This window comes from Pteronotus mesoamericanus, unplaced genomic scaffold (assembly GCF_021234165.1).
Source record: "Pteronotus mesoamericanus isolate MK-2021 breed Mesoamerican mustached bat unplaced genomic scaffold, CSHL_Meso_final contig_173, whole genome shotgun sequence".
Classification (NCBI taxonomy): domain Eukaryota; kingdom Metazoa; phylum Chordata; class Mammalia; order Chiroptera; family Mormoopidae; genus Pteronotus; species Pteronotus mesoamericanus.
Window position 1 is genome coordinate 14,417,653 of NW_026555072.1, and position 72,089 is coordinate 14,489,741.

The following is a 72,089-nucleotide window of genomic DNA, read 5'->3' on the forward strand; positions in this document are numbered from 1 at the left end:
TAGCTGACATTTGAATTTTGACAGACTGCTGACAAATCATGCAGCACTACTAACTCACTTTACAGACAAATTTTAAAAGGTGAAATATAGAGGTGAGAGCTACACTGAAATACAATTCCTAAGAGGATCATTTTTCCACTAGCCTCAGTCCCCTAGCATTGCTGACATTTAAGACCACCTTTTGGAAATTCCAGAGAGAAATCGCTTAACTGCATTCTTCTATTTGGAAGTGTGAGTATAAATTGCTCCACATACCCTTTCTACTTTATCCTTTTTTTAATTTCAGCCTTTCCTTCAATTAACTTTGAGCCATCACTCTACTAGAGATGTATACATTGGGGGTTCACTTCTTTTCCCATTAATAATGTGAATCCTTCAGGCCACAAAGGAGAGGAGGGACCCACACTTTCTAACAAAAGGGAACTTTCTTATACTACAAACATAGTCACTATCAGGAGAACACTTGGGAAGGGCTTCCAGCCACAACTTTGAGACTGTGTATATTACAAAAAAGTGAACACCTGGGAGAGAAAACAACAGTGCCAATCCTCATGGATGAAACTGTTTTTGAGATGTGAAACTGACCCTGTTGCTGTCTAATTTGGGAAGAAGGCGTGTTCTAGGCAGGCATTTCTTCGAATTTTTCTACCAAGTCACAAGTATTTTCATTCACATGTCCAAGAGCAAAAGGTCTCTTTGAAAAGTCACCAAGAAGTGCACAAAGATGGCTCCAGGGTAAAATCTAAAGTCACAAAGGAGGTTTTAGCTACTGAACGCCAAGAGAGCAGTGGAAAGCGTGAACAATTGCCCAACAGTGATTCCTGGTGATGATGATGCCATCTCTGTTCTAACTTCCCTTGGCTTGCGTCGCAGTCAACAGCTAAGTCATGATGCATCACTAGGCCCCTTCAAGCTCTACCAAGCATATGCTAAACCTGCTCATCCCACCAAAGTATCCAGCTATTCAGGGTAACCATTTCTCAGGCTTCCGGTGCTCCATTTTAATTGTCCTCCGCCGCAGTGCACACCGGGAGAGATGGAGACAGGATGTGTCATGCTGATGGTGGCCAAGGATACTTGAAATGCTACCAAGATGACAGTATGTTGGTAGGTGAGCACTTGCTTCAGAGTAACCAAAAGCTTCAACTTATAGTTGTAGCAACAAGGAGACAAAAAGTCTTAAAATGCAGTCATGAGGTGGTGCTTGAAGTGCTTACACCTGGTCATTTCTCCATGAAGTTGTAACTGACTACAACAAATAAACTAAAAATATGAAGGAGGATCTGTGTCTATAAGTGATTGTTATTAAGGAAATAGAGCTTGAAAACATTGAGATTTAGTGCCACTGGAAATATTATAATTTTCCCTGTATTCCTACCTCCTGGGCATCCAATTCACACTTCTTTCATTACAATAAACATATTTATTTAAAACTAATCATCCTTCAACTCCAGTGGCCTCTTGTGTTTTCACTTCCATGATTTATTTCCTTTCTTTGTGGGTAAATTATTACGGTCATAGCTTCTACTGTGAAACAATTAACTTGAAATCAAAACATCAACCCATAATGTGAGTGTGCCGTTACTGACTTAAATCGAACTGATTCAATAACATTATACATTTTCAATTGGAAAAGACATTAGAAAATGATGGGATTTAGTTTTCTGAAGGAGGAATTATTCGTTTTTGTCAATGTTTTTATTTTTTTAAAGAAGAAATAGCAATTATTAGTCACAATTATTTGTGATAACTCTAAGCCAAGAACAACGCAACAAGAAATCTCAATAATGCAATACAGAACATACCATAACCTGGAACTCCCTTGGACATGATTAATTATCACAAGCAGAATACAGGTCCCATTATATAATGGTTTCACTCCCATCAGAATCCTTCTAGCATGGACCTCAAGAATGGAATATAGTACAGAGTATATCACTGAAGTATTCTTTGTTTCTAATTTCTAATGTATTTTGTCAACATTATCTGTTACATTGAATACACAAATTGGTGGCTATTTCTAATCTTGTAATGATTGCTGCATCAGTTTCCCCTCCATTCTATTTCTTCCTTTCTGAGAGCAAACAGGTCTAACCAATGCACGTGTAAATGCCATCCCAGTGTTGAAAGTCCACAGTGTAGGAAGACCTTTCTAGGATCTGGGGAGAGGAGCAGGACTCAAAGAGTAGAGCAAATGGCTTCTCCCTGATGGATGGAGCCTACTCTATACGGATGGTGACCTAAATTCAGAATAACTGGAGGACACCTCCCCACTGCCTACCAAAGAAGGGGTAGAAGGGGCTGTTGTGACAATGACAAGACTGGTGACTTGAACCATGTGTGAGATTTGCTGGGCTCATTCCTGAAAACAGTCGATGATTCCTGCGTAGTCCCTAACGGAGTAAGTCCCCTCTGGTTTATCCCAAACCACTGAAGTTGTACATTTAGTAATTGTATATTTCAGCTGCTAAGCAAATGTAGAGACGGTGCGCTTGCTGACAGACTGTGAGCAGACAGCATGACATTTACTCCTCTTTATTTTCTTAGGAGATGTTCAATATAAGAGAAATTATATCTGCTCACCAATTAAAATGGCCTTTGTAAAAGTCAATCTAGGGAACTTGAAAATCCTGGAACATGCTCCCCTTCCCCATCTCCTCCACACCTTCTACCTCCCACCACAACACATTTGTACTTTTCTGATGAATTTCCCAATCTCTTCCATCCAACCTCATGCCTCACACTGCGGGGCCATTTTGCTGGCCTGACTGATTCAAGCATGGGGCTGATCTCTTCCTTCACTTCAAGGTCTAGGGAATGCGTTGTTCCTGCCATTCCTTGGCTACACGACTCAGAGTCACACGCCAGAGTTCTGTGACTCCAATTCTCAATTTTCATGGAGTTCTTACACTGCAAGAGAGAGAGTTAGGGCCCCTACACTTCACCGCCCTGAGGTCCAGGGATAAGGGTGACCATTGTGACACCTCTGATACCACTTCCGGCCAGATAACTTCTTCTTCTTCTTCTTCTTCTTTTTTTTTTTTTTGGTAGGGTTCATTCCATGTTTACTAATTGCTGAAATCCCCCACTCCACTTTTTCCATCTTTAGGGTAAATGCAGGTTCATCCTCTCTTATCTGAAATCTTTGAGGCTAACTGTATTAACAAATTCAGCCGTTTTTGAAGGATACTGTGTTGCACATACTGTAAGCTAGTCAACATCCAACAGGGGATGTGGCTGCATATTCATTTACACTAAGTGGGCTAAATCAAAACTAAATAGCTTCAGATCAACTTGAAATTAGGTTTTTCACCAAATGAATTTTCAACAAACTTAAAGGGAAAAAAAAAACCCACCCCAAAACCTTTGTCTTCAGAGCTTTTCATTTTTTGAAAGTCAGTATTAAGGATGGTTGATCTGTATTATGTAGAACAAATTACAGAAATGATTAACAGAGGAATGGAGCATTTTAGGAGAATTTGGCTTTTTGTCATTAAAATGGCTTATTTTTCTAATTTTGGAGACAGTGCAGAGACAAGTTTGTAGGTAGTATGAAGAACGATGGAGTCACTCCAGTAAGCAGTTGACAATAAGCCAGAAAAATGAAGCAAAAGGAGCGTGAGGGCAGCAAGAGTAGGGGTGGTGGAGGAAGAGAGCCCAATTTAGAAGGATCAAAGATAAAGAAAAAACATCAGCTGACTAGAAATGGAACTTACTAAAGGGCAGGTGATAGAACTTGAAGAAAAAATATTTCTTTACAACTTTGAGGACATGGTCAAGAAATTTTCTTAAACATTATTTTCAAAAGTACATTACAAGCCCACAAACATGAAACTATGTAATAGAAAACTATCACGAGCCTGGTTATCCCTATTAATCATTCTGGTTTTTAATTTTTCAGCGTCCCATTAGGAACCATTTTCAAGGAGAAGCACTTAGGCTTCTGCCTCCTTGGGAGCTTGGGAGGCCAAAAAGCCTGTTAGAATTTAGAGGTTATGGAGCTGAGGGCTCTAGGTATTCTTTATTAATGGCAATAAATTTTGTAATTGAGGGGAAAGTTACCAGTTCCCTAATTTCCAAATATAAGAAAACTAGGGGTTTTAATTTCACATGGGGTTGGTTTTTTTTCTCAAGTCATTTGACACTGATTGTTTCTTATGTTCAAAATGTTGCTTGGGGTCCTGGCCAGGTGGCTTGGTTGGTTGGAACGGGATCCCCTACACCAAAAGGTCGTGTGTTTGATTCCCAGTCAGGGTACGTACCTAAGTTGCCAGTTTGATTCCTCCTGAGGGCAGTCCAGGAGGCCTGGAATAGATGTTTCTCTCTCACGTGTCTATCTGTCTCTCTCTCTCTTCCTTCCTTTCTCTCTAAAATCAATAAACATATCCTCTGGTAAGGATTGAAAAAAATGTTGCTTAGGTCAAAATGTAGTCAGCCCCAAGGAAAGATGTGGACAGAAGAAATGGTTATTAACAAATCTATGAAATCCTGCAGTGTGAACACCGTGATTTCATTAAAAGAGAGAAGGCATTTTTTTCCATTCTTCAGATCTTAACCACCATTTTGAGTTTCTCATCAAATTTTCCAGATGACCTACCAATCACAAGCTGACCTAGTTAATTACAGAATTGCAGATTCAATTTCAAGGGGTGCTTATTTCTCAGGTACAGATTAAAAAATGGAACATCTCCTTAAGAACAGGAGCAAGGTCATATCTGGCTGAATCCTTAGCCTGGAGCGCACAGTAGGTGTTCAATACATTTGTGTAGGTTTATTAAAGATATGCCACTTTTCCTATGCCAGGCCCTGGGCTATGTCTTGCGGGGCACAAGAACAGGTTGATGCCCAAATATGAATTCAGATCCAACCTGGCATAAGGCAAAGCAAAAGAGTAACGGTTTCAGTCAACACCCAATAAAAGAGGGGAGCGGGGCAGCAATTAAGGCTTACTTCACGTTTTGCAGGAGCTTTCAATCCCATGTTAACGCCTGCATTTCCTGAGCAATCGCCTTTCATAGGGGGAGTGAAAGGAGGCGAGTCCAGAGAATAGAAGCGACAGCAGTTTTAGAGGGAAAGTTAGGAAATAGGGAAAACTAACAGATTCCTGGGTCCGAGACTGGGTCCGTCCTGGGTTTGAAAAGAGAGGGCGAAGTACCAGTTGTCACGTCTTCTTCCTCTAAATCCCCCAGCATAAGAAACTGACGGGGCTGTAGTGCGGGGTGGTGATACATCACTTCTTACTCCAATGGCTACAGGAAACCTAGGAATCCACAGTTGACACCTTCTAGACAAGGACCCACTCTAGCTTGCTAAGAAAAGGAAACCCACGTGATGGCTGGGGGTGGGGGCGGGAAGCGAGGGGACCCCGGAGCCGGCGCGGTCAGGGGTGGGGTCGGGGGCCCGGCAGTTTCCAGGAATTGCCCCACGCAGCCGGTTGGGGTTAGGGGGCTCGCACGGGGTTCCTCGCGCAAGCGGAGCACCAGGGAAGAGGACTCTCTTTGCGCGCTCCGCGCGCGAGGGGCAGAGAGTAGGGATCCGTGAGGCGCGCACCGGCCAGGGGCGGGGTGGGGTGGGGCGGGGCGGAGCGGGCGCTAGCTTCTTGCGCCTGGAGTCGGGAGCCGAAGCCTGACGCCGCCCGGGTGCGGACCGCCGCCCCGCCCCGTTCGGCACTGCCTCCCGCTGCCCGGGGAGGGGCCGGGGCGGAGCGAGCCGGGCTGCGCCGGGGCGGAGCGGGCGCCGGCGCGGGCAGATAGCAGCGCGGGATTGTTGGCGAAGGTCCGCGGTGGGATCAGCGTCGCTGCGGCTACCGACGACCTCGCCCCGGCCGGCCACCTCCGCAGACCAGTTTCGCGGCGGCGGGAGGCGCGGAGCCCCGAGGGAGCGAGCCCCGCGTGCGGCGGCGCGGCTGCTTCCCTTCGAGGGAGGTCGGGCTCCCAGCTCTCCGGACCTGCCTGGCGTCCTCGACTCCCGCGGGCCGGCCGATTGCGGCGCCCGGGGCATGGCTTCGGCGGGCAGCGGCATGGAGGAGGTGCGCGTGTCGGTGCTGACCCCGCTGAAGCTGGTCGGGCTGGTGTGCATCTTCCTGGCGCTGTGTCTGGATCTGGGGGCCGTGCTGAGCCCGGCTTGGGTCACGGCCGACCACCAGTACTACCTGTCCCTGTGGGAGTCCTGCCGGAAACCCGCCAGCTGGGACATCTGGCACTGCGAGTCCACGCTCAGCAGCGGTGAGGGCCTGGCGCGCCGCGACCCCCGCCTCCCGCCCCGGCCCGCCCCGCGCCCCACTGCCGGGACCGCCACCGCCGCTCCCCCGCACCTTCTGGGTCCCCTACCCTTGTCTGCCCGGCTCCTTCCCGTCCCTTCGCGGATCCTCGCGCCCCAGCCGCCTCTCTGGTGGCCACCCCTCCCCTCTCCCTGGTCCTAGTCGCGAACCAAACCCAATGCGACGTCCCGCGCTCGCTCTCCTCCCGTGGCGTTTCCTCGGGCTCTAGAGTAACAAGGATGCTCTTTTGGGTAATTGTTATCATTTAAGGCGAGAACCATGTGGCTGTGTTAAAAATGCAACGGCTTCCCCACCCCCTTTAAAAGAGAAAGCAAAAACGCCCCAACTCCACCAGGATGCCATGGGCTCTCTCTCGGTCTTCCGCGCCCTCTTCTCCCTCCTCTCTTCCCGGGAATCCGCCCGAGTTTACCTCTTAGTGCCCGTGTTCCTGCTCCTTCGACTCCACTTTACCGGGTTTTCCCTGCAAGGAGTTTAGGTTCGGACTTTATTTCCTTACATTTTTGAGGGATACGGAGAGTTGAGAGAGGGGCAGGCTTAATTTCCTTCTCTTTTTGAGGATACACCGTCGTTGATGGTGAGTTGCCCCCAGCCCAGGTACCTTCTCTCCCCCTTTAAACCTTTCTTTCTCTTCATGAACTACTCACAGAAGCCTGGAACTTCCTACCTTTTTCAGCCGGCACTGAAAGCCGCAAATGAATAGGATGGAGGGTGAAAAGGAAGGTAGTCTAGTCCCTGGGGCTACCATCCCCGTGGGGGCTTCGCTGCCTTACTCTCTCCTTGACCCCCCCAGTTGCCTTCTCCTGCGCCCCAGTCATGCCCGTAGCAGAAATGCCAACTTCCGATTTCCTGCTGCTAACCCTTTCCTTTGCTAATATTGATTCTTCAGCTGCTGTCAGTACAGAGAAAGGGGAATAAAGGGAGAGGGGACCTGCCCGTGATTTTAAACGCTTAACACACACCCCTGAGAAACTCATTAAATTCCGTCGTGCAGTTTCATGGCCTTGGGACTATATATAAAGCTTTACTGGGAACGTTTCCAGTTCCAAGAAAGTTGAAATAGCACAAAATCCACAAGAATCTGATTGACTTTTGTCTTTGGTTTCTTGGTATAAGAGAGATTAGTTCACTTGGTTAAATTTCTTCCATAAATTTGATTTTTCCGTTTACAAAAGGCTTTTTCTTTGATATTTCCTCAAAATTCCCATTGAAGGGTTTGGGCTTTGTTGCTTAATTCACTGTGGAGGGGACTGGCTGGCAGCAGGGGGTCAACATTTAGGTCTTTTAATTCTTTCAGGGTTGGTTGTTTACAACTAAAGATGAAATAAATTCGGTAAAATGCCTTTCTTCAGTAACCAGGGGATCCAAATAAACTTTGGGGAAAATATCTTTTCTCTCCCCTCTCCAATAGAAATGGAAATTTATGTAGGAATGCCAGCTTCAGTGTGTCTCCTTAGCAACGTGAGTCTTTTGCCCCTTTCCCACTGTCTCCTGAAATAATAGCCCCTGATTGCATAAAGACTTTTCAGCTAGGTTAGCGAAACCAGCTTCAGCTCCCATTTTCTTTTCAGGCCAGGATCCTTTTCTCTTGGCCAGGAATGTGGGGTATGGGGAGAAGCCAGCTCGGGTTTGTTGAGCAGTATGCAGTGCTTGCTAATCTCTCCTTAATTGCCTCCATACCCATTTATCTCCGCTTTTCTTTCCCCTCTCTAGGCCAGGAAGTAGGGAGACACACGAGCTTAATGCGAAAGTGTTAATAATGGGACTGGGCAAGGTACAAGTCAGAGGCAGGTCCAATTTCTGATATTTTCCTTCGACCCCGTTATTCTGCCCTCTTGCTGAAATTCACACCCCAGCATTGACTTCTATGTGGGTTCTTGAAAATCAGCTTTAGTTGTATTTTGCTTCCAGAATAGTTTATATCCTAGAAAAAGTATACTTCATAAGCAAATGGGGGTGGAGTGGGGACTAGAAATGGTATTTTTGAGGCTATCTGGAACAAGTTGTTGGCTTTATTTAGTAGCAGTTTATTTTTGTTTCCCCAAGGTGGTGGGGGGGGGCGTGCAACTTGGGGGGGGAATAATAAGGGAAATTGCTCACACTCCCCACTTTACAAAATCAGTTTTCTTCCAGTGTTCTGTGGGCTTGAAGCATCTATCCACCAGTGTTTTGAAAAGAAGGGGTCAGTTTGAATTGAAAACTGAGCAGTGCTTTTCTTGCCTGTTCCAAAGGGCCAGCAGCTTTTCTCAGTCTGTTTGCTGTGTGTAGTAGCAGAAAGCAGGGAGAGAAATGTATTCTCTGAAGATTTTAAGAGATCCACTTCATTGTCTCTCAAAATGAATTATCTCGGGAGGGACCAGCAAGGACAGTTTTACAGAAGGCCATTCACCAGGATTTTCAGGGCTTAATTAAAAACCTTTGTCTTAATTAGAATTAAACTGCCCAGAAGAGGCCAGCTTGTATTTACAGAAGGGAAATTTCAGGAATGTTTCTACTGACGCTGCCGACAATCTGTCCTACTTAGGCCCAGTTCCTACAGAAACTTTCCCCATAGCCATTATTTTTAAAGCTGCATTTTAATGTTGGTACCACATATGCATCTTTTGCTGCTTCTAACCTGCTTTATGGTTCTAAGCCAAAGCAGAACCATGCCTTTGTGTCCTGGTGTATTGAAGGTTGCGTCAGCACTTCTAGTATGAACCAGTAATCCGGGTGTCAGTCAGCCGGAATGCTTTTCTCTGGTGTCCCAATTCAGTGTATGGGGCCGGGGGCGGGGGGGGGGGGGTGCGGGGGGGGGCAGTTGAAGCATTTATCTGAAGATTTAAGTTTTCCAAAAGAGACACAGGAGAAAATGGCTAATTGACTGCCATTTGCAGTGGAAACAAACAAACAAACAAAAAAATAAGAGTATGCTTGTTAGGAAGTTTAGAATCCATAGTACTTACATGGCTGCTGGCCATAGAATTTCTTTCTCAGGATAGTTTTCCCCACTGCTCATTTCGGCTTCTAATAAATCCTTTGAATTCATGTTCAGTCTTATTTTTTTAAGTGATACTAATGTTTGAGACTTTTGCTTAGTCACATTTAGTTGTGATAACTTTTTAAAAGAATATATTTGTTAGGGTTTCACAGCTCTAGCAATTCCAGGAGAATCCTTCGTGCAAATAGGATTACTCAAGTGTATACAGTCTGCTGCCTTGAACTTGACATCAAATGTGCTGTATAACCTCTGGGGTGATGTTACATTTATTCTTTAAGATTTACAAATATGTAGTTATTTCATATAAAGCAGATTGCTTTTTTGTTAAATGATGTTTGTGTGATTTATTGACTGAGCACAAAGCAAGGACGTGCAGATGGCCAAATGAAAAAAATTTTACTGAGAGTAATTTTTGGTTGGGATGTAACAAGTGCATTTATCCATTTTTCCATCCACAAAATATTTGATCAAGTAACCAGTGCCTTTTCAAGGAATATTGTTAACATCATTCCTGCACTGCCCTAAATATAGCTCCATTTGTAACATGAGTCACTGGCAGTTTTGAAATGGCAGTGCGCCGTATGCTAATAACAGGTGAATATTATTATTTTCAGTTGACAAGAGATTCTTTTTAAGAGTGCTTTATATGTAGCTCCTTTTTTTAAGTGGGAGTATAAAAATCCGCTTTAAAAGGCATTATGAGAAAACCTGTCTTGGGCGGTAGTTTAAAATAAACCCAACTGCCTGAACACCTGAAAGAAAATCTTCAGAATATCTGAGATACAGTAATTCTGAGTTCATCTTTGCATATTTTAAATTCATACCTTAATTGGGGAACGGCATTTCATTGGGAAAGCTCACAGTGTAGTTTACTCCAGGGAAGGTTCAGCTTGTTGCTTAAAATGAGTTGCTATTGATGCATGTTTACAAATAGCTCAGCAGGCCTGGAAGTCACAACAGTTATACCCTTTTCTGGCTTCCTGCAAAAGAACATAAGCAGAACACATGCTGGGTTGTTGTTTTTTTTCCCTTTAACCTACGCACCTTAGATGGGTGGGAAAATTATACAAAGAGTAGCACTTAGCACCAAAACTTTCTCAAGTAATAAACCAGAGAAAATCAGGTATAACTATTTCAAGATCTTCATGATGGTTTTCTTTTAACAGCTTCTAAGATTTGCAAGTTCCCTAAATTGACTTTTACAAAGGACATTTTAATTTGTGGGCAGATATGATTCCTCTTTAGCTCACATTTATAGAATGATTTTAATCTCCAGGGAGCCATTTAAGATCAATCTTTGTCAGCTAAGGGATTTGAAGGGTGTGTGAGAAGCCTGGCCTTTCATAAAACATTTCAAAACAAACAAAAACATGTCCTAAGCAACAGACTTTGCCTGCTGTCAGGAATACATTTTAGAAATTTCTTTCAAGTTTCTGTTTAATAGTAAGACCACTTAGCAAGATCATAGATGCACATCCGGTACTACTAGTTATATTAGTGAAAAGGATTATCGTGCTTCAGAATAAGTCCCTGGAATACATTACCTAAATATCACAGTAAACTTCTGTATGAACTATGCTAAATTACAATATAATCCTGTAGGAGAGAAGAGCAGTCTTGTAAAATGCATGAGGCTTTGGCTTCAAAGTGCCCTGAAACTGACTACCTACCAATCATGTGATCTCATACAACTTAATGTCTTCAAATGGTTTGTTACGAAGATTAAATATACGAAAGTACCTGCTCACTGAGGTTGTGTTTCTTCCTTATGTATTCAGAAAACCCGAAGTGATTTTTTTCAAAAATTGAGGACCCTTTCTCCCTTAAACGTCAGACTTTCTTTGCATTGAACAATGAAGTGTACACACTATTAGTTTCAAATTTAAATTTTGATACGCATCACCTAGCATTTAACAGTGCTCTTGGTATTGACAGATCATGAGCACAAATAAAAGCTACCTGTTACTCACTACTCTTACAGGCCAGACGTCTCAAACATTTTCATTATCACAATAAACTTGCAAAGTAGTGAGTATCATCCCGATACACTTTTGAAGACACCGGGGATTTTTGTAAGTTTACTAAGTTCGCAGCCAGTGGTAAAGACGGGATGTATCCAAGGGTGTTCCAAGTACTAATGCCGGGTAACAAACCATCCCAAAAGTTAGCGGTGTTAAATCACAATTATTTTATTGTGCTCACGACTTTTGTGGGTTAGGAATTCAGATAGGGCATAATGGCTTGTCTCTGCTCCAGGATGTCTGGGACCATGGCCAAGGGTGACTTGAATGTCTAGGCACTGGAACATCTGGAACTACAGGATCCTCTTCCAAATGGTTTCACTGGGTTTGCCACCCACCTTGGTGAGAATGGCTGAGAGACTGGACTGAGCTGAGACCGGCCCTTCTAGCATGGTGGTCTCGGAGTAGTTGGATTTCTTACAGAATGAGTGGTTTTGTTCAGAGCCAGGGTCCTAAGAGAAACAGGCTCTGTCTGAATGAGCCTGGAAAATCAGAGGGGTCATATAGCCAGCCCAGATTCCAGAGGAGGACAATTGGACTCCCACCTCTTCATGGATCAGTGACGCAGTCCAATCGTCACATTGTAGACGAGATGCAGGATAGGAGATGCTTTTGGACCATGTTTACAGCATATATTTTGATGCTGGAGTGTAGCTGCAAATTTGCATTCTTACCCTCTTGCCTCCAAAGAACAAAGACAACTACTACATAGCTTTTCTCTTTAAGGCCTTTGAATAGATTATATAAATGTTTGTTTAGGGTAAAAACTAACCTCAACCAACACAGGGCTTTAATGATTGGTCACTTATAGGCACTTACAGGTTTGGATTTGGAATCGAACTCAAGAGCTTAACCTGCCCATGAATAGAGAACTCTTTCTTCTCTCATCTTTGACTTGCAGACTCGAATGACCAAGGCTCAAAGTGATTGAAAATCTGGACTATAATCTGCCACTTCATGTTGCATGATAAAATTCTAGTATTTTTTTAAAAAATTTTGTGAGTCTGATGAGATGCTTTGTACACAAATACTCAAACATTAAAATTCCAGGCTGGAGCCAAGTCTTATAGCACCAGAAAGGAATTGGAATTTCAGAGTTGTATTTTGTTGGCTTAAAAAAAAAACACAACAACATAATTCTTTGCCTGGTAACTGCCCATATACTGAATTGCAGAATCATAGCACATTTGGAGTAGGAAAGGTTTTAAAAATTATTCTGCCCGATCAAATTTATTGCATCAATTAAGAAAAGTGAGCAAGGCACAACGATAGATTGTAGTTAGCCATAGTAGTTTTGTAGGGTGGATTTTCAAAAATTTCCTGTAGTAATTCAGATAACTATCTCTTAGTATTTGGAGGATTGGTGAATACTGTCATATGGAATTTTGGGTGAAGAGGTTAAGGACTACATATGAAACAGATGTCCACTTTTTATAAGATTGTCACCCAAAATTTGATTTCACATAGAATCGTGAGTCTTCAAATAGACTCATATGTTGATAAGTTAGTTAAGTTTTAGATGTTTATTATCATCAAATTTACATTGTTACCATTGCTGGTCCTTAAAAATCAACAAAGATTTTTTTTTCTTTAGGTTTCTCCATGATAGAGTACTTTAAAACAACTGCTTACTTTTAAGTTGAGAAATAATTCCAAAAATATGTGGGAGCCAGCCATGTTAAGCTGCTTCAGTGGATTAAATGAATATAAATTTCACTAGATCAACTTATTACTGCATTCTGGCTTTATTTTTAAAAAGGTATTTATTTATCAAAAGAGACTGATTTTTCTTTAAGCAGAATTTCATCCTCAAATGTCAAAGCCACTGACATTTAAATCTTTACCAGTCTTGTCAAAGTATTGGATCCCACGTGAGAAATAGACAAGGACACCTTTTCTTACCCCTTATTGTTCCTATATTTGTGTGGGGTTTTGAGATCCTAGTGGATGATCAGTTTTTTCTTCTACTATAATCTTGCCTTTGGCACCAAAGACTTTCATTAAGAAAACAAAACAAAACCTCCCACAAAAATGTGGCATCATGGTTCCCAAAGAATAAGGAAAAAATATCTAGGCGATGATTTTTGTCTCTACCAGTTTATTAACTTACGAGGTTTACAATGATCGTTTAATGAACCGTGTTTCAAGATGTCACAAATACTGATTCCGTCTTTTCAAAATGTATGTTTATTAGGCAAGAAGATGTTAAAAAAAATAGAAGTCGGGACCTCTGAGTCATATGTTATCTGCACATAAAAAGGAACACTCACAAAAGAACTCTTACTTCCATCAAAAGGGATTTTATAGCTATCACGTTTTAAGGTCCCTAAACTAACTGTTCATCAAAATGCTGCCATCATGCATTGTGAATGCAACCTGGAGTCTGTTCCTAGCACCAGAGGTGACTTTAAGAGAGAGAAGTGATGTCCCTCCTCTTACCCGTCTTTTCACATGTACCCAAGGAGTTAACTTGACTGCAAAGTACTCACTGACTTCCTAGCAGGGAGTAGGCATTAAACTGGTCTGAAACCAGCCAGTCAGTTAGTATGCCAGGCACTGTGCCCCTCCACAGTGAGAGTAAGGTGATGAATGAACCAGTTTCTTTTCAACAAATTGATGAAATAATATAAATGTGCCAAGTTCTGTAAAGGGGGGAATTTAAGTTTGACTTGTGCAGGGGGCGGGGGGGGGGGCGGGTAGAAGTAGCAATCTCATCTGAAGAAGCTTGCTAACAGCAAACTGGTGGGGAGGGGGCACTAACTAGCTTGCCAATTTTCTCCATATTTTTTTTTTACTAGGGTGTTGTTTTAATACTGATCGTGGGTGACTGACTGTCTGGCTGACCTTCTCTTTGATTATTATTAGCTACCATAAACCCATCAAAAGCTTTCTTGTTGCTTAGAGGAAGGTCACCTCAGTTAATCCTAGTGTGGGTTTTCTTTTTCCTGCTTTTCCAAGTAGCCGAGTTTTCCCAGTTTTAACCTTCTTAGGTTTTACCCAAAGAATGGAGAAGGAACAATGTCCAGGGTAATGAACTCATCACAGCATAATAAATAGCAATACTATAGTTAGAAATTACTATTGAGAAATACCTGTGCCCATTTAGATATATTAGTTATCACCAAATGCTAAGGAAAGCTTTCGAACATAGCACATGGTAAGAAACTAAAGCTATTAGCAGTAATATTGTCTTTCCTTTTTTTCTAAATACTGAAACGTGCTTTAATAGCAAGGCTCTTTGCTAAGAACTATATACAATGGTTTTATTTTTGTGGAAAAAACACCATATTTTATGGTATTTAGATGGTAAGTTGTATTTCCACCAAATTTCTAAGAATTTAGTGAAGCAGCTAAAATGCCCCTGTATTTGTTAATGAAAAAAAGGATGCATATTCTTTTAACATCAACATAAAACAACTCAAAAGATTTGAATGAAACTGTCATGGGTAGGAAATTAGTAACCTTTCTGATACTTACGGGCAACCAGTATTTTCCAAAATTTTGGCAAAATTAATCTGCACTTTGGTCATTAGAATCATTAATTTGGATGGTTATGTTGGGTCATTTATGTGCTTAAAATCAGGCTGGTACTGTACTTTTTTTAATCTATAAATGGCCTAAAGAGTAGAACTCTAAATTGTATTGCTTCCGGACCTGGCTGGTGTCGCTTAGAGGGTTGAGCCACTGGCCTGTGAACAGAAAGGTCACCAGTTGGCTTCCCAGTCAGGGCACGTGTCTGGATTGCGGGTCAGGTCCCCAATTGAGGATGTGAGAGAGGCAATGATCGATGTTTCCCCCTCTTGTTCCCTCATTTCCCCTCTCTATAAAAATTAATAATATCTTTTAAAAAATTGTATTGTTTACAATCGGATAACATGGGTATGTACAATAGGTGCTTCTCTGATATACCACTTTGTGCTGCACATACACACATGTCTATATTGTTTTTCATTTTATAAAAGACAGCATTATTTGCCTTAAATATTTGTTTGCACATGAAGAATGTTAGTTTTCATATTAGTTGTTTGAAAAAGAGGTGGTAGTCATTTTCATTATTGAAATTAGAATCCAGATTCTTTTTGCTACCTTTGTTTGTGTCTCTCTCATGGAGTAGAGGAAAAATAACCCAACACTTGATGGATTTAGGTCAAAATGCAACGTAGCCAAGAAAACAGTTTAAACTCCCTCAATAATGGTTGCAGCGACCCACTTCGTTTGCCACATGGAGTCTAACTTGAAGAAGTTAAATATATCACTTGATACCTCCGGAAATGTTTTGGTGTTGCTTTTGCACAAAACAACAGCACCATTTTGGTTCATTCTCCACATATGAAGACATGGCCTTACTCTCCAAACTCAGAAGTAAGTAGTATTAACCTCAAAATAAATTCTTACATTACCCTTGATGGAAATAAATGCCATAATTTCTGACCATGGGAGCTAGCTGGGAAAAAGACAGTTTTCGGTGAAGAGATGGATATCTTGGGGAATGTGGGTTTGAAATGTTATTCTGTAACTGACCTTGTTTTCCTTAAACATAAGCCATCTCGGTACTTCCAATTTCTGACAGCAAAATAGAATCAGCCATACTGAATTCACTTGCTGAGTTCTCACCAATACAACTAAAATAAATTAAAATGTTTTGCTAAAAATGTGACCTCCCCATGAATAAAGGTATTTAGAAGAACCGAATATTTGCTGGGGGGTGGTGAGTGAAATTTCGATCTGGTTCATGGGGGTAAATTAAGGAGAACTTATGTGTGACTTGTGAAGTGGTGTCAGAATGGTAAGTTGAATAGTGAATGAGTTTGTTTTTTCTTTAAATAAAGGCAGAGCCTTTATATTTTTAAATTTTATTTATTTATTTATTTTTGGAGCGGGGAAGGGATGCAGAAAGAAACATCCATGTGTGAGAGAAACATCGATCGGTTACCTCTCCCATACCCCCAACGGCGGACCTGGCTGCAATAGGCACATGCCCTGACTGCGAATTGAACCAGCGACCTTTCAAATTGCAGGCAGACACTCAAGCCACTGAGCGACCCCAGCCAGGGCTAGCTAATGAATGAGTTTGAATGATTGCAGTCATGGATGTCATTTTGGTTCATGTAATTTCCTTTTGCAGAATTCAGAAGTGAAAACGTAAGTGCCTGTCTGGCAAATTTGAATGTAATTACAAAAGTTTTTAAAACTCAGTATTTTAATTTATGAGAATTACAGTAAAGTGAGAATCATGCGTTAAAACATTAGAGTACATGTAGGGAAATACTACCCCACCTAAACTGGGAGCTGAATTTTAAGGTTAAAACCCTGTTTCTTTATTGCTTTTTAATTATGTTGAATTTCCTAGAAAAAGTGGCAGTTGTGTGCTTAGGGATTTACATACAGTAGAACTCATCTCAGCTTAAAAACAATACCTACAGAGATAAATATGTTAGCCAGTGTTTGACAAATTAAAGGTTTTGAAATGAGATGGATGGAGGAAAGCTTTATGTATTGGTGTGGTACATTGACCTTGGTTCAAAAGTGTGGAAAATGTATCATCACTAAGATTTTGCATTTCCTGAAAATCAGAAGTAAATTTTGACCATGAATTCCGTAAGGTAATGGGAATTCTCTGATTTGGCAGTTACAATGTGGCCCATAGAATTTTCATAATGCGGTGGCAATTTCAGAACTGTGTCACGTTAGACTGTAAAAGAAGTCGGCACAATTCTGCAGAATACTAAAGCATTTTTAGACAACGGAAACTCCTGCCAGCTAATCAAAATACCTTAAAAGAGGACTTGAGTTCACTTCCTGTGTTGCATATTAATTTTAGACTTGATGTCATTGTGGGATGTGCGAGAGGCTGCAAATTGAAATTTCCCCTTTTCCCCCTCTTAGTTCTTTGGACTGGCCTAAGAATTAAATAGACATGAGACAAATTAACAGGGGAAAATAACCAAATTCATTACCTATATACTTATGGGCGTTCAGTAAGAATCTGGGGCCTTGGGACAGATAGGGCAGGCCAGTTGAGGGAAAACGGGGCCGTGGTTGGACGTCAAAGGGGAGAAGGCAATTCAGAGGGAGATGAAAGGCAAATGTTTGGTAAACAAATGTTTGCCGGGCCACCTTTAACCATGGGACACAGGGAGGACTTTGATCCACAAAGGGCCTTGCTAGATTCCTCCCTGTCTGTCACAACACCTCATTCCTGTTAAACTGTAGCTACCTGTGATGATAGCTGCTTCCTGGAGCAGGTCCTCTGTCTAAATTCTTTTAGGCACTTAGGGGGAACAGCAGCGTTTCTTTGTGAGTCTTTCGTTTCTTAGCAATAACCAGCTTAATATAATCAGTATCCCCAGAAAGGTGTATTTATTTTTGTGGTGGCAAACTCTGCCGCCCCTCCTTGTGACATAAGGACTGCCCAATTTTTGTTCTGTAACTACAGGGCAAAGGATAACAGTTTATATATATTATATATACATATTCATATTCATTCCTGTTATATTTCTTTCCTTTTTTTTCTGTCAGAGAAGGCGCTAGTGGGGAAGCACACACTCACCTTGAGCCTTGGCTTCCATAGCTGCAGTTCTCATGTGCCTCCAGTGTGTGTGTGTTACCGGTTCGTTTTGCCAAAATTCTCTTCAGTGGAACCTGACATATACTACGACAGCCTCTTTTCTGGTGTGATTTCCAGATCCAAAGCTTTCCTCCCGGGCCCCTTGAGCCCTCTCAGGTTTATGGACCAAAGATATGCATTACTTCCTCAAAACTAATTATCACTTGTTTGCTCGGGTCTTAGAAACCAAACTCAGATTTCAGATCAGCTGGCCTGACATTGAACAATGACCAGCTTTAATTGTGCAGAGCGACGCAATTTGTAAAACACCAACCATGGCCATTGATGTTCTGCAGAGCTGCTTTCCGTTCCCTGCTCCACTTCGCTATCAGTATATCATTTGTAGAAATGTGTAAAATTAATGCAGAGTAATAAATCTCTCTGAGGTCTTTGAACACTTCATCTGACTAAATACTGAGGGGGTTATACAATCAGGGAACTAAGATCTAGAAATTCACCAATTATGAAAACTTAAAATAGATGATTTTTTTTGAAGAAATGGGGCTGGAAATTAAGAATTTTATGACACTTTAATTTGTTTTGCAAACACTGACTATGGGATAGCAAGTATTTCTGGCATGCGGACCATTCGTGTAGAGACAAGTTTTCTGGTCTTTATTATTTATTTATTATTGTAAATGGCCCATCCCTGTAGTCTATAACAAATACTTTACATATTTTTTTCAAATCTACATTTGCTAGATAAGTAAATATCTGTGTAAATGTAAAGCCTAGCCTAGTATTTTAATGGCCATTAGTAGGTATCCATAAAAGTACTTTTCATTTTTAAAAATTCCTAATCTAATCTTGTTCAGTAAGAAAGAGGGAAATGTGTTGAAAGGCGGGGGGACTAGAAGAAGAAGAACATGAATGAATGACGCATGGACATGGACCATTGGGTGGGGACGGACTAGGTGTGGAGGAGGGCAAAGGGGGAAAAATTGGGACAACTGTAACAGGAGGACAATAAAAAAAATCTTAAAGGAAAAACTATGAAAACGTGCAGAAATACAGGTGAATCTCAAAACAATATGTTGACTAATTATTGCCTTTACACGAAGTTGAGGAATAGGCCCCCCCCCCCCAAAAATGTGTCTACAGCAGTTGTCTGCGGCAGGAGGGTTTGATTCAAAGGGGAGCATGTAGAAATTTGCAAGGATAATAAACATGTTTTGTATCAATTTGAATGATGATAACAAGGGCGTATATATTTATCAGAAGTCATTGAACTTACGATCTATTTTACTGTATGTAAATAATTCCTCAATGAAGAAAAAAAGTTCGAGGGGGGGGGGGGAAGAAAGGGAAAATGGTGTAAGGCCAATCTACATAGTCCCTGATTTCATCTGACCTGTAAGGGCAGGCTCTTGTGTTTGGACAATGGATTCTAGCTGTTCACTGAAAGAGACACAACACCATAAGCATGTTCCCAGCTCCAAAAGGCATAGTGCTGAGCATTGAAAGGTGCCCCGGGCTGCTTTGACGGTGGTAGCCTTATTGAACAACTCTTTCAGCTTCCTGATTGATGCTCGACTGGTCAGCGAGTTACAGTTTTGGTTCTGGGCAGCCTGCCTGAGTGAATCATTGCAAATGGATACAATGACAACAATCCCCAAACTTGGCACCATTCGCCAGAGATAAAGCCTCAATACTTCAGTTCAAGCCCCAGCCTTTGGCCAGGACGGTAGCAGACATGGCCCAATTCTAGTCTCTCTTGGAAAATAAAATGGCTTTTCTGTTTGAGCAGGCATATCTATGGTTGTGGACCAAAGGGAAGGGCAGCAATATGACGAGTAGTGGTCCTGGTGAGGTACCTTTTTGACTTTATGTCTACAGTGACTTTCTCATTAGCCACAACCCTCGGTACTAAAAATAAATGTAGGACATATAGAAGAAAATCAGAACAGGTTGTATTCATTTACTTTTTAGAACTATGTCCTGTGCTATAAGAGGTTCCCTTCCTAATTAGGTTCTGGACCCTTTTAATAAATGTTAGCCTCCTGGTGACTTCTATTACATTTTATATGGTGCTCCACATGGAATAAAGTATTTCTATTTTAAGGAAGTTCAACATTATGTGAGATTAGGACTTTCTGCAGCTTTCTGTTGCTAAATTGGATAATCATCACTTTGGGCTCCTCTATTACTCATTTATCAAATTGACTTAATTATGAATTTATCATTGTCTAAGAGGCCTTTCCTTAGAAAAAAGTTCAACATTTAAAATGGTACATAAAGTCTAGGCCAGAGGTCAGCGACTACATCCGGAGGGTCAAATCTGGTCCACCACCTGTTTCTGTATATAAAGTTTTTTTGGGACATTGCCATGCTCATTCGTTTATGTATTGTCTCTGGCTCTTTTCCCACTATATGGCACAACTGAGCAGTTGCAATACAGATCATGACCCAGAAAGCGAAAAATATTTACTGTCTGGCTCTTTATAGGGAAAGCTTGCCAGTTTTTTCTATCGTAGTCTATCTTTACACAGTACAAATAAATAATATGTATTTTAGCTGTTCTTTGATGAGATTTAAAATAGAGGAAGGGATCAAAATTGCTGGTTTATTTGAGGTTGAAAGTAGAAATAGTCACATTTATAGCGTTTTATGCATATTGGGCTATGTGAAAGGGCTTATCAGAAAAACAACATTGCATTGTAATTTTAAGATATTTTTAAATGAGGAAATATTTAGTTGTATCTTGATTTAAATAAAATAGATACTTTAAAATTCTCATTTATTGAGCCCTGGCTGGTGTGGCTCAGTGGACTGAGCACTGGCCTGCAAACCAAAGGGTCGCTGGTTCAATTCCCAGCCAGGGAACATGCCTGGGTTGCAGGCCAGGTCCCTAATAAGGGGCACACGAGAGGCAACAACACATCCATGTTTCTCTCCCTCTATTTCTCTTTCCCTTCCCCTCTCTCTAAAAAATAAGTCTTTTAAAAAAGTAAAATAAAATCCTTATTTATCGAAAATAATTTGTAGGAAATTGTTGAAAGTAATAATCATTTGATAAAAGTAATAGTACAAGTAGAAAATATTCAGCATGTGTTCTCTTGAACAAGTCTCCAGGAATTGGAAGGATGAAAGGGTTTTATTATTTCCTTTGTACCCCCCAAACACTTTGATATAATGAATATTTGATATATTATTCAGAAATTTCCACTTACAAGTTTTCAGAAGTATTTCTGTTATGTTAAAGTGCAGTATAATTGTGCTATGTATAAACTTTTTCAAAGAAATTTATAGACTTCCAAATGTAAAGATTATTCTTTTGGTTTTTTAAATTCAAAGCTACATGCTGCTCTGAAATAAAAAGCCATAGTGTGGATATCCTTTTAAACTGTAGTTGAAAGCCAGGTAACACTTTTGTTTGAAGTTACAGGCTTTGTTACAAATAGAAGGCAGGAAAAATGTTCTCTACTTTCTTGTGATTCACTTTTATATTTTAAGAACTGTGGATTTCTTCTGTTTTTCCCCTTGTTTGTTTGTTTCCTAAATGCAGTGTGAGTTCTAGTTCAGTGCCAGCTCTATATCCAGAATTGATTAGGAGAGGATGTACAAGAGGACCTTTGAGACAGGGATAAACACGTATAAATAAAAGAAGAAAATATAGGGTATTGTATATTCTTCCACTCGTGTCTTATCCTTCAGCGGCAAAAAGTACACTTTGAAAGGTTTCTAGAGAGGTAATTTCAGCATGCAGCGTCCACATATCATGAGTTCTTGACTTCGAATAGACTACATTGCAATTTAATCATGGATTAAGTCTATTTTCATTTCCTGCACATACATTAAAGTGAGAGCCAGAAGAGGCATCCTGGGACTTCCAAACAAGCCATTGCTGAAGAATGTTCTCCCCAGTATCATTTTCTGTGATGCTTCCTGAGAAGCTGGATAGTGCTTTCATACATTCACTTTGCTTGTTCTTAAAGAACATGTTGCTCTTCTTGTGGAATGGAAAATTGGTCCAGTTTTCTGTCATGCTATTTCTACATCTTTATTTTAAAAGGAATGACACACGCATTTCCGTGAGGTTTATGTTTCACTCAGGGAGTAGGAGACCCTTAAAGCATCTGTGTACAGAGGCCTGCTCATGGGAAGTGGTCAGTCTGTGCTTACTGTCTCCGTGCGTGCCTGAAGGAAGGCGCTAATCAGCCAGAGTTCATTTGGGCTCCCTGTGGCAGTAAATACAACGATAAGGTTAGAATGAAGCGAAAAGAGGGGCAGAAACAACAAATCCCCCTGATGCTAGTTTGCTGAGGGGTGGTTTTAGTGAAAGGGAGACGGGAAGGAAGGCAAATAAAAACTTGGTGGGGTTTGGTTTGGCTTTGTTTTTGCTTTTGTTGTATGTGTATGTGCAGAGAGGGAAAGCTTTCCAAGAAAGGACACCAATTAAAAAAAAAATACTGCTGCCACAGCAACAACACGGATGAATATGAGAAACATAAAAGCCAGACCCAAAAGAATTCAAGCCATTTATATACAGTTTAAGAACAGGAAAAATGACTCCATGTGATAGATGCCCATAAGTAGCCTGTGGGGAGGCAATGGAGCAGGAAGGAACGCTCTCTCTGATGGATGTATCCTGTATCTTAATCTGAATGGTAGTTACTGGGGCATATGCTATATATTAAAATTCATCAAGTTCTCTACTTTCTGTACTTAAGATTTGTGAACTTTATATACCTTAATCGCAAATTAAATAATAATAAAGAAAATAGGTCATGGAGAAGGCATTAAACTGAACATGAATGCTTAAAATAGCGTCCTTGGAAGGAAAGCGTGGCATAACCCTGGTCCAAAAACTGCTGAGTTTAGCATAGGAAACTTTTCTGAATACGGACATTTATAGTAATTTTTGTTGCAAAACATCTCAAACCCCAAAGGATGCTTAGTGTGCAGTAAATTCACATCCATTTAGCAGCAGCAAGGTGAAGGCTACTGAGCACAGTTCTCTCGATTCCTTGAGGACTTCCTGCTTAAAAGCAACGTCTTTCTTTTTTCTTTCTAGATTGGCAGATTGCTACTCTGGCTTTACTCTTGGGCGGCGCTGCCATCATTCTCATTGCATTCCTGGTGGGTTTGATTTCTATCTGCGTGGGATCTCGAAGGCGCTTCTACAGACCTGTTGCTGTCATGCTTTTTGCAGCAGGTAAATACATTCATTACTTGCAAGCGGTATTAAAGTTGCATGAACCATTCTACTATCCTCCCTTCTGCAGAAGCAGTATGCAGTTGTTGCATTACACACAAATTGGGAGGCATTTGTTGTATTTGAAGGTAAATTGGCTAAAGGTTGATCATACTACCAGTTTTTAGTGTGTTACGCATTTCACAGAGCACAGTGGCAATTTCTAAACTTCTAAAAGGCGAATAAATAATAGTTCTTGACAGGGACGTTGCCTTAGGAATTACAGCGGATGTATTTACCAAGTCTTTCTCACATCTGGGTCCCCCCCCTTCCTTTGACTGCACCCTGGGTGATCTTAAGGTAACATTATTGTTTCTGACATGAAACGGAAAGAAAATTCCAGTATATGTACCCTTAAAGGTATAAATCTATTTGGACATGAACATGGCTATACTGAAAAATCAAAATGTATCACTTGATCCATCAGACAATTGAATTGTATGAGGTCAATGGCATATTCATTTAACAACCCTCATTTTATGAAGCATTCTATGATTAAAATATTAACCAAGGCAAAATGGACGTTTTACTAAAAGGCAGGGGGCTACTTTTAAAAGGCTAATAAGACTAAACACTCAGTGCATTATTTCGTGTGTTTCAATTTCCATTTATAAGGATAGCCTTCAATACCTTGTTCTTTTTGTCTCAAACCAAAATATTCTTGCGGGGCCTTCAATATACCCTGTCAGTCATATCTGATTTGAAGACTGCAAAATAAGCCCGTGTGACTGTCAATGATGAAGGCACTGACAGAACCTTCTAGGCTATTAGGTGGATTTTTAAAAAGCTGTTTAAAGATGGAAATAGATGAGATGTCTGAGGATTTGAAGGGTAGTTTGAGCTAAAAATATAAAGTGAGAAGTGTTCTGCTGCCCCCTGCTGTTTGTGTCTTATATCCATGAAGACTGATCAGAAGATAGGTGTATAAAATGAAGGTCCACAGGGTCCAAGGAGCATGGAAGTACATCTAATTCAAATCTCTAAAGTGACTTGATCGAGATCACATATTAGTTATACTGGTGGATCCAGTGGTTCATCACTACTAATTACCTCATTCATTCAGCTATTTATTGGGTACCTGTTCGGGACTCAGTAAAATACCATTAAAAAATATTTTAAAAGCTTAGGTGGCGACCATAAGTATCAATATTTTGTTGCTCTCCCGTATAATAAAAGGTCTCCATTGTGAATCATATAGTACAACATGAAGATTCTCCAAAAGATTCCATCATTATTCTCTAGTTTATTTCTTGCTTCATGGACTTATTACCATGGCTCCTTTTCTATTTTTTTGAGTTAAATAACTTAGATATTTTAACTGTAGAAGTTTGTCTTTGCAGCTAGGATTTATTAACATAGTGATTAATCCACTGTAATGCAATTTCTTGATAAATTGTTCAGAAATGATATACCATTCTTTAAAACTGGAATTATGTTTTGAATAATTTTTAGAATAGTAAGATATTTCTGATTTTAGGATGGCATAGAGATATTACAGGCATACTCCTATCCATATCTAATATTATTGTGCTACCTGTTAACTGTCCCATTTGGCCTTTAACTTGACACATAATGGCATATACAAGATCTATAAAGAAAGTTGTTGTTTATAGCATCTATTATAAACATGCTTAGAAAAGTAACTGGACTTTTGCGGTTTTGTGTTCTTGTTGTTGGTTTCTTTTTTCCCCTAAAAAAAGTTCTGTATTTCCAAGTATAGCAAAGTTTATGAAAAATGTGAAAATAACTACTGGTTGCAACAGAAAACATACTGTAAATGAAAATAAGGTAAAGATATTGGATTTGGTCAAAACAAAGATTTTGATTGAGTTCTAGCTCTCACAAACATTAGTAAATTATAATGAAAGGAATTCCTACAGCAATACTCATGTAGTGTTAGTCTACCCATTGAGACCTAAAATTAGTATTATACAGTTACATTTGAAAAATGTCCATATGCTAGGATTTAATTTGACTCATTCTCTTTTGACACTTTGTGTATGGAAGCTCTTTTTTTGAAATAACCATTAGTTTAGTATTCACTTTGCATATAACCAAGGTAAATCTTGCTGTTTATTTGACACATGTCATGAAAAGTTTTCTCTCTTCCATCTGCAAAAACCATTAAGGAGTTGCCTGTAGCTGATTTCTGGGAAATATATTCATTACACAGAATAACCCATTATTGATTTGGGCCTAAGATTAACAACAAAGTTGGAAAATCTGCCTACTTGAAATAATGCTAGTTTAAAATCATGGTCGTTTATGTCACTTGTTTTGTAGTAAAAACATTCTAGTGGTTGACTTGTCTCTCTTGTAATTCAGTTTAGTGATCTTTGTAAATATGTGTTTGTGGCCATTTCCCTTTTGTATTCATCGTGGCCTGCTTGAAAATGATCTGCGTTTCTCCTCTTTTCTCACAACATTTTCTTCTGCAAATAATATCAAGCCTTATCATGGTGTTAACACATAGAGAATGATATGTTTTCTCAACAAAGAAATACTCTCTTCTGCTGAGACATGCAGCATATAAAATCAAAACAGATACAGCACTACCGCTTGGAAACAACTCTGCACAGGACTGCTTATTTACTTCGTTAAGTCAGTACTATGTGCTGTACCTGGTACTCCGATCACTCAATAAATGGTTGAATGAATGATGGAAAGATGACTAAGGTACGTGGCTTATAATCTGATAGGGGGAAAAAAGGCATGTAAATAGCTAGCTAACTGTCATTCTCTTTTTCCTAAACCATTTTTCTCTTTGCAGTTTATGAAGCAGCAAGTGTCATGGGACCACAAAGCTAAGACCAACCTATCTCAAAAAATAATAGTCACAAAACTGATTTTTTCAGTTATTCATGTTTTCGTTCTTTAACAAATAATATGTCGGGCACCTGTAGTATATAATTATACTTGGTGTTAGGTGATATACTCTGAGGATTTTTACTGAAAGCGGGTAAGATTAAGTATTATAAAGCCAGCCAAACAGATTTTAAAGGGTTTCTTAATCTCTTTCTCTCTGAGGTCCTTCATTTAGGGTGGGGTTGCTACCTGCCTGAATAGTTGCCAGGCGAGCTAAGAGCTAGCCCTCATGGCAGCCCATCCGATACACTGTGCCTTGTGCCACATCTCTCTCAGTCAGTGGTCCTGGAAGTCTGGATTCCAGAATAAGCTGTTATCTGTAATGTTGATAATAATAAGTAACTCGGCACCTACCATATATCACACTGCTAAGACCCTGAGCATACTCAATTTCTGATAATAACAGTCTTAAGAGTAGGTATTTCTTTTCCCCTATTATCAGTGAAGAAACAGGTTCAGAAAGGTTAAGTTAATCCCCAGGGTTATCCACCTGGTAAGATGCAGAGTCAGGGTTTCAATTCAGGGCACCTATTGGACTTAAAAACCCAAGTGAGGATTCGTGGGTCATCTTTACTTGGGTACGCAGAACATTTAGAGAAATGAATTCTGAATTCGGCTGCCAGCCGTGTGCTGCAGTTGGAACCCATCCTATGACTCCAGTGACCCCATGTCTCGGGAGCAACACCTGAAGGAAGTGAGCAACTTGAGATGTCACAAAGACCACAACTGATCAGTACAGCATGATCGAACCATAGCACGTCATGAAAGCTGTGCACGTGTCCAGTAGAGTTGAGTGCAGCATATTTCTTATTGTGTGACTGACAATGAAACATAATATATGATAAGATTCTGATACCTGGCATCTAATTCTCACATAAGACTCTGTGAAATATAGAGGGGTTGCCTCTTTCTGGGTCTTCCATTGTCTGGCTTTGCAGATCTTTTTATGTCTCACTGGGAGTTAGGATTATTTTTTTTCTCTCTCTTTTTTCCCCAAGGTTTTCAATGGCAGAAAATGCCCCGTCTTTCATAATTCAGGTTTTAAATAACAGAATTCCCACTAATTGTATTATTAATGATGTTTCTTATTTATTTACTTGTTTTTAGAGAGAGGGGAAGGGAGGGAGAAAAGAGAGGGAGAGAAACATCAATGTGCGGTTGCCTCTTGTGCGCCCCCCATTGGGGACCTGACCTGCAACCCAGGCATGCACCCGGACTGGGAATCGAACTGGCGGCCCTTTGGTTCACAGGCCGGTGCTCAGTCCACCGAGCCACACCAGTCAGATGATGTTTCTTTTCTTATAGCTGCAAAAAGCCACCTGTAAATGACTTGGTGGGAAATGATTTTTTTTCCCCAGGGTCCTGCAACCCCTTTGCATCTGTCAGCTCTCTCTGATTAGAGGCTTGTGTTTTGCAGCCTCCTCACCATCCTGTAACAGAGATGGCTGGAGGTATTGCGAGTCTAGATTTTGACAGGAAAATTAGTGTCCAGCTTAAATTTCAAACTAAAGAGGCGTTCTTCCATTCAGAGAACCTTACCAATTTCAAACTACCCTTTGGCCAGAACAATTGACATAGTATCACTGCCAATAATTAATTTCATATGTATGATGACTTTCAGCAGTTATAGATTAAATTTTACAAAGAAGTTGATAACTTCATATTAACCCTTCATGGGCAAATGTTTTTTTATTCTCCAAATGATCATTTACTTAATGTACATGGTATATTAGGGATCAGCTGTTAAGTCCTATCAATTCTGCCTTTAAATTATCTTCTAAGTCTGTAGCTTCTCATACACCACCATTACTGCCTTATTTGAGGACATAACTATTCATGAAGTGGATAATCTCAGTCCCCAAATTTGAGCTGTTCCTACTTTTTATTTTTCTGTGATAACATCTGACTTAAAATGCTCTGTGACTCCTTCCTTTCCTTTTCCTAGAATCCAGTTACTCGGTTTTTCTTCTGTTGTGTCTACATCCCCTGATACTTCTCTCACGCTGACGTCACTATAGTCATCACTGCACACGGGTAGCCATTCGTTGACTGCCCTCCTCGGGCGTGTCCTGCTCCAGTCCCTTCCCCGTATAGTCTGTCTTGCACACAAACAGGTGAAGTGTAGTTCTGAAATACAAATCTGCTCTTGTCCCTCATCCCCTTGGTTTCCCCAGAGGCAGAACCTGAGACAAGGAATCAAGCACAAGTACTTTATCTGAAAGGTAAAAGAAGGGATATTGAAAGTGAGAAAGGGAAGGGAAGGCAGCCAGTAAAGAGTACATTATCACACCATTTGTCACTGTAAGGCAGCTGGCGCCTAACCTGCCTGGAAAAAAATCTGAAAACCAGTGTAGAGCACACACCTCAGGGTTATCTCAATGGAAGGAGTAGGAGAGGCGGGGGCCTTTATAAACCAAGGTCTGAGAATCGTTGGGAAAGGTGGTTGATGACGAGGAGGGGAGAGCAGTGTTAATTTCCCAGAATGCCAGGCCTACCCGACAGTTAAGCAAGGGGAAAAGTCGGTCAAAGAAGTGCAGGTACTGACAAGTGCAAGTCAGAGTGACATGTTCTGGAGTGACAGCGATGAATCTACATGGACAGAGCACCAAGAGCATCTGCAGTTAAACTCGCCTGTGAGATGTCTTCCTATAGAAACCGGTTTATTATTTTTATGACATATTATGCCTTCCGTAGCTTGAGCCAAACATCTCCATATGAATGTACCCTTCATTCCACCTATGTGAATTTTCGATCGGCACACTTTCTTCTACCTCTCAGCTGCCTACAAACTGCTGCTGCTTCTCAAAAGCCATCTCTCTCTCCTGACCAAGTCCTGTCTATCCTTCAAGAACCAGTTCAACCGATGCCTCATCATGAAGCCTTCCCTCCTTTCCCCAGGCACAAGCGGAACTTTGAATATTGTTAGCGCTCATTAAACATGGGATGAGTGGCTTACAAGTGAACGTGCTGTACAGTAAGAAATATCAAAGGGCAAGAGCCGTGGCCAATCTGACTCATTCCCCTTCCCCTAAAACACAGCGGGCATCCAGTAAATGTTGGTCGAAACATCGAAATACCTCCTTTAAGAAATACCTCCTTGAACATTCCGATATGCAATATTTCGGATATTTCAGTATTGAAAACACTGAAAAACATCCCCTTAAACAAAACTAGCCATAGCACAAGAATTAGTACCTGTAAGTTCTGCTCATGCTTCTGTCCACACAATTTCATGGTCCCTACCTTTGTTGCCTCTTTTTTTAAAAGTGGGGAATGGGACTAAAATGAACCTCAAATTCCCTTCACAGTCTCAAATGCTACAAAACTTTACATTTGTGGTCTCTGAATTACAGCGTAGAGATCACCAGAGCCGGAGCCTATTATGTTTCATTGATTGGTGGTAAAGTAAGGCATGGTGGTAGTATGGTGGCATTTTCTTGAGTCTGCAACCCTTTAGGTTTGTTTCTATTGCGGCATTTCCGAAAGACAAGGAGGCATTTTTGCTTGCATAGATGTATTTTATTAGATGGAGACATTTATTTGCAAGTGCAGGATTATATATCTTCTTTCTCAATTTTGCTATTGCATGCATTTCTCTCAGTGATTCCAAAGAGAGTAAAATAATTCACAGGCATAAAGCATTTTAGGATAATTTTCATCTGGCTACAACACAATAAAGTTTTATCTCTAAGAAGGCTGCTTGGGAAAGTATGCCAGTGGAGCCTAATGGAGTTATATTTCCACTTTTCCACTAGAGGAAAATTAAGTTATTATATTATACCATGGAGGCCAAATAGTTGCTAAATAAAACACACTGAAATGAATATTAAAAGCAGTGAGGCTAAACATCTCACTCCAGGGACTGGTTGGTTCACCTAAGAAGCAGTATAATCCTTTTAGAATATATTTCAGATCGGTTATTGCTTCTCTGCTCAAACTCCTCTAGTAGCTGCCCTTCACACTTGGAATAAAATCCAGAGCCCTGACCACGGGTCACCGGTCCACCCCTGGCTGTCTTTTTGCGTCGTCTCACGCCACTCACTCCCCTCCTTGCTCTCCGTACTGCAGCCACAGCATCCTGACTGAGGTCCCGCCTCAGCCAGTGTGCTCCTGCGGCGGGAGCCTTGCCCTGCTTCTGCCCTCCGCCCAGGTGGCTCACTCCCCAACTCTGTTGACCTGCACCCCCCCACTTCATTCAGGTCTGAGCTCTAATGTCTCCTCCTGGGAGAGGTCGTCTTCAACTCTCTGAAAGGGTATAGCATCCTGTGTCTTGTTTATTTGTTTTCTTGTATTTTTATGTCCCTTGGCAATACCTGCCATATTCTGTATTTAGTCACAATGGACTGCCTACCCACGAGGGTAGCACTTTTGTTACCAATGTCTTAAACTGTGTCACTTTAGAAACATTCACATATTTATTGAATGAATGAGTCTGTTGAATGAGTAGATAAATGATTGGACTACTGACCAGACTACAGAAACCTTAAGGAGAAATATATTGTAAAAAATATTTACTTAGTAACATTGGAATTTTTTTCCCGTATAGCTCATGGTTGCTAGTAATTGGCTTCTTGTGAGTGTTAAGACATTTAAAACATGAAAACACCCTTTCACAAAGGCACAGAGTCAGCAAAATTTTTTTTTTTAATTGATACAACATTTAGCACTTCCTGGCTAGAAATACTATGGGTTATATAATATGCTGTCAGTTGTCCTAACGACGACTTAAACCTTTTTTTCTGAGATTTTTAAGCTACCGACAAGATATGGTTTCTATTTTAGATGCTTAGAGAGTCTCCTTTTTTTATGGACCTATTTACCCATTCACTCTCAGTAGTGATGCGGAACTACTGACCTGCGTGGCAGAAATGTCCAGAATTCTTATATTAGGTTCCAGAAAGGTCACTGACCCTTAGTTAGAGCTTGATAGAAAGTAATTATTTTGAGGAATCATTGCCTCATCAATTTTCTGTACTTCATCGGTTTTATACTAGAGATAGATGACTGTTATACAGACTTTGTAGGAACATTAATCATATTGATAATTGTGATCTTTTACAGGTACTGAGAACAGATGAGAGTAAGTTTTAAAGCACAGACTTCCAGTTTAATTAAGCATACTATCCATCCCGTTGCTCTTTTAAAAAATGTGATAAGTTGTATCTTTTTATTTTATCCAAATTTATTCTCCTACTCCTTAATTATTTTCATTGTTGCACTTTTGGAATTTACAGTATTTTTTTAAATGAGTTAAATAATAGTCATTTTAAGCAAAAATTTACTTTATATATCAGGGGTTGGCAAACTTTTTTTAAATTAAGGGCCAGGTAGTAAATATTTAAGGCTTTGTGGGCCACATGGTTTCTGCTGCAGGCACTCCACTTTGCCATCGTAGCACGGACAGTACATAAATGAATGACCCTCGCTGTGTTTCAATAAAACTTTTTTCAAAACCAAACAGCAGACCAGATTTGGTAGTTTGCCAACTCCTGTCACACAGCGCTGTACCCAGATATTTCAGGGAGGAGACTATCTGTTTAATACAGTAGGGGATGAGGCAGGTGCATCCCTTAAATTCTAATGCAGTTAGTAAACTGATTTATAAAATGGAAACGGTACAATAGTTGACTCAATAGGAAGGTATGATTCTAAATGGAAGACGTCATCTCTTGTGTAATCCCATGTCTCATATAAAAATATCCGCAGAATAAATACCACTTTGTTTAGATATTTTTTTAAAGCTCTGCTTCCTGATTAATAAGCTCATTTTATTTTATTATCTATGACTCATCACATTTCCTCTTTAGCCCTGACTGAGAATGAACTAAGAATTAAGAGCTAAATTTGGTTCTCTGTAGTAGTAGTCATTATTAGCTTAGGTTTTCCGGTACCGTTATTTCCCCTGCCTTCGTGACTTAGTTCTTTTTTGAAAGTGACTAAGGATTAAATATATCAATGTCATCTGTTATATGTAATAGGAAGGGTACAACTGAATATGGCTTCTTGACAGAGGTGACTCTTGAGCCCCTCTTTAAAGATGAGGAGTAGTATGGATTGCATGGGAGGGAAAGAATGAAAAGAGTTTCATCAAAATAGGTCTTGCTTCAATATTGGGCTGAGGTAGAGGATAATGAGGTAGATGATATAGAGAAGCAACAATAACAAAAGCACATCTTGAATGACAAGTTGACCAGTTTCATAAATACCAATGAATTCGAAGTCCCCAGTTCTTCCAGAGCATAAATAAATAATAAGGGCTTTATTCCATATTTAGGGTCACAATTCTTGGAGAGCTATTTATAGGTTTTGTATAAGTGAAACAGTTAAACTTAACTAGTACTACTTGCTATAATGCTAATAATTATATACAGGAGGGTGTAAAAGTAGGTTTACAGTTGTGAGTACACGAAACAGAGTTTATGCTTATTATTTTATTTATTTGTACAACTGTAAACCTACTTTTGCCCACCCCTGTATGTATTTGTGATGTGAGAATTACTATTTTGTGTACCCATATAAATTATTATATTGCACTAATTATTTTGTCAAAAACTGTTAGAGTGACTTATTAATTATTAATTAATTCTTAGTATAGTGTGACAATAGTGTTGAACAAAGAAAAATTGTTAATATTTTTAAGTATGTACCATGTAGACTAAGCAATGCTTCAAATGCTTTGCTTTCTATATTTATTTGGTTAAAAAGTAGTTCTCATACCTAGGTGTATTTATATGTTATTTTATTTCCTGTAAACACATTTTTCTAATTCTGATTTGCTTTCTTTCAGTTGTTTTACAGGTTTGCAGCCTGGTCCTTTACCCCATCAAGTTCATTGAAACTGTGAGCTTGAAAATTTACCATGAGTTCAACTGGGGTTACGGCCTGGCATGGGGTGCAACTATATTCTCGTTTGGGGGTGCCATCCTTTACTGCCTGAACCCTAAGAACTACGAAGACTACTACTAGAACCAATAGTCTCAAGGTGGGGGAAGAAACATCCAACAATGATCACATCTGCATCTTTTCTAACTCACTATTTTCTAAAACACTTGTGGAGTGTGAAGCAGTTTGCTAAGTTGATTTACTATCTTTTGCCTTTTGGCTGTCAACATCATAACCAGCTTTTACATCCATTTTAGAGACCTGCACAAATTAAGAGAGCTGATTAGACATAGGCAAATGCTGCAAACTTCCAATATGTTCATGTCACTTTCCTTGACAAGTAAAGGGTCTATATGGCAGCAACCATTGTGAGAAACTAGTTGGAAAGAGGAATGCCTGAATCTCCTATTGCCTGCAGGGGAGCAGCTGGCATAAGCAACATTTAGAAGTTCCTTTGCGCTGACAAGGATTCTACTGTTAGAGTCCTTATCACCCGCTTTTCCCACCCAATGACTGCATTGCCATTGGTCTTTTGCTTGAGTGAGCTCTTGAATAGTGAACTGCCCGTCAGCATCTAATGGGAGTTCTGAATGTAACTGGTTAATGGTACATATTCCATCTTCAAGAGTACTCTTTTAAATGGGAGGTTATGCTTTGGCAATCAGCATTTCCCTGGGAAGGGAGTCAAGACTTGGAGACAATGTGCTTTTCATTATGTGGTTAGAAATTGTACCTCAGCCATATCTAGAATGAGGAAAATTGGGAGTCTCTGCTTTCCCTGGGGCAACTAGAAAGAAACATGCATGAGTTGCTTTTGTCCTAAGTACCCGTTAAATCATTCAGCAAACATTACAGCAAATAATTGTGCATATGTAACAAGCTTAAATATTTTTATAGATGGACCATAAATGGTAATAAGTTGTTCCTTAGCCCTCCACTTGCATTTGCCTATTACACATACAATTAATATTTGCTCTAGTGAAGTGATTTGAACACTAAGCTTGTACACGTTGTTAAGAGGCTTAGATCGGTATGCACACTTATTTACCGTACAAAAGTACATGTTAAAGCTTTTGTTCTATGTTCTCTACTGTTTCACTGGAAAGTTTTAATAGCATTGTATAAGAAGAAAAATTGAAATGGTGTTAATCTGAAAGTTAATGATTCTTCTGTAAGCACTGTAGCTCAAAAGAGAATAGCGATTAGAATGATCATTTTGTTTAAAATAGAAGGCTGCTTTCTTTTTCAAGTATTTTAAATGTCTTTATTAAAAAATAAAGGAATAGCGATAGATTTATATAAATGTCTAAATGTCTCAGTAGAGGAGTGGAATTCATCTGGTTATCACCTGGTCCTCTGACGTTAACTAACGGGCTGACTGATTTGTGCACACAATTATGATGGGTTTATGTTAAGGGACTCATTTGTTGACTGTTCAAATGGAAGGAAATATCAATAATAGGGGATAAGTTTGCAACTAGTCTCACACTGCAAACTTGTCCATCCTGTTTAATATACAAATTTGGATAGTTTAATTATAAACATATTTTTATATCAAATACACAGTTCTAATATAAAAGTTATAAATAATTATTTTTGTTAACAAAGACACTAAAACAGTATGTCCTGGCTTTGGCCCTCCCAGAAAGAAGCATTGGAAAAACCATTTAAAACATAACCTATATTCTCTTGTATTGCAAAATCTGTTAAGAGCAGTACCACATCAACAGTATTTAATAATTTGCTTTACGTCCCAAAGCAGAGTTCTGCTTTCAGCTTGTCTTAAGAACTGTTGCCAAAACAACAGGAAAAATACCCCCTATTTTATTATTCAAATGCTTTAAAAAATCTCTTTTGACTTTTCTATAGAATCACAAAGTAAATATGAAGTACCAGGCTTATTCTTATTTTAGCAAATACAGGAAAAAAAAGTGATTAAATGCATTCTAGAGAGAAACTTTTATAAAAGTGTATGTTTCTATGTAGAATCATAAGAAACTATGAGTGGAAATTTTCCAGAAAGATGTTAGTATTATAGAATCTTTTGAAGCAATTTTCTTGAGAAATATACATAGTAAAATCTGGGCCAGACTGTCTCACAATTAATTGCATACTGTCAGAGCAGCATGAGAAATACAATATTTGTTGGAAAGGGATTTTGGCTACTAAACACTCTCTATTGTGAGAGAACCTCTTTATTCCTGGATAATGGAAGAACAGTACTTTGGTGCTGACATCAATGAGGCGCTTTTCTTAGTCCTAGTAGAGGATGCAGTGTGCTGTTGGAATAATATCACATCTCAAGTCTTCATTCTCAAGTTTTCATTCTTTGTCAATAGGACAGGACTATGTTATCGGCTAAGGCACACATATTTGCAGTTTACTGAAAAGTAGATTTCTCATATAACTTTTCCCCCTTCCCAGTGAAGAGCCCTATGCTATATTTCTAATTTCTACCATCACTAATGTTTGGAAGTGTTTCATTACTAACAAGTTCAGTACAACATGAGTTGTTGTCGCTCATCTGAAATACCGTTTTGTCTATCAGAATAAACACAAGTGAATTTTCCCCTGCATTAACATTATGTCTTTGCAGCTTTAGGTTTGTTTGATGTTGTCTTACAAGCGAAACTGTTAACTATAAACCCATTGTTTATCTTAGAGATATATACACACACGTATAGCAAAAAGTACTCAGCAGGGCTAGTTATTTGGATTTCTTGCACAACTATTTAGCTTTTTGTAAGTTCAACCTGTAAATTTTAAAGACAAATATAGAGAGACCTATGTGTTTGAAATATAAATGATATATATGGATTAGCATGTACCTGTATATTATTAAACATGCAATGAACTGACTGGTAAGTGACGTCTAATTGTATGGCTAGCAATGTAATTTATTCAGACTGTATTTTTGTACAGAGCAGCGCACACTAACCTATGCCTCTGTGTCCTCTTTAATGCCTAAAACTGTGCCTAGAAATTTCATCTGTCTTAAAAATAAAATCTACTTTCATGCTGTTTATGCTATTAGTTTCTCTACTGCTGTTCTATATTTATTATTTTAAAATATATGACATGTTTACAAATTAAATATGAATTCATGGTATACTGGTTGTTTTTTCTAACAGTCCTCTGGGGGAACCCAGTTTATCACTCCAGTGGTTTTGAGTTTGCAGTTTCAGGATCAGTTCTTCATTTCATGATTTTTGTAGCTGACATTGAAGTTATCTGTGTGGAAAAAAATAAAAATAAAAGTGGTTTCACGGATGTGTTTTGACTGTGTCTTCTCTACTGTGTGGACCCTTCAACAGTTTTCCAAATCACATGTTTTCAGTTCATTTTCTCGTTCATATATCATTTTGAAAACACAGCTTTAATATGACTTGCTCATTTTGCATCAGACTTCTTTAGAACTACATTTTATTCCAATTCCTAAGATTCTTTCTATCCTCTGCAGCTGAGGCATCTGAACAATAAAAGAAAGGATATGTCTCTTTAAACTTTCTATTTTAAAGGAAGGAGATAGTGTGGGCTATTGGTTTTCCTACTCTCTAATCAGATAATTAGAAACAGCAGTAGTGACAGCGTTTTTGTTTAGTTTTCAGCGTTTGTGAGTTATGTTTTTAAAGCAGGCTTTCCTACGTCGTTTCTATTTCTGAGAAAGGCACTCTAAATTGGCAGTACACACGTGCATGCATGTACGTGTGTATTGTGAAGAAATTCATAAATTTAGTCAACATTTCCTGTCACCCTTTGCGTACATAAAATGATGAGCATACATGGAAAAAATGTTAGACAATAAATTCACTTGTGTGATTGTCAGGAAATCTTTTTAAAAAAAAAATTGTTCAAGTAGAGTTGTCTGCATTTTCCCCACCACTATTTTCCCCCACCCTCAATCCTACCCTCCATTGGCTTTGTCCAGGGGTAAGACCATATATGATTGAGTAACTTTCCTGTTGGTAAATCAGTTTGAACATAAAATGTTTTTTTGTCACAAAGATACCCATTCATGTCTCATAAATCCTCAAACTTGAAGAGGTCCACAGTATATTTTTCTGCTAAAAATAGTGTAAACTATCTGCACGTCTATGGTATCTTTAATATCGAACTTTCAAAAGTTACACAAATTCTCAAGTTTTTGCAATTTTCTGTCATTTTTGTAATTTCTCCCTTTCAATGGCCTTACTCTAATTTGACAGAGTAGCACATCATTCACTTGGTGTATTATATTTTCAGCGTAAAGTACTTTCATTTTTATACAGAATTCTCATGAGCAGAACACCTTTACAAACATGTCCTGCCTGGTAATTATCCATGACCCAGTTTCTCCGAATTTGGAAGACATGGAGACAACTTCACTAGGATTTGACAAAGGAAAATTCCTTGCCCTAAGAGATTGCATTGTGAACACAAGTCAGGAAAGCATTTTCAATTTGCTTTGTCATAATAGCAATGTAGACTGTTTTATTAAGTTAGGCCCATATTATGTCAATACAGTGTTCCATTTTGACAGCTTCTAAGTAATTCTGGTTAGAAAATAACTTGATAGTGGAACTATTTTGTATTCTGTAGCATAATCCACTGAATACCTGGATTTATAATTTATCAAATTTTCATGTTATGACCTGTTAATAGCTTTTCAGAAGTGCGAGTTTAATAAGATAAAAAGAGCAAATAAAGATTAGAATTAAGTACTTAGTATTTTCACAGGAAGCACTGATTTATTTGAATAATTTAACTTCAAGTATTAGAACTTCAAGTATTAGAACATGGTCTCATAGCTACTTAATGTCAAAATGAGACTAACAAAACTCTGTGTAATAAAATGCCAACAATTTTTTTCTACATAAGGCAAGTTTTCAGACTGGGAAGTCCTCACATTTATTTTTAGCAACTACTAAACGTTGCCATGAGCAGAGGGTTCATGTATCTATACATGGAAAACTTGTTTTCAAAGAGTCACCAGCTAGGTGACTCACATTTATATTCCAGCAGTAAGTCTAATGGTCCCAAAGTATAACTAAGAGAACAGGAGCTGAACTGTTCAAGTGGAAAGGATAATATGTGGTGTTTCTACGCCAAGATTAACAGCACACAAAGAATGGTGTTCTTTGTAAAACTACGGCTGTGTTGAGTGGTTCACCAGAGAAACTCGGTTTTGGCAAGCAATTATTTCCAAGTTGAATGACTTCATAGGAATAATGATTATAAAAGAAGCTTGGAACGAGTACTGGAAAATCGTCATCAAAGCGGCAAAAATCTTGAATACTTCAATTTCTGCATGTGACGAGGATTAATGAAAAAGTAATATCTAAACAATTTATATACACACATATACTAATTTTGGCATGTGTGGGGATGTGTCTGGAAGACCCAAAGGCATTTCTTACACTACAGAAGAGAGGCAGGCAGGCATGGAGTTAAAACATTATATATATGTGATAACGGTACTGAAGACTGCCCCTTGGTTGCTTTGAATTTATCGTCATAGCCTATCTAAATTTTCTGGCTCCAAAGCCTGCTGTCTTTATTATATTTCACTGTTTCTTCCATGGATGCACTGTCCGTACCCCCCCCCCCCGCCCCACCAAGGAAAAAACAAAGGAACTTAAATTTACAGATTCACAGTCGCTGGGTAACAATTACTGATGGAAACCTTTTTTACGTGGGAGGGGGCCCTGTTCATGAGAGGTGCAATAGTTTTAATAGATAAATGGAAGGAGCATACACAGCCTATCTAATTTTTTAATAAAAGTAGTTCGCAAGGAAGAGTTCAAAGAAGTTGCTTTATACCTGAGCAGAAGACATTGAAAAATATGCATGAGACTTAAGGGTTAAATGGAGGAGAAACACTCCTTTGCTGTGCTTTAACTGAAAAGACAGGCAACCTCTCCCAGGCAAACCTCTGTATCAAAATGGCTTTGGAGAGTAAGGCCTCCTTCGTGGCCATATCACGGCTCAGTGGCAATGTGACAACTGACATCAAGAAAAACTTCCAATTTTAAACTTTTAGGTGATTCTTCTAGCTGTTACAGTGGTGTTCATTATTTGAAGAGTGGTGTGTCTGAAAGAAGCAAAATAAGAAATTGTAATAAAACATTTCATGCTTAGGATCATGAAAAGTATGTTTTTCATTCAACTCCAAGCTATGAGTGCTGTTCACTGTTGGAGGAAGTTTGGCATAAATTTGACCGAAATCCTTATGCAAGCATAATATTTCATGTAAAATTTCCAGTTATATTTTCTGAAGGCCTCGATATTTTTTCAAGTGCTGCTTAATGAAGCAGAAGTTTGGAAACATCCATTCCCAGAATATTTCTTTGCAAACCTCAATATTTAGCACATATCTTTCCAGCCAGCTTTCAAGACATGGAATTCTTTGAGTAATTGTTCCTCATCTTTTCAATCAAGGATAAAATTATTTTCCCCCAACTGTATCAGAAAGCCAATAAATACAAATACATATTTAGTCAGACATTTGAGCTTCAGAAAGTTCAAGTATGATCCTAAACACACTTACCTCCTCTTGCTGCTGCTGGTTGCATGACATTTTGAATCAGAAATGCTCTAAAAGTTGAGGCAACAATTAAGACTTAGGCCCATTCAAATCAGAAGTGGTGTTTGGCTTCAGTTAGGCTTATTTGACTATTATGCTATTTCAACGGGGGGAAACCCATGTAATATACTGTTTTTCTAAAGTTAGGCTGGTTTTGATTTATTGGTATAAATATGTACAAATTCCATGCATTTATATACTTAAAATGGCTTGCATATCATACATTGCAACAGCTGCATTTTTAGAATTATTTACAACGTACGGAAATACAAAGTTAAATTCAGTGAAGACCGGCGGAAGTGCCTACAGAAAAAGGAGATTAAACAGTTGAATTTTCCCAGTTTTACCATTTAGTCACAACTGTGGTATAAAACTGTGCAGGTATGAGAGTAGAAACCTGACAGGTGGATGTAATTGATTAGCTTTGGAGTCTGCGCCACACTAGTGATTTTTCTGAGAGCAATAGAGGACTTGGCAGACAGCCATATTACTGCACCACATGACCCTGCGCCCCCAGTCAGAGGTGATTACAGAGAGATGGTTCCTGCCTTAGGCTAGCTCCCTGTTTCTCTTGCCCATTAATTTGGAATTGGTCTCTGCATGGAGCTAGTAATAAAATGCATAAACTATGGGGTCTTGGGGCTGTGTGCAGGGATACAAAGAAAAACTGCAGAGAATAAAGAAATGAAAGATATTCAGAGCAAACAAGTCAAAAGGGACTGTGTAAGGCCCAGAGGGATTGAAAGAGTGGGTGGTCCCAGATCCTACTAAGGTCAAGCTGCTTTGTGTTCTGTGAAACACTCACGTGTCTTTCCAATAATTTCCTGTTCTGATTATCCAGTTTTAGTTGGAACCAATAGAACCTTCCGTTAGACAAAGCACCCTTCGTTAGAGGTTGTGCTAAATCTCTAAGAAGGGATTGGGAAGTCCACGAAGATTTTCTTGACACATTTCCCATCTCACCCCAGGGCGCCCAACACTCTATTTCCCTGACAAAAATTCCTCCCAGTTGTCTCACTCATAGTAAAATGGAACCAAGTAAGAATACTTTAGTGTAAACTCTCCCTTCTGTGTGTATATTTTTTCCAAGAGCAAAATCATAGGCTAAGGGAGAAAGATCAATAATGATCAGATGGGATGAAAGCTGCTCTGGAATCTGAAGCCTCTCATGATAATTTCTCCACCATCTAACATCTAAACTTCACTGGCCCTTCACACATTACCCCATAAAAGCTGCCGTGCTGCACAGCTCTAGAGAGACGGCCATTTGCATGTGTTCTCCAAGAATGTTAGTCCTACTGACATTGTCTATTTCCTTGCACTTATGGCTTCTCTTGAGTTCAGAGTAATACCTCTCACACAATACCATCACGGTTTTCATTGCCGTCACTCTAGTGCTGCTTTGGACTCAGGTAAATCAAGCCCAAGGAGAACGAAGCATGTCAGAGCAGACCTGTTCATCGTATTTGGGAAAAGAGTCTACTCATCCAACTTCTCGGAGACTGATCTGCGTGCGTACTTAGGCAAGTCAACCTGGCAGTTATAGTTATTCTTGCATCACATGAATACACGAGCACAAACAACTGAACCCCAGGTCAAGGATGTAATCTCCACTACCTTTGTTTTCCAAACTCAACCTGGGATTAAATAAGGGATGGGAAGTCAGCCTTCCCTTTCTTGGTATTGTGCCCCGTCAAGGCAAATGTGTGTGTGTGTGTGTGTGTGTGTGTGTGTGTGTGTGTGTGTGTGTGTTAAGTAAAGGTCATTACTTGTTCCTGATAACCCACTGATGTATGTATTTCAATATCACACTCACTAGGACACAAACACTTCAAAAGAAGGCTTGTTTTTCTCTTAAAATGAGGCAAAAAATATTTATAGGTTTAAATGGCATGCTAGGATGATTTTTTTTTTTTAGTTCTTAGTGCAAAGTATTGTACACTCAAATCACCTGTCATCTCCGCAGCTTTCATCCAGGGTCTAAGTCATCCGCTCTAAAAGGTTTATTGGGGTTTTATTCCTATTTAATTTCAAAATAAAGTTCTATTGATTGATGAGAGTTTCAGCTTTGACTGTCATTTTTCTGTGATTCTGTATGACAGCTGATGGCCTCAAGCCCTTACGAAAAACTGATTCATCACCAGAAGCATCCACTGGTATAATAGGCGATCCCTGCTTTTTGTGAACAATATGTTCAAATGGTCCAGAGAAGCCACACACCCACAGAACATGAAACAGTGTTTCAGACAACTGGCACTACTGAGAGAAAGGCCCCTTTAAGACTTCATTTATAGAAGAGTCTAGGGATGTTGTGGGACTTCCTCTGGACCATGTTAGGTGTTTCAGTATTTGATATCACTAATACTCTACATTATGATTTTCACATTTGTAAGCTGCTCAGGCCGTCCAAAAAAATCCTTGAAGACATTTAACAAAAAGTCCAATTCTTAGCACATTCTGTTTCCCTGTGGCCTGAGCAGCAAAAGCCATTTGTTTTGAAATACCAGGCCACTGTCACATTTCCTGGGTCAAGGGAAAATGCGTGCCTTGTTATTTTCCATTCTAATTTGGATCTAACAAGGCAAGGCGAAATAATTCCGCATTCCTTACTCCTTCATCAGGAAAATGACATAAGAATCCACATAACAAACATAACACGAGGCATTGAGGAGTGCTGTATTTTATACACTATATTTAAATGCTGCAGCAATAAGAATAGAGTCTTAAAAATACATCAGGTCAGGACTTGCTTCCTCCTTTCACCAGTCTTTAAATGCAAACACATGCATAGTGACAGCTCTCAGAAAAATAACCCTAATGAGAATTTCTCCCTTTCCCCAGGGGTGCCCTCTGACACCATCTATTTAAGGAATAATAGCGGGCTCCCTACTTCATTCTCACATCATACGTTTAAAAGAGCAATTTCCATTTTTGAGGTATAGCTGAAAGGAAAGAAGTCATCTTTTATCACAGTCAGGAAAGGTCAGCAAGTCAGTAATCCTCCATTCACTTCCTGACAGAAATATCTTCTTTCCTTCCACAGGAGACCAGAAAAGTGATTTATTTGCAATTGGCATTAATACATAAAATGGTCAATGCACCTAGCTATGCCTGGGCAGTCCCTTACATGGTCCAGAGCCTTCTTTTATTGCCTGCTAAGGCTGTGAATTGAATCTGTTGGAGCAAGCATCTGTAGATAGGATTTCCAATCCCCTCTCAAGCTCTCTTCCATAATATCTAATCCTGGCAAGGCCAAAACATGTTCGTAATAAAGACCAACCAAGAAGCTCTCTTTACTTCCGCGCCCAAATACTGACTTTTCCTTTGCATTCCAGTTCTCTCTCTCTCTCTCTCTCAACTTTGTTTCTTGCAAACCCCATATGCTTGTTTTTCAACCCTCCAAACATTTACTAAGTTTTATTGAATCTTTCATATGGGCCCAACACTGTACAAGACTACGGGACATTACTAAGGGTATAATCCGAGACTTTATGGGTCTTATATTTCAAGTAGGAAACACAAAGCATGCATATAGAAACAATAATTCTGCTTTATATTGTAGAATGACTTACAGTTCTCAAAGTAAATTCCCTCATTTTATTGCTGCCTGATATTTTTACTAACAACAGAGAGTATGTAGCAAGATTTTGATCAAAATTAATACACAGTTAAACAAAGTGGTACATGTAAAAATCAGCCTGGGTTTTCCTGTCTAATTGTAGGCAAATATTTTCTTTTGGAAAAAGAGCAAATGTCTACCTGTGACCTGTCTTTTGTATAATCGAACACACCACGGACTGATTTTATGTACCGCTAAGGAAGGAAAAAATACAACCAAGACTGACAGGAGGGGTGGTCTAACAGGAGTCCTCTGAATAAAACTGGGTCACCAAAGGCTATAGCTTCAGTATAGAACTAAGTGACTCAATAGAGTGGCTACAGAGAAAGACACAGCAAGAGAACCTTAATGTCTGAACCTTGGCACTGGGTAGAGAATTTGAACTAGTCAGCACTCACACAGGTCTGAGGTCTGAATTCACACTTCCAGTGCAGTCCAAAAAGCTCAAGCAGAGAATTTAATTTAAAATGGTCTCAGATGGGTAGTGCCCGAAGTTGGCTGGCAAAAGCAAATAAAAATTCTCTCTGCAAGACCTTAACTTCGATCCATGGCTGACAGAGATTGAGGATGCAGTTGATTATAAGCTGCACCCTGATTTCATAGGTGTGAGGAAATATTTTTAAGGATTAATTAAATATGGTTATAACCTATTTGTAAGTGATTAAAAGGCCACCTCAGACTTATCTCTTGGCTATGATTAAAATATCTGAGGTTTAAGAAGAGTTCGTTGCAACATATCTTAGTCATTATTTTCTAGTGACTTTAGGAGATTAATCTAAATTATATTCTGAAATATGCTTCCAGCCTAGCAATTCCAGGCTAATGTCACTTATTCCTGAAATAATAGTGGTGACAGGTATAAAGTAAGACTTTAAGTAGTTTGTTTGAAAGATTTGCTTTATATAAAAACAACCATTTAAAAAAGTATGATGCTTAACAGCAGCTTAGGCTAAAGAATGTTGATGAACTAGAAGATAATCTTGTACGGGTGCTTCTGTATGTGATGTTTTAAATTAGTATTGTTTATTTGTTTTTAATCTTCTTGTTATGAAATAAAACACACACAAAGGTGCACAAAGCCCTAAGAAGAACGCAGTGATTTGTCACAAAGCAAACATCCATATAACCATAATCAAGATCTAGAAACAGAAATTGCTAGCCCTTCGGCGATGTTTCGTGCCCTTCCCACCATTGTTTCCCCTTACCCCACCCTAGAGATAATAATTGCCTTGTTTTCTCTTTTTAAAAATAGCTCGACTGCATAACTATTGATCCCTATACATTATAGTTTTATTTAGTGTGTTTTTTGAACTCTGAAAATTAGATTTATGAAATATTCGTTGGGTTTCCATCAACATTATGTGCTTGAGATTTATACGTATGTTACGTATAAACTGTAGTTTATTCATTCTAATTACTGTGTAGTATTTTATTATATGAAGATGTCAAAATTTATTTATCCATTCTACAATAGCTGGACATATAGTTCTCTCTCTCAGATTATTATAAATATTGATGATATGATCATTCTTGTATAGGTCCCTTGATTAAAACAAGGCACACAATTATGTTGTGTATTTGTAACTTGGAACATAATTGATGGGTTACAGGGAATTCATATGTTCCCTTTAATGAATATTTCCAAGCAGTTTTCCAAAGCAATGATATCTGTTTGCCTGCCTGGGAGTCATGTAATAGAGTGCCAATATTTATTGTTGTTGTCATTTTAGTCATTTGGCCTGTGGAAACTTTTTTCAATGACTTTTAAAAATGCCTAAAATTTTGCAAACAGCATTGTAGCATTATACTGTCAGGATTCAAAACTACTGACAGGCTAGGACAAGAAAGCAATAACAATAAGATAAAATTCAGCAGGAATGATGCAAACCTACATCATTTGACCAAGTACAAAATGAGGAGACTAAGTATCAGAATTTCACATGAAAAAGATGGTGGGATGTTACTGAGGTATAGCTGTCAGGAGAAAAGAAAAGTGCTATTTAAATCTACACTGGTTTTCCCTAAGCAGAACTTGCGTATGCCAAGCCCCAAAGGAGGAGTTATCATTTCACTCAGGAGATGTTTGGTCATGAACGAATAAGTGAATGAATGAATGGTTGAATAGTTTGTGTTCAAAGATGAATACTAGGCAAAGACACTCAAGAGCAAAAGTCATCTGAGTGTTTTCTTTCTTTCCTTCTAAATTTCCTTTTTTATTCAAAGAAGGACAGAGAAAATTAGCTGACAATTATCAAAGCAGAAGCAAATGAACAAACCAAGAGCCAGTTAAATCAAGCCTAGCATTTTTGGGAGATGTTTATGCAACAATAGGTTTTATATAAATCATTTAAGTCTTAGTTATGATTTCCAAAGCAGAACTCCATTTTCCTATTCTGTTTAACCCATTTCTTCTGGGTTCCTTTTGGTTTTGTTCTCTAAGTTCATTTTCTTCTTTCTTTTTTTAAAAGGTATAATTTCTGTGTACTATTAAAAAAAAAAAAAGGAACCCTGCAGACAAAAGCCTCTCAAATCAAGAAGTCCCTCTTCTGGTCACACCTTGCTCAGCGTGGGTGCGCACTTCCACAGAGCGCTGTTTCCCTGCAGTTCTACCCATCATTCATTTCACCCAGTGCAGCATTCTAGTTTTATTTTTTGAAAAAGATAATAACTTTTGAGAGGGGGGGTTCAATATATGTAAAAATGCAAAACCAAATGGAATTTTAAAAATTCATACCCACAGAAAATATTCCTTGTAAATAAAGTCACACCTCATAAACTTAATGCCTATGAGCATCTCCAGACTTTCCTTTTTTAAGTTTATTCCAATTTCCAGGCATAAACAGCTTCTTGTTTTGCACCATTTGTACTTGCATGCCTCCTCAAAGCTGAGGAATAAACACCCTGTTTCATTGCTCTTTCCCCAGGTTATTTTGGTTCAGTGGTCTGATGTGTGCAAGGCTTCATAAAATTAAGAAATATCTTATTAATGCCTTCATTTCCCCTTCAGGTTTTTGCTTTTTTGGCTGTGTGATCAATGCTACAGATTACATTTACTGTAAACTTAATCCATTTTTAATGACACTTGCCAAGAAAACCATGGCTTTATTTTTCTGTTTACTTCGTAGTTGCCTAGCAAATAGCAACAGTCTATCACCAATTCGGAAGGAAGATGGCATGTGAAATTTCACCATTTATCAGTTTTCCCTAAGTAACTGGTATATCAAAGAATGGTGCATTTTAAATCATCTAGTGCTTGCCTGTTTTGGGTTTTGTTTTTTTTTATGAGACAAAGAAAAAACTTAGCTGCAATTTTACAACATCTTCGGAAAGGACTTGCAGCTTCATAATGACATATTTTTAGTGTGCTTTAACATCGACAAAGCACTTTCAAAAAAAAAGAAAATCTCAGTTCATCTTCAGAAGAGCAAAGCCATATAGTGTACTGGTTAGCATATGGCTTTTGGAGTCAGGCTTCTTAATTCCAAATCCTTCCTCTGTCATTGACTGTCTGTTAGTATGACGTAGGGTGACTTACTGAACTCTTCTCTGGGTCACAGTGTCTTCTTTTGTCAGTGAGGATGATAATAGTGTCTATAGATTTGTTATGTGATTGAAATGAGATAATCACTTGTATCTGTCAGTTGCCACAATAACACGTGTACTGATACAAATCCTCAGTGGTTTACAACAAACAGGGTAGAGCTGGAGGTTGCCTTACACCAATCACACCTGGACTGAATAAGTCCGAGCATTGGCCAGATGACATTTGATCTAAGAGGGCCCAGGCTGGGATGACAAAATCTCCTTGATTCTGTTCTACAGATGTGTCTCATTCTCTGGCGATCTATCTCACTGTACAAGAGGGCAAGCCCCATTGCGGAAGATTATCTCAGGCCTCTGTGCTTGCTCACCCATGCTAACATCTCACTGACAAAAAATAAGCCAAGGTGGAGAGCCCAGACTCAAGGGACAGGGTAGGTCAGTCCATTTGTGTTCGGAGGACAATAAAAATGTATATTGCAAAGGGCACAGATGGCGGAAGGGTAAAATTTGAAGCTGTCACTGTAATATGTCATAATATGTAAAATGTAAGAGTAAAGACTCAATAAATGTATAGCGATTACTATAAGGTTGATCCAAATGAAATTATCATTTTTGTAGACAAAAATGATTAACTATCAGCAATTTTATATGATTCAAACTCAAATTACTATCAAAACATCCTGTATAAAAGAATGACCACCTGTAATTTTCAGTGTTAGAAACTGAAGCCTATATTAATTTTCAAGGTTATTTAGATACTAAATTTTAGCTTTTTAGTTTAATGTAGTCTTCTGACCATAAATGTAGTTGTCTTTTCTTATATTACAGCTGCATTTTGAAATTGTTTAGTGATAGATAATTCTGTGATATGACTTTATAAATTACACAGAGACATAATTCCCCAACCCTTCATCCTCATAAAACTCATGCACTGCCAGTGAGTACTGACATCTGAAACACCATGTCTTCTGCCAAAAATAACCCTGTAGCATTCCATCTCCTGGTTACTAGTTCCTAGAAAGAGAATTGAATCTAGTAGTAGCTAAAAGCTCGATCAGTGTTCCCAGAGAAGCCATCTCAAAAGCACTTGAGAATTTGAGTTATAGCTACATACAATATTTCATGCTTCTGTCACTTGTGTTTTTCTAAGCATGGTGGCTATGGTAGTTTTACCATTTATTTCTCGTTTGTGTATTTAATTATATGTTAGGTGGTTAAACAGATGCACTATATAAATGCATCTATGCATCATAATGTTTCTAGAGATGTTCTATGTATTGTTTTGTCTTTTGGACAAAATGTCCTCTACTCCACAGACTCACTGAATTAGTAAATAGCTGTATACTTACAATACAATTAGTTTCTCTGTGTGTGGATTCAGATGAATCAATTAAATGAACATCCAAATCAAACTATTCTTCCAGTCAGAAATAATGTTTTATTTTTTCTACTTTGGTTTTTAGAAATAATGTTTCATATAAATCAGAAGGAGAGAATATTTATAAAAAGCAATAAACTATTGAAGCTCCTCGTTATCATGTATTGCTGCTGAGTTAAGTTTCCTTATCCATCAGTTAGTACCTAATTGATAATAGACCCAATTTCATTTCCCACTTTCTACACCCACTAAGGTTAGGAACATCAAAGGAGTCTTACTTTTCTAACAAACTGGTAATTTTAAGACTGTAGAACTCTTGTTACTTAAGGCTTTTTAAAATGGATGATTGCACTGATTTATTTTGTTGGCGCTAGCAAATCAAGAAAGACATATATATTACTACTGTAAAAAACCATAGCATCTTATCAGCACTAGGAGAAGGTCTCACACTTCTTAAGTGCCCTGTTTTCTGCTCTGAACCAGAAAGCTGTGTGTACACAGAGCACCTGCCACATGCCATCTAAAGGAAGTGTGAGAAGGGGACATGACATCACAGGGTCCATAGCTCATTCCTATTTCTGTCACGTACTAGTTGGATGACATTGCGAAAGATATCTACGTTCAGTATTCTGTCTCTAATAGTTGTGTAAGCCCGAGCTCACAGTGTTACTTGGCATTGAATGGGATCTTATGTATACCTGAACACCTCACAGTTGTTGATGAAGCTCTGAACTGCAGAATCCAGAGAGTCATTGGAGAGATATCTGCTTATATATCCAGTGAAGGAGAAAATGAAAAATAGCCAACACAGCCTCTAAAGCTGAGGACATTACCAATAAAATCTTCCGGTTATAGTACTTTATATTAGGGGTTTTGTTTTTTCCTCCTCCTTCTTCTTCTTCTTCTTCTTTTTTTTTTTGCACAGTACAATTGCCACTGATTATTTTGATTTAAAAGGGTAGACTGCTGTATTTTTCAAACTTCTTTTTTTTTCTACTGTGATACAGTAAGAAATGCATTTTGATTTTAGATCACTATGCACATACTGCACACATACACACATGTGAAGGAAAACTTTTGGGAACGCTCTCTACCTGTGTTATGTAATATTTTCTACTCTGCCTTATTCTGTTGCAGTTTATTATTTTTTAAAAAAGATTGGTCAGTATCCCAACAACAACGTGTCACAACATATGTTGAAAATATTTTTGAAGACAGATCAGAATTTAAATCCCAAATCATCCACCCATTAGTATAGTGACTGTGAACAAATTAAAATCTGTTTCCTCATTTGTGAAATGAGAATTATAATACAAATAAACCTTATTTCATAGAGACACAGTGAAGATTGTATCAGATAATTAATATAAAGCACAAAGTATAGTAATGCTCATTACTTGGGGGTTTCAAATCACCACCTCTAATTGCATTCGAGATAAAGTTTAAAAATATATTTAAGTGTACTCTAACAAATTCGGAAAAGTTAGACAATAATCCAGACAATTTAGATTCTCAAATTTATTTCTCCCTTGACTATGTCATGTAGAGAGAAATTAAAGATTATTTTAGGATATTTAATGACCATTGAAAAACAAAGTTGATATCCCAACACCGCTGACCTCGTGTGGTGGGAAAGGTCATGAATGCTTTGGAAGCATCTTTCTAGACCTTGGCAATTGCCTCACTGCACAAAGCCATTCAGGGCACTGGCCTGGTATAATTTAACTCTGTTCCCAAAAGCTCTAAATCCAGGCCAACATTTGTAAATAAACACCAACGCAAAATTGACTGCAATGTCACCAATGTACTCTCTTTTCGCTCTTCACCCTACTTCATTTCCCCAACATGACTCAAAGTTTTAAATTTATCTGAACCTTCAAAGCGTGTCCAAGAAAATTGGATCATTGTTAGTCACTTCCCTTTGGGCTTAGAGTACTTGGTCAAAATCAAATCTCATATTTCAAACCATATCTCTCCCTGTGTCCTGCTAGTGTGAGAAGCAGAAGTTCAACTTAGCTTAATTTGTATTTTTCCCTAATTTAGTAATGCAAATTATTATATTTTACACTGTAAACACTACAATGCAAAATACAACTGGCCTGTTGGCTAGCAACCCGGACAAGTGACTCAGTGGAGATGTTTTCAGGGAAGCAAATGACATGCTTACTTAAAATTCATTTCTTTCTAATGGTAAGAAAATTTCTTTTCAAATTGCAATCTATAAGTGTTTGCTAACAGACATTTTCTGTCATTACTGTTTTTCTTCTCAACCCCCTTTTACCACCATCAGTAAATATTGTTGACAATGGGTTTCAAAACATTATGCTACTATGTTACGTTTCTATGTCCTGTGGATTGCTTATCATGCCCTCTTGATATCATCTGGAACATAATGTGTTTTTACGAGGAAACTGGATGATTACTTAATTGCAGTGTTTCTGTTTTCACTGGATGTGCTACTGAATAGACCTGAGAGGAATATGGTCTCCTAAATAAAATTCCCTAGCTAAGCTAGAAATCCGATCTTCACTCAGTAGGTGAATCTAAGCCAAAAAAAAAAAAAAAAAAAAAAAAAAAAGTCCTCCTTCTGAATGGAAATGTTTCATGCCTAGTCTCTGGTAGAAGGTGAAGTTTATTTTCATCTAACCTATTTCAGTCTCTTCTCCATTAAGAAATATTGAAAAATATTTTTGTGACCTATAAAATGTTCAGGCAGTGTTAAAAATGGAGTAACTTTAAACTAGCAGGAAATTTCATTAATAAAATCACTTATATGCTCTGTGTTAAATTGCAAGCCCTTTGGAAAAAAAAAATGGCACTGTGCACTGAGATATACTCAGAGATTTTAATGATATAGACTGTAGGATTTGGAATTGTTATAAATTTAAACTAAGGAAAAAAACTGGGAAAAGTTAATCATTCATAAGTTAGTGTCTTCATTAAGAATAGGCATTCTGTATTTTTAAAAAAATCATTTTACTGAATCTTTGTATCTTTATAAAAGGTATCCAGCTCCAGTGTATCTGGGTCAATGGTAAAGATACGACTCTGCAAAGGTCAACTGCATATTCTATCAGGAAAACTTAAACATCTCTTATTTCAGTGAGAATGTGAATGTGCTGTTTTTATGTATGTGTAATCTCAGGATGTTCCCAGTTTGCCCAAATACAATGAAAACAGTCACATAAGGAGTAAGAACTAGAATTTGGACCCAAGGACCAAACAAAAGAAAAAGCCCTAAGTGGATGAAAGGTATCTAAGCAGAGTAATGGACTAAAATACCTGTGTGCCTGCAGAGATAACATAAATGAATGAAACTGGTTGGATGTAATATACATTGGACAGTAGTGGGGTCTACATCCAGCTTAGATGGAAGTATTGTTTTTTAAGGATTTTATTTATTTATATTTAGAGAGGGCAAGGGAGGGAGAAAGACGGGGAGAGAAACATCAATGTGTGGTTGCCTTTCACATGCCCCCTACTGGGGTCCTAGCCTGCAACCCAAGCATGTCGCCTAGGCTGAGAATCTAACCTATGACCCTTTGTTTTGCAGGCCTGCACTCAGTCCACTGAGCCACACCAGCCAGCACTAGATGGAAGGATTTATTTGGTGCAAAGCCCAGCTGCTAGGCTTATGAGAAAATGTGGGTTCGATGTCTTCCCATTTTCTATAAAACGTCAGAAGCATAGATTTCTAAATTGAAAATGATGGCAACCATTTAAAAAATTACTCAAACATTAATTTATAATAACTTTTGTTAGTATTTTACCTTAGAGTTCTCATTCCTCCAACTTTTCAGTATAATTTACATAAATTATATAGATTGGAAAAACATAATTTAATACATTTTGATAAATGTATATACTCATGGACTCTTTACTGCAAACAGATTATAGAATGTTTCCTTTATCTCAAAAATGTCCCTTATTCTCAGTTCCAGTCAATTCCCTACCCCTAGAGGCCTTTTTAAGAACTTATCGTAAATGGAATGAATGGCACAGACAATTTGGGCTAGGTTCTTCTTGCTCAATAAAACATTTTAGAGATTCACCCATGTTGTTACATTCATCAGTAGTTTGTTACTTTGCATTGCTCAGTGATATTATATTCAATGTATTCTGAAGCCTGTGTAGGCCAGTTTTTAAGTTAGACTTGGCCTGCAGGAAAACGATTGATTATTTCTGAATGAGAATGAAGATAATAGGTGGTGGCAAAGAATCTTAAATGCAGAAAGGATGGGATAATCATCATGTCGCCGGGAGAATGTTAAAAGAAAACAATGTAAGATCGTGGAAATAATAACAGAGAGGCAAAAGAGGGCGAAGGCACTCTTAGGTAGGCCTTTCAAAGTTTTTAAGAATGTGGGTACGAGAGGAACATAGATTTTTAAAGAAGAAAATAGCTGATGAACGAATGAACGATTTAGAGGTCGAATTTTATTTAAAATAACGTGGTTTTTGATACCTAAACTCATTTAAGTGCAAATATATTTATTTATTTTTAAAATATTTTATTTATTTATTTTTAGAGAGAAGGGACGGGAAGGAGAAAGAGGGAAACATCAATGTGTGGTTGCCCTTCGCACGCCCCCTACTGGAGGCCTGGCCCGCAACCCAGACACGTGCCCTGACTGGGAATCGCACCAGGGACCCTTTGGTTTGCAGGCCGGCGCTCAATCCACTGGACCACACCAGCCAGGGATAAGTGCAAATGTTTTTTAAAAATAAAAGGATAACGCAGCACATTTTTGTTACTGTATATGTTTCTCATGAGTAGACGGGAGTTACGTGTTTTTGCGAGGAAAACCACAGAGGTAAAGTGTCATTCTCATCACGTCATATTCAGGGGACGTCAACGTGACTTAACCACTGCTGGTGTTAACCCTGCTCCCCTACTGAGCTAGTGTTTGTCAGGGTTCTCCATTGTGAAGTCCATGGAGAAACTGGGAGATAGACCCTTTTGCCTGCTCCCTCTGTTGCTAGGCGCGAGTGTATAGCTGTGGGAGGCGGGTTCCCCTGTGCCCATTAAAAACTGTTCCTTTGTTTCCTACAGTTCTCTGGAACTCATGAATGCAAGTCCCATTGGCTGCCAGAGCCAAGTGATCTAGAGGGTCTGTCCCTTGGGCAGCAGCCACAAAAACTGGGCACCAGACGTGTACAAGCTCTGCAGGAAGATACTGGCGATTTGTAGCGGGCTTGAGTGAAGGATCGCAGCCAGCCACTAGCGTGTGCTAAATCAGAAGCCGGACTCTCTTCGGGAAGCAGTCGTTAAAGTTTGCAAATAGGCCTCTTTCAGGGAAAGACTGGGAAACGGGCATGTTTTTTTTTACTTGCCCCCTCTGTGCTGAGCCCTGAGCAATGGTAAGTCCTCAGAAGCCTGTCAAAAACTGTCTTTGGTTGCTATTGGCTCGTGGGTCTCGTGGATGTAAGCCCCATCGGCTTTCAGAGCTAGGTGTTTTGGGGGCCCCCTTCACAGGTGAGAGTCTTAAAAGTTGTGGTGCTGGATGTGGGATCCACACCCTTGGATCTGGGAGAAGCTGAGAGCTGGCAGGTCCCTCCAGATTGTATGGCTTTGTGTCGAGGGAGAGGTTTGTTGTGAGAAGGTGTCTCAGCCTTTCTTACCTATTTCCACGTGGGTGATGTGGGTATTTTCTCGTTCACCCCAAGTGTAGGAGTTTCCCAGCAAGTTTCTGGATTTCTTTCAGAGAGAATTGCTTCGTGTGTAGCTGTAGATTCAGTGTGTCAATGAGAGGAGGTGAGTTCATGAGCCTCCTATGTCACCATTTGGTACTGGAACCCCTCTTACGCCTTTAATAATAATAGTGATATTCTGCTACACGGATCACAAAGATTGTGCTTGTCTTTTTTCAGAATTTTGTTTCTTTCCCATTTTTTTTTCTTCTGATTATCTCATAGGAGTCTGAGTCCTTTACTATTTAATAATGATTGATTTTCATTTTCCTAACTTGTGACGGTTAAGTTCACATTGTAAAATTATCTCTGTATTGCTGATAGTTTAAGCACAGGTCATATATTTCCTACCTCTCACACTTAAGAGAAATAATCTTCATTCTGTTTTTCATCAGTATCTTATGCTCTGCAATGAAACTGAATCGCAATTCCCTAACAGTACAGAAAGCTTCAACAAAGCCATTGCCCTCTATGACCATTCAATAGTCAGAGAGCAGATATAATAGAAATTACTTATCCTTGAATCTCAATGTTCTAAAATCATTACACTTCAGTCCATTACTCTTGGGTTTCATTCACTATTGTTTGTCTCTGTGTTTCTATACTCGAGGCTTTTTTTTCAGTTCATAGGTTTCCCATAATTTAGAGGATTTTTGAGTCTCTCAGCTCCTGCTATCTGCTGTCATTCCTGGAGAGAGTCTGGTAAAGTCCTTCAGAATTGGATTGCACCATATGAACCAAAACATATCTGCTTATTTTCTGTTGCTTGCATTCTAGGCAAGAACCATGAACTATCATGAATATCCTTTTTTATCCTAAAACTCAGTCCAACAGCAAAATATTTTCCTATGAATCAAGGCCTGAGTATAGATGATGACATGCTTCCATATTGTTTAGAAAAAGAATTTTTGGTAAGAAAAACTAAACTTTCTTAAACAATAAGGAAATGCATTTCCTTGCATACCAGGTAGACTAGAGACAGTACAGGGTCAAGTATAGAAACATGAGTGATTGAATGATTCAATGAAATATCCATCTCTCTCTACTTTGCTCTCTTTTAACAATAACTACTTTTCAAGAGGATGCCAATCACAACTAAGGGTGCTTAACTTCTTGGTCACTAAGACAAAATAGAGTAACTTCTCCTCAAAACATAGAATAAAATATATTCTGATTAGACATACTAAGGTCACACAATCTATGTGGAGCAAAAAGAATAACCAAGAGAAATTCTAAGCTCTTGTTCCACGGGCAAATAGGAACTCTCTGGAACTGGAAATAGAGTAGATATACCCAGACAAAAGTGAGGTTCTGTTAAGAAAGAGAAAGTGTGGCTTCACCTGTTTTCCATTCTGTTTTACTTTATACTCTAGTATCTCCTGAAATTTTAGTTACAACGCATGAACACTCAATAGCAGTTCATGTCATTGAACATATGAGCGGGCGAGCACTGAAAATGCATTGGCATCTAAGTACAAAGTGGTTCATAAAATGCAGACACTGAATTTTTATATTGAAGAAATTATCCATAACTTTCAGAAATAAAAATCGTTCCAAATTGTTTATTTTAATTGGATTTGTTTCCTGACTACAGAAATAAATAAAAACGCCTTTTAAATTTATGCAATATGCCTTCAAACACCACAGATGTGCTGAGTCACTGATAAATAATTCACGTAGCCTGGAAAGAGGGGAACTAATTTCTGAAAGCTGTAGGCATCTAAACTTCCTCATACCTTTCTTTGTGGATATTAGCTAGAATAGATGAATGATGGCATTCTAATCAAAAAAGGGAACCCCCTTTAAATTTTCAGCAACCTGCCATGCTGAATTATTGATGTTATTCTAGTTTTATTATTTGTGTCAAGAGTCCTCTGGTCTGCTGCGTCTAAGAGCTGCAAATAGTTGTGAATAGTTGATATTTCCTCCAGAAACAGCCACATTTGTAAATTATCATACTTCCTTTAGGACATGTCAAATGTAGGGGAATGTGGTAATTCCATGCCAAGTAGTTTAAAAGTAAGTTTGAATGCATTTTACTCAAGTCACTAATGTAGTTCAAGAATTTGTCTCTGATCTTTACCCAACACTGCAGATTGCAAGGTATTTTAGGGAGCATTTATTGAATAATCTTCCTGGTCTATTCTCCAAAATCTCTAAGTAAAAGAAATTCAGGAATTTCTCCCCCCCCCAAAAAACCCCCATAATAATTTAGATTCACAAGGATAATAGTAGTTATATGGTTCATATACATTTTATTTAAAAGCTAATGTTGACTAAGAAATCAATAAATGTGCTTTGGGGATTCTGAATAACTTTTAAGAATATAGCCACAGAACAGAAAGTTGTTTTCACTGAGGTTTCACAAATACATATTATAAAATATTTGCAGGTCAAACAAACTCAATCACAAAAGAAAAATGATTATTACGTGTATGCTGAGCAAATGCCCCAAGTATTATTCAACCTAAACATCTCTTCTCAAAGAATTAACTTGTAAACTTTTTTATTCCTATAGTTAAATTTAAGTATAGTGAAATAAACAATATTTGACGTGTACAATTCAATGATATTTGATTATATACACACAAACACTCATGTGTAATATACACACATGTAATCTACAGCCACTCAAGATAAAAATCAAAAGGCTCTGGTGCTTCCTTATTCCAATCACGTCCCATTCCCAGTTATGCAATCAGTGTTCTGATTTGTGTAGCCATGGGCTAGGCTGGTATGTTCTAACACTTCATCTAATGGAAATCAAAATATGTAATGCTTTGGGTCTGTCATCTTTTAGTCAATATTATGTCTATGAGATTCATACACGTTGGTATGTGTACCAACAGTTCATTATTTTTTATTGCTGAATATTATTTCATTACATGAATAAACCACAGCTTACTATCTTCTTGATAGACTTTTGGGTTATTTCCAGTTTTTGGTTATTGTGAATAAAACTGCTATGGACATTCACATACAAATCTTTTTGTGGACAACATTTTTAATTTCATTTAAGTAAGTAGCAAGGAGTAGATCATCAGATCTAAGGGTGGTGTATATTTAACTGTTTAAGAAATCACCAACCAGTTTTCTACATGGTTGTACCACCGTGGTTTAAATATTTACTTCCCTGATGCCTAGTGACATTGAGAATCTTTACAGGTACTTAGTATTTACATATCGTCTTTACTGTAGTATTTGTTTGTGTGTTTTGTCCATTTTTTATTAGTCACTTTTGAAAGACCTTTATATATTCTGGGCACAAGTTCTTTGTCAGAAATGTGTGTTGCTAATATTTTCAACCTCTGTATGGCCTGCATTTTTAATTTCATAAAGATTATTATTGAAAAACAATTTGTTATTTCAAAGTCCAAATTATCATTTTTCCTTAGGTTCAATTTTTTGTGGCTGCTCTAGGAAGTTTTTGCTCACTCCATGTTCACAAAGATATTCTATAATGTTTTAAAAAGTTTTACAGTTTTAACTTTTACATTTACATCTTAAACCATCTCAAATTAATTATTATGTACCATAAAAAGGAGGCAAGGCTATTTTTTCCATATATTTATTAAATTTCTTTCGCCCAATTTGTTGAACATATTTTCTTTCTCTTTTGTATTGCATTGAGCTCTTTCCTGAAAATCAATTGACTATGTAAGTGTGAGTCTTTTTCTGGATGATGTGTTCTGTTCATCTGAGGTATTTGTCTATGTATGTATGTTACTATTATATCTCAAATACTGTAGCATTATATTAATAAAAATTCTTGAAATTAAGTAGGTTATATCTTTTAAAATGGAAAATTAGTCATTAATTTTAAATCTTACTTATTTCTAAAATAAGCATGCCAAGGTATAAATTTCCCTCTACATATCGCTTTGGTAGCATCTCACAAATTTTAGCATGCTATGTTTTTATTAGAATTCAGTTAAATATTTTGCTCATTTACTTTTCCATGTATTCTTTGACCCATGGGTTATCATGAAAAGTGTTAATTAGTTTCCAAAGTTTGAGGCATCTTTTAAATATCTTACTATTATTGGTTTCAGATTTAATTCTGTTCAAAGGATGCATTCTGTGAGTAGTTAGTCTTTTCAAATTTATTGGTACATATTTATTGGCTAGAATATGATCTATCTTGAGGGAGATTCCATGTGCACATGAAAAGTATGTTCAGTAATTATTGATGTGATCTATAAATATGAATAAGGTTAAGTTGGTTGATAATGTTATTCACATAGTCTACAGCCTTATGATATTTTGGCTACTTGTTTTGTCAATCACTGAGGGTAATGAAATCACCAAGTATGACTGTGGGTTTTTGTGTTTCTGATTTTAGTTCTGTCAGTTTTTACTTCATCTATTTTGTAGTTCTGTTATTTGGTACATTTACTTTCAGGATTGTGGTATCCTCCTAATGAATTGAGTTTTTGATTAGGTTCAATTTAAGTCTTTCTTCTAAGCTATTTGTTTTCTATTTGTCCCATACATTGCTTCTTTAGTCCTCATTTGCTGCTTTTTCTGTTATTTGCATTTTATAATGGATTTTGACATTTAAAAAATAAATAAACAAAATCAATCTGCATTCAAAAAAAAAAGAAAGAAGGAACTCCTACCTTTGGTGACATCATGGGTGGAACTGAAGAATATTATGCTAAGTGAAATAAGCCAGTTGATGAAAGACAAATACTATATGATCTCACCTATAAGTGGAATCTATTCAACAAAATACACTAACGAACAAAATAAACCACAGGCATGGGACCATGGAGCAGACTGAAAGTGACCAGAGGGGATGGGGAAGGAGGACCATGGTGGAAAGAAGGAGAAGGGACTAGACAAAGAACATGTATGAATGACCCATCGACATGGACAGCACAGTGGGAATTGACTGTGGGAGCGGGGGGCAGGATGGGATGGGTAGAGGAGGGCAAAGGGGGAAAAATTGAGACATCTGTAACAGAATAAACATGATTTTAAAATAAAATATTAAAAAAATTCAACTTGTTTCTCAGAAGAGTGACCCATGCTAAGGCAGGAAGGCAATGCAAGGCCACAAACTTTCAGCGCACATGGTACTGTATCTTTAGGGGCTTAAAGAAAAGCACTTCATTTCTGAAATTACTGCACAAAGTAATCTGTGAAATGAAAATCCTTGCAAACACCAAGTGCACTCAGAGAGCACTTGAAGTACTTGGCAATCATTCTGAAGCTCTTTATTAAAACACTAAAGCTCAATAAACCCCGGCACTCTATGATGAAAGAAAAAAGACATTTTGAATTACTCGTGGAGGGTACAGGGATTGCTTCAGTTGACACTTTTAAAGTTTTCCTCTCTTCTCCTCTGCATGAATGACTATACTTGACAAAGACTTTATTGCCCGTAGATCTGAATAAATGATTTGACTTTAGCAAAATATTTCTGCTAAAGTTCTCTCATAAAACGCCTGAAGTTCTCATACATGTGAGCAAAAATTTTTGCTATCTCTTCAGGCTTCAATGTCCTTCACATGTAAAGTGAGAATATGGAAAGAAAATTTAGAAATATGTTTCTAGTGACATTGTCTCACAAATGAGCAAATGATTACACCCTAAAAACGTTCATTGTCACTTAATGTAAAATACTAATATTTAAAAACAATCTAAATGTCCAAAATGAATAAATTCATAATGGAGTATAATGCAATCATATACAATCACATTCACAAAGGGCTTTAATAACATGTGAAATTGCCTGTGATACAGTGTGATTTTTAAAAATTGGGAAATAATATTATGTTAACAGCATCATCTTACCTTTTGTATAAATTTCATGCAGAGGCTGGGGAAACAGTCACAAGATGCAAAATGATACAACATATAATGAAGGAGAATTGGGTAATATCTAACTAAACCACATGGGCATTTACTCTACAACTTAGCCCGTTTCTAAGAATTACACTGAGGATATGACTCCAACAGTGTGAAGATTCACATGATAAAGGTTATTTATTGGAGAAGTATGTATAGTTATAAAATATTGGCAACTACCTAGATGCTCAAGCCTAGAGAGAGCTTGAATAAACTATGTTACATATGCATAAGTGAGTATAGTACAACTGTAAAACAGAATGAGAAAGATCTCTATGAACTGATATAGAGTGATTTCCAGGGGGTGATATTAAATGCAAAAGAGCATAAACATGTGCTGCTATTTGTGTATATGAAAGATAGAGAAATAAGAAAACATACACATGTCTGCTTACTGTTACAAAAAGAAAACAATAAAAAACCACACACACCAAATACAATGAATAGGTTACACAAAAAGGAAAAATAGGGTGAAAAAGGTACAGGAGAGAATAACACTTCTCTGAGCATATCTTTCTGAATATTTTTGAGTTTTGAATGTATGTTAATGTTTTATATATTGAAAAATAAGTTAAATCAATAGAAGTGATAAGGTAAAAAAATCTAAAAGTGAAAACAAATAAATGAACTTAATTTTATTTCAAATTAATATCATATCCACAATTAAAACAAGGAAGGAAAGAAAGAAGGAATGACTAATCCAACTACTTTAGGAATGAGGCATGTGACAATATAGTCTCAATCTTGGGCAGTGCTGGTGAGGAAGGGAGGAGATTGGCAAACAAATTTTAATGTCTTTTTAAGAAATGTGTTTATTGTAGTGGTATGGGGGAAGCAACTCAAAATATTTCACATGTATTATAGAATTGAGCAAGTGAGTAAAACTGATGATGTTGTTGGGAGCTAGTGCTCTCACTCTTGCCAGAAGGGCCATGAAATATGGAAGGTGGAGAAGGCAACAGAGAACCCCATGGAAATTGTTTAGAATTAGAGGTGTCACTGTGAATCCATGATTTCTAAAATATGCATATGTGTGTACTTGTTTCTGTGTGCATGCATGTATATGTGGATGTATATTTAGACATGTGTGTAAATACAAGCATATTTTCCTACCTCTACCCAGTAAGAGAACCAAAGAGCCAAGTCACCTCAGGAACAACGAGCATACATAGCACCAAAATCTAGTTCTCCAATACCATTTTTCATGAAAGAGTCAGGACTCCTTGGAGAAATGGTAGATTTCAGGAATAAGGCAACATAGATACAAAATGAGCCTGGAACATCTTGTGTCTGAAAGTAAGAAAAAGTAAAAAAATAATTGATGGGTCCGTTCATAAGGGCATAGGAACTGACTTGACAGGGATCCTCCTGGCCAAATTTAGGATAACTGAAACATCAAAATAATTAAGAATCATAATGAACCTTTGATAAAATTGAAATCCATGAACCCACAATCAAATAGATACATAAATGAATGTGTATGGGGTGGCATAGAAGAGCCCTTGCTTATATGAGAACTCTGAGGATTGACTAAATGTGAAAGAAATACTGGAGTTGAAAAATAATGTTGTAACCATAATGATAAAAATTGGGTCAGTCAAGAATTATTAATAGATGCTAAATATAAGGGGAAGATTTGATGAGGAGCAGGATCATGGCCTTGAGTTAACTCCTCAAAGACGGCTTATGAGTTTCAAAGGGTAGAAAAATAGTAATTATACATTGGAGAAATTGGAAAACATTTGACAGAGTGATTAAAATTAACATTACCAATGTAGGACAGATGGGTAAGGAGTGATAACCTTTGAAGGCTGCAAGTTGGAATCTCATCACGAGAAAACATCAGAGCAACCCCAGATGAAGAACAGGTCATATAAAAACATGCATGCTTATGTATATTCATAATATCTTATTCATAATAGACCTTAACTGGATGTAACTGAAATGTTTATCAACCAAAATGTTCATCAATGGTGAATGCCTAAAGGGTGTGGTATATCCATACAATGGAGTAATAATACTCTGATAAAGACCAAGCTTCTGATATATTTAGCAACATGAATAAATGTCAGAAACATTTTGCTGAGTGAAAGAAACCAGACTAAAAGCAGTGTATGATTTCATTTATATGAATTTTAAAATTGGCAAAACGAGTTTATGAAGGTAGGAAGCAGAGGAGTGTTGACTGGGCAGGAAGAGTGGTGGAACTTGAATGCAAACATGCAAAAAGCCACTGTCCAAGTGTGGTGATAATCATCTATATATAACATGGTGGTTACATGCATGTATGGTATGTAGTGGACAAATATATACCACTGTGTATATAAAATTAGGGTATGGTGTTGTGTCTAAATTATACCTTAATAAAGTTTATTTTAAAAAGGTGAAGAGAAGGTATACCCAAGAAAAAAAAATTTGAAAGTGAATACAACAAAATGTGGACCCTGAGAACGAAGGTTTCTACTAGAAAATGCTCCTGGTGGCTAACAAGGCTCAGGAAAAAAAAAAAAAAAAAAAAAAAGAAAAGGAAAAGAAAAAACCCAGAACTAAAACCCAAAAAACAAAGCCTAACAGCTACTTCTACATAGGGACCTTTCATGCAAACTGCACTTCAGGGAGAAGCCTGCACTGTATTTCTGCCCTCTGAGCCTGCCCTTAATAAAGGAGTTTCTGGAATCCTATTTCAACCAATAGGACTGAGGTTTTCCCCATCCAGTCAGAGCTGCACAGCCATATCCCCATCAGCTTCTTCACTGACCCACCAGAGCGGGTCTATTCTGACCAATCAGGAAAGTGCCTTTTGGACATATTGTGAGGATTCAGAGTTTTCATTTGCATGAGGACAGACCAATCAGGAGCCAGAGTGGGGACTTCTGTCTATACAAGTCAGTTCCCTTCCGGTTCTGAAAATGCTCGTTCCCTCTCCACCTAAGACCGAAATGAAGACTGTTTCCCTGCCTGGGGCTGAAACCCTGAAGATGTCTCCTAGGAGTGGAGGGGAGCAGGTCACCACAGGGCACAGCAGAGATGTCTAGTGGGAGAGGGACCTCGTCCCAGGGCCTCCTGAAAGCCTGCTATATCACAATGGAGCTGTTGGAACTGAATAAAGTTTGCTTCTTCACTGAACTCCAAATTGGGGATTCTTATTGGCGGTGAATTGACACCAACCACCTTTGGCTGACAAAAGTAATCACACTGGTTCTTGGGTGGTTCTTTTTACTTTTATGTTCTCCTGCATTTAATACATTTTGTCTGATGAGAAAATAAATCTCAGTATTTAAGACAAGCTATGTTTGTATTTAAAGGCACTGTTTTGTTTTGTAGATGACAATAATGTGTGACATTTAAGATTCTTCTCTGTGAGTTTTGCTGTAGCAGCAAACTTATCCTTCAACTGAGAGACCTGGGTTCTCATTCTGATTATTCCACTGACTGCTGTTATATTTTGTGCAGGTCATTTTGACCCTTTTGAGTTCAGTTTCTTTTGAATGGTGGAGAGTGATCTACCTTAGCGCAAACATTGCATGATATCTTTGGTACCAATTGAAGAACATAATATGTGAAACTTGTTAATTAGATATCTTAAAATATCAGTAATGCATTTGTATATTCAGCATCCTTTGTACTTGAATGCACTACATATTTTTCTTATAAGCCATAACAACATAGATACCAGAAGCAGCTTTTTGGCTCCTTCTTGAATCTCTGTCTGGTTTGGCTTCCTCACCTCCACCCCAGCCTCCACCACGTCCACAAGGTGACCCAGAAGACCTACAAGATGTCTACCTTTGGTCCCCGGGCTTTCAGCAGCTGCGCGTACTCAAGTGGGCCCAGCATCAGCTCCTCAGCCTTTTCCTGGGTGGGCAGCACCTACTGGGCTGGCCTGCGCACCAACATAAATCTGGCCAGGGATTTTGGCAGAACTGGGAGTGTGGGGACCATCAAAGCTGTCCAAGTGAACCAGAGCCTGCTGAGCCCCCTGACGCTGGAGGTGCACCCCAACATCTAGGCTGTGTGCAACCAGGAGAAGGAGCAGATCAAGAGCCTCAACAAGAAGTTTGCTTCCTTCATGAATAAGGTGCGGAGCCTGGAGCAGCAGAGCAAAATTCTGGAGTCCAAGTGGACTCTCCCGCAGCAGCAGCAGATGACTCGCAGTAACATGGATAATATGTTCGAGAGCTACATCAGCAACCTTCGGGGGCAGCTGGAAACACTGGCCCAGGAGGAAATGAAACTGGAGGTGGAGTTTGGCAACATGCAGGGGCTAGTAGAGGACTTGAAGAACAAGTACAAGGACAAGATCAACAAGTGCACAGAGATGGAGAATGAATTTGTCCTCATCAAGAAGGATGTGGATGAAGCTTATATGAACAAGGTAGAGCGAGTCCCACGTGGAAGGGCTGCCTGATGAGATCAACTTCTACAGGCAGCTGTATGAAGAGGAGATTCGTGAGCTGCAGTCCCAGATCCCTGACACCTCCATGGTGCTGTGCATGCACAACAGCCGCTCCCTGGACCTGCACAGCATGGTCATAGAGGTCAAGGCCAGTACGAGGAGATCACCAACCACAGCTGGGCTGAAGCTGAGACCATGGACCAGATCAAGTACGAGGAGCTGCATACGTTGGCTGGGAAGCATGGGGATGACCTGCGTCACACGAAGACAGAGATTTCTGAGATTAACCAAAACATCAGCCGCATCCAGGGATCCATGGCCTCAAAAGCCAGAGGGCTTCCCTGGAGGCCGCCATCGCTGACGCTGAGCAGCGTGGCAACCTGGCTGCCAAAGATGCTCAGGCCAAGGTGCCTGAGCCGGAAGCCCCTCTGAGAACCTCCAAGCAAGACACGGCCTGGCAGCTGTGTGAGTACCAGGAGCTCCTGAACATCAAGTTGGCCCCGGACGTGGCCATTGCCACCTACTGCAAGCTGCTGGAGGGCGAGGAGAACTGACTGGAGTCTGGGATGCAGAGCACGAGTATCCATACCAAGAGCACCAGCAGCTACTGAGGTGGCCGGAGCCAGGCTGAGGGGAACCCCAACTACAGCCTGGCTTCCAGGCCAGCTTGGGATCTGGTGGGGGCCCTGGCTCCTTCAGCTGCACCAGCACCAGCTCCTCCAGTATGGTGGTTATGGGGAAGATTGAGACCTGTGATGGGAAGCTGGTGTCTGAGTCACCTGATGTCCTGCCCAAGTGAACGGCTACCGCGGTTCCTCCTGTCCCCTGAGCCAGTGGGAAAGGAGCTGTGCAGGGCAGTGGAGGGCACAGGAGACCCGCCTGAGGCTCAGCCCCAGACCTCAGCTCACCCTTGGGGTCGGGGAGTTTATTGCCTGGGCACCACCTCTTACCCATGCTCCGAAATAAAAGCCAAATCAAGTGTTTTTTCCCCCCAAAGTAAAGTCTCAACTAGCTCTGCCAGAAACAAACAAACAAACAAAAAATACACAGATACTAGAAGGCCAATCTTTTTTCATCTTGACTGTAATTTTCATTTTTTAATTGTATTTTTTTCATTGCCATTTAGTCCCCTTATGCCACCCTCCCCATCCTCCCCCGTTTGCCCCACAATCACCACACTGTGGTCCATGCCCATGAGTCCTTTTTTCATTTTGCTCAGTCCCTCTACCCCCTACCTTCCCCACCACTGTAGCTGTTGTCCTGCTCTCTATCTATCTGTCTCTATTCTGCTTGTTAGTTCAGATGGTTCACTAGATTCCACAATATAAGTGAACTCATACAGTATTTGTCTTTTTGACTGGCTTATTTGACTTAGTATAATGTTCTCCAGGTCCATCCATACTGTTGCAAAGGGTAAGATTTTCTTCTTTTTTATGGCCGAGTAGTATTCCATTGTGTACATGTTCCATAGTTGCTTTACTCACTCATCTACTGATGGGCATTGGGCTGCTTCCAGATCTTGGCTATTGTAAATAACACTGCAATGAATATAGGGGTGCTTATGTTCTTTCAAATTAGTGTTTTGGATTCTTTCAGCTATATTCCCAGAAGTGGGATCTCTGGCTCAAAAGGCAGACCCGTTTTTAGTTTTCTGAGGAAACTCCATACTGCTTCCCGCAGTGGCTGCACCAGTCTGCATTCCCACCAACAGCACATGAGGGTTCCCTTTTCTTCACAGCCTCACCAGCACTCATTGTTTGTTGATTTATTGATGATGGCCATTCTGACAGGTGTGAGGTGATAGCTCATTGTGGTTTTAATTTGCATTTCTCTGAAAACATCAACAAAATTAAGACAACCCACAAAATGGGAGAATATATTCGCTGATACATCTAATAAGGGCTTAATATCCAAAATTTATAAAGAACTTACAAAACTCCACAACAAATAAACAAACGACCCAATTAAAAAATGGGCAAAGGACCTGCATAGACACTCCTCCAAAGAAGGCATACAGATGGCCAATAGACATATGAAAAGATGCCTAAAAGGCCAATTTAGAGGGCCTTCTAAATCCTTGAGAGAAAAATTTGACTTATAATCACCTTCAGTTTATTGCTATATAAAAGGTGCTTCTAACTTTATTAAAAATTAGTCTTTTCCTTTTGTATTTTCTCTGAACACAGAAAATATTTCAAGCTCCTATCAGAGGCAATAGTAACCTTCACATGTAAAATCACATTAACAGCTTCTTTCTTCTCCAGTGAAAGAATCATAGGCTATAAAAGTTGCACATCCACTTTTTCTACATATGAGTGAAGTTGGCTTTTGACTCCTCGGATTACATGATAATTGAATCAGACGTCTGGTTCTAAGCAATATATTTCCTTTGTGTTTCCATTTGTTTATTGCTGTTTGCGTTGCTGCAAATGCACGAAAACTGGATGCTTGATGAAAAGAGCTGAGTTCTGCCGGTCAGATGGGAAAAGCAAGCTTGCCTGGCTGCGGATGCTATTTTCACTGGGTCTCACTGGGTCTTTCTGGTATAGATTTTTTTCCCTCTGCCTGTAGTTCTTTCTCCAAGACGTGTTTTTCTCTTCAAATCAGGTAACACCTTTCAGAAGGCAGAAAATGATGAGGAGAGGCTTTTTTCTTCTCATCACCACTTATATCAGATGGCTGCATTGATGCCACAAAATAATAGGGGAAAGTTCTCAACTGGATACAGCAACACTTTGTCACATAAAGTAAGCTTTTAGCTGGATCTTTTGCGCGTTCACTTAGAACTAAATAAATGTAGCCGATATTCTAGATGCTGGTCTACATTTTATTTACATTTCTCAATTCTGGATAAAAAACTTGTGCTAATTGTTGAAAAAACCCAGGAAGAAGGTGGTTCAGTGTTTTATGTTAGGTTTCCACAATACTCATATATAAGACCCAGGAATCTCATTGATATAACAGGAAGTGACTTAATAAGCCTAACTCCTAATGACAAAACATTCTGGGAAATGTATAGTCACTGGTGATCTTTGCTTTCAACAATTTACAAATGACTTTAATATGCCCCAGAGTGCTGTTCTTGACATTGTTCAGTGTAAGAATACGGAAGCAGCTGGTACTATTGTGTATGCTTCAGATCACAAGAAAATGAGAGTATATCCTGTTTCAACCATATCCAGAAAATCTCTATTGAATCTCACAAAATTAGGAGCCAAATTATTTTGAAGGCTTTTAGTTTCTCCTTATTACAATGAGATATGATACTTATGACTCCAAAATTTATTTCACTTCCGGAGATGCCTGCAATTTGAGAAAGCTAGTGAGAAAACATTATTAAGACAAAAATAAAACAACATGGCAATGATCTGAGCTATAAAGTCATGGTTCTCCTACCTTCTCTTTTAGTAAAACGCAGATGTTACATTTTGTAGCCTTTTGAGGTAATGTGTTTGAGAATAAACAACTGGCAGTTTCACTGAAACGAATTTACCTGCTTTTGATTAGTGATTCTTAGCATTTTTAAGAGCCTGGGAGGAAATATGGGAGGAAGCAATCATCCAATCATTGTTACTTTGTGGACATAGCAAGGAAAATTGCTTAAATTAAGGTCTATGCCCAAATCCATTTTCACACTTCCCTGTAGATTTCTTATTGGGGCCCTTCAATCCAGTTAAGGAAGTGACCTGGTGTTTTGTAAAGCATTGACTCGTAAAAGCCAGAAAATCCACAGGAGATGCTTGATGATTGGGGAATTATTGAAATAAGATGTAGAAAGAAAAAAAAATAGGGTTATTTAGTTCTTAAAAGAGTACAACATGTAGCTGTAGTTTGACTTTCTATACAATGAATCAAAAGCTGGCAGAGAAGGTTAGAGAAAGAGTAGGTATGGGGAACAAAGTTAGAGTCTCTGAGTAACATCACAAAAAATGGAGCTACTCAATGCTAACTCCATATATGGAATCACCTGGAGAGTTGCTAATAATAGCTGGACCTTGAGACAGAGAAATAAATCTGTATATCCAGGGTTGGCCACGGGCATGTGCAGCCACAGTTGAGAATCACTAACTCAAATGATCATAATGTTTCGTCTATCATATATCTGTGAGGGGAAACATTAAATTGAGAATATTTAATTGTTTAAAAATATGTTTCTCTAACAAAGGATTTGCACAATTTAAGCATACTAGAGCAATATCATGCCAAAACATTTAAAATATGATCATCTTGCCTGGCACATGCTATAAACTCAATAAATGTTATTTTCTTTTTTGTTTTTCCAGTAAGTCTGTGTATTTAGGCGCACACAGACACAAATACATAGTAGTCACATGTCACTAAATAAGTGTGACTATTTTTTTCATGGAAATATGGAATCATTCTTGCTTTCTATTATCTGAATGACAACCAATTGTTTTCTCAAAGAAGAATTTCTGATTTGCGTTTTAACAGTCTTTTCTAAGACTATCTTATTTGCAGTTATAACAACAATAAGACATCTGTATCACAATATTTTTGGTTGCAAGCAACAGAAAGCTTTAACAAAGATGACACTTTTTAAGATAATTAAATCAAAGTTCTGAGCAACATCTTATTTAGACCAACATGGTCACATCACTTGTTCGTTCTTAACAGATATTTGGTCCAAAAGAGATGGGGTTATGTTGGTTGGTTTGGGGAGGTCCAGAACTGGAAATAGGGAGGTGGTGGGGGTGGGAATGTCTAGCCTCACCCAAGTGACATGGTTGCCTACTGTTCGTATGTGTCGTGGGGGTGGTGGTGATATTGGTGATGATGATAAACATGTAGATAACCAAGGGAAATCAATCATGAATGTCTACTACAATGATCAAAATAACATATTTGAAACAACTAGCCAAAAAAGTATTAAAAAGCCAGGATTCATAAATATGTATGAATATTTTTGCTGTCCAACAGGTACAACTATATTATTAGATGGAAATTAAGATGCAGCAAGTTGGTTTTATTTTTTTTAGATTCATTGAAAATGTAAGGTATTCAGCACAACACTATTTTATACAAATTTATTAATCCACATCAACTCTAATTTTGAGTAAACTAAAAACAATTTTGCCACCACTACGTCCCATGTATTATTCAAATATTACACTGGAGATAAGCTCAGAGGTTCCCAAACTTCCTTACACCAAGATGCTCATAGTGTTTCAGTAATATTTTCATGAGGGACCCTGGGCCAAAATAAATATGTAAGAGCTCTGCTTATTGAGTAGTTAGGTTCAAACAACTTAAAAAGGTATTTTTGTGCTAATGATTTAGTATCCGTTTGGAAAAAAATACATATAAATTGAAAGAAAAACTAAAACTTTGATTTCATTTATAAATAACCATATGACGTATTTGCCTGTTGGGCACTGCACACCTCAAACCTTGGAATCCATTGGGATGCAATCAGCCTCATTTCTTGCCTCACACTGATTTTTGTACAGCGCTTGCTTTTTATCAGAGCAACTACCAAAATCCAGCTTCACAAAGATATGGTATTGAAGGGCACCAAAGTTTTTCCTTTTGAGATATTGATTTTAAGCTGGTTCTCAAGAAACAGAAGACTCCGAAAGAACCGTCTCTCTTTTCTGCCCAAGAGACTTGAATGGAAAGACCTGTTTCAGGAAGGAAATCTTAGCTTATTCACCTGAGCCTAATTTGAACTAAGTATGGTAGATAGGAAGGTGCCAAGCAGGGGCCTGTTAACTAGATCACCCCTCTGTGTTCCATTGTTACTGAGATTACCTAGCAAAACTGTACCTGGCATGTGTGTTCCACTCTTCCTCAATGACCAGTTCCTTAGAAATTTCAGACCCTGACCCCCTCTTGCCTTTCTCCTTTATCTATAATGACATATATAACCAACTTTGCCTCACTGTCTTTGGAATTTTCATGCTTACGTGAATTCCCCAGGTGCACATATTAAAATTTGACTTCCTGCCCTGGCTGGTGTGGTTCAGTGGATTGAGTGCTGGCCTGTGAACTGGCTGTGAAAAGGTTGCTAGTTTGGTTTCCAGTCAGGGCACATGCCTGGGTTGCAGGCTGGGTCCCTGGTTGGGGGCCAGTGAGAGGCAAATGATCGCTATTTCTCCCTCACATCGATGTTTCTCTACCTCTCTTTCTCCCTCCTTTCCCCTCCCTCTAAAAATAAATAAATGAAACCTTTAAAAAAATAAAATAAAGTAAAATTTGACTTCCCCTGCTAATCTATGTTAATTTGATTAATAGCATAGCTAGAAGTACTTAAAAGGTGGAAGGAAAAGTATTTTTTTGCCCGCACAATATAATCAAAGGGAATTTCATATGTAATGATAAAACTGTGAACTACTTTGTCCTAGTAGTTTGCACTGTGTCCAATAGTTATTGCTGGACCTCTTTTGAAATTTTAAAACATATTTTAGTGTCCTAGGTATCTTGATGCACAGTTTGGGAACTGCAGTTATAGTTGTAACAGAAGACAAAACAAACAAATTGGAAAACCAGGTCTCCAAATTAAAAATACCAGGAAATGAGAATTAGTATTAAGAAAAAGGAAATTACCACATAAATGTTTCAAATATCTTCTTAATAAGTCAAACATTTGATTTGTATAACAGAATTTTAATTTATACACGTTTCCCCAAAAGACACATTAACAGGAAAAACTGCATAATATGATATAAATTAATCTTTGGAATTTTTAAATCTCTCTACTACTTCAGTAAATTAGTATTCTATATTCAAGATAACCATGTAATTACCAACTCATTTTAATGAAAAACGGGGGGAGGCCAGTCCAGGAAGAGATGCAAACACATATTACTATAGATTCAAAATTTTAGTACACTTCTAACTAAAACAGTACCAGTACCTATGGCAGTAATTGCTGGGACCAGTCAATGTTCTGAACTAACCCATTGACTTTATTGACTTATCTCACATTCATGACTAAGGAAATCTTAGAACATAAAAAAATTCATCCCCTCTGGATTTCCTCTTATAATGAATGCCTGGTTGTCACAGAATTAGGACAGATAGAGTGCTTTTTTTTCCTCTTAGAAAAATAGCACTAAAAACCCATAGGATAATATATCACCATAAGTAAGATTCTAGAAGGAGAAAAGTCAATTGTCAATAAGATATTTTGTAATAAATCTCCCAGTAGTGACCTTGTTTGGCTGCTATATCCTGCAGAAAGAAGAGCAGAAGCCAATCAAAATAGCATGAATGATTAATGCATTTCATACAAAGCCCATGATATCCTTAGAATATATTTGCTAAGGTGCTGCAGTGATAAGAAGGCAAACAAATAATAGAACTCAAGTGAGGAGTTTCAGAAGGAGTTCTTAACAGAGACACATGCAGTTAATTTCTTAGTTTCTATTGACTATGCAAACTGAAACACTAATACCAGAACACACGTTGTGAGGAAAAAATAACATTCAGATTCTAGATTGAAGGTGTGAAAACTGGGGCTATGTGGTAAGATTTTATTAATGAAAAACCCTAGAAAGGGATTGCGTATTCTGCTTTGCTGACATAAGGCTTAGTCATAAGATTTGCTTTGGCCAAATGGTACGTACCATTTTCCAGCACAGATTTTTAAGACAAGGGGTGGTTCGCCATGTCTTGTTTTCCCCTGTGCCACAATGACCAACACTATTCCAGACCAAGGCCACTCCCTCAGTGTAGAGCAGAGCTGCAGCTAATCCTTGATGGGTATGTGGAATGACTGAGATATTCAGGACGTTTGTCACTGCAACATACGCTAACCTCTCTTGACCTATGCAAGTCAGGAGCCATTTGTATTAGCATAAATTAATGAAGGGAGATAGAGAAAGAAGAACAAAAAAGCAATTACCTTCATAATGAGTATATCAAGATTTTATAAGCATGGGAAAGACTCAAGCCTTGGAAATGAAGAAAGGAGGAAAGAAAACTTCGGTTAATAACTCCATTGTCAGAATCCATGGCCCCAGATTGTAAGGACTAACCACAGCTTATCATGATTATCCTGAAACAGCCGGTGTCACCTATTTTCTCTTAGCTCAGAGAGTTTTAGTTGCTTTCTAATGATAACACAACTAGTAAGGGACAGGCACAAAATGCATTGCTTGCAATTATATTTCACTGTCACCTGCGTACAAAGCTAGGTGTTCTGGTTAGGTGTGGCAGCTGCTCAGATCTCCCATGAAAAGAGAAGCTGCTGTGGGGAGTG

General features: G+C 38.6%; 2 protein-coding genes and 1 pseudogene across 2 annotated transcripts; 2 read left to right on the top strand and 1 right to left on the bottom strand.

Moving 5' to 3' along the window:
* Positions 1–5,301: 5,301 nt before the first annotated feature.
* On the bottom strand, positions 5,302–6,000 carry LOC129065074 (translation initiation factor IF-2-like). Its single transcript, XM_054566341.1, has one exon. It carries the CDS (start codon positions 5,998–6,000, stop codon positions 5,302–5,304), a length of 699 nt encoding a protein of 232 aa, XP_054422316.1.
* Positions 5,868–36,088, top strand: TMEM47 (transmembrane protein 47). The gene is made up of 3 exons (XM_054566572.1): positions 5,868–6,224; positions 22,900–23,040; positions 32,732–36,088. Exons 1-3 carry the CDS (start codon positions 5,999–6,001, stop codon positions 32,908–32,910), a joined length of 546 nt encoding a protein of 181 aa, XP_054422547.1. The 5' UTR covers positions 5,868–5,998; the 3' UTR covers positions 32,911–36,088.
* A 27,088-nt stretch (positions 36,089–63,176) lies between these two features.
* On the top strand, positions 63,177–64,667 carry LOC129065075 (keratin, type II cytoskeletal 8-like; annotated as a pseudogene).
* Positions 64,668–72,089: the final 7,422 nt, after the last annotated feature.

Excerpts from the sequence above, each read along its gene's own strand:
- TMEM47 (XM_054566572.1), top strand. The coding sequence starts at position 5,999 with ATGGCTTCGGCGGGCAGCGGCATGGAGGAGGTGCGCGTGTCGGTGCTG. Across the intron at positions 6,225-22,899 it reads CGAGTCCACGCTCAGCAGCG|ATTGGCAGATTGCTACTCTG; the intron begins GTGAGGGCCTGG and ends TTTTCTTTCTAG. Across the intron at positions 23,041-32,731 it reads TGTCATGCTTTTTGCAGCAG|TTGTTTTACAGGTTTGCAGC; the intron begins GTAAATACATTC and ends GCTTTCTTTCAG.
- LOC129065074 (XM_054566341.1), bottom strand. The coding sequence starts at position 6,000 with ATGCCCCGGGCGCCGCAATCGGCCGGCCCGCGGGAGTCGAGGACGCCA.